General features: G+C 46.0%; 3 protein-coding genes across 3 annotated transcripts in view; 1 reads left to right on the top strand and 2 right to left on the bottom strand.

Moving 5' to 3' along the window:
• The window catches only part of plek2 (pleckstrin 2), an 18,289-nt gene extending 8,022 nt beyond the window's left edge, over positions 1-10,267 (top strand). Inside the window, exons 7-9 of the mRNA XM_055862455.1 lie at positions 1,550-1,633; positions 9,559-9,637; positions 9,900-10,267. Coding sequence (XP_055718430.1) covers positions 1,550-1,633; positions 9,559-9,637; positions 9,900-10,027 — 291 coding nt within the window. The 3' untranslated portion in view covers positions 10,028-10,267. The remainder of the gene's footprint in view (positions 1-1,549; positions 1,634-9,558; positions 9,638-9,899) is intronic.
• A 1,231-nt stretch (positions 10,268-11,498) lies between these two features.
• Positions 11,499-28,028, bottom strand: si:ch211-10a23.2 (Galectin-related protein A-like). The gene is made up of 4 exons (XM_055862454.1): positions 27,801-28,028; positions 27,244-27,329; positions 25,759-25,939; positions 11,499-12,550 (listed from the first exon to the last, which is right to left on the bottom strand). The coding sequence occupies exons 1-4, from the start codon at positions 27,828-27,830 to the stop codon at positions 12,407-12,409; spliced, it is 441 nt and encodes a 146-aa protein (XP_055718429.1). The 5' UTR covers positions 27,831-28,028; the 3' UTR covers positions 11,499-12,406.
• A 13,355-nt stretch (positions 28,029-41,383) lies between these two features.
• On the bottom strand, positions 41,384-68,464 carry LOC129811277 (retinol dehydrogenase 12-like). The gene is made up of 7 exons (XM_055862453.1): positions 68,264-68,464; positions 67,314-67,432; positions 66,687-66,842; positions 59,159-59,263; positions 50,083-50,292; positions 45,872-46,061; positions 41,384-42,525 (listed from the first exon to the last, which is right to left on the bottom strand). Exons 1-7 carry the CDS (start codon positions 68,338-68,340, stop codon positions 42,420-42,422), a joined length of 963 nt encoding a protein of 320 aa, XP_055718428.1. The 5' UTR covers positions 68,341-68,464; the 3' UTR covers positions 41,384-42,419.
• Between the last annotated feature and the right edge of the window lie 2,036 nt (positions 68,465-70,500).

Below are 70,500 nucleotides of genomic sequence, written 5' to 3'. Positions count from 1 at the left end.
TGGCCTAGTCTTTGCCAATCAGCACAAACTATCTGTGGTTAGCTGTGGCCTAGTCTTTGCCAATCAGCCCAAACTATCTGTGGTTAGATGTGGCCTAGTCTTTGCCAATCAGCCCAAACTATCTGTGGTTGGCTGTGGCCTAGTTTTGCCAGTCAGCCCAAACCATCTGTGGTTAGATGTGGCCTAGTCTTTGCCAATCAGCACAAACTATCTGTGGTTAGCTGTGGCCTAGTCTTTGCCAATCAGCCCAAACTATCTGTGGTTAGCTGTGGCCTAGTCTTTGCCAATCAGCCCAAACTATCTGTGGTTAGCTGTGGCCTAGTCTTTGCCAATCAGCCCAAACTATCTGTGGTTAGCTGTGGCCTAGTCTTTGCCAATCAGCCCAAACTATCTGTGGTTAGCTGTGGCCTAGTCTTTGCCAATCAGCCCAAACTATCTGTGGTTAGCTGTGGCCTAGTCTTTGCCAATCAGCCCAAACTATCTGTGGTTAGCTGTGGCCTAGTCTTTGCCAATCAGCCCAAACTATCTGTGGTTAGCTGTGGCCTAGTCTTTGCCAATCAGCCCAAACTATCTGTGGTTAGCTGTGGCCTAGTCTTTGCCAATCAGCCCAAACTATCTGTGGTTGGCTGTGGCCTAGTCTTTTCCAATCAGCCCAAAATATCTGTGGTTGGCTGTGGCCTAGTCTTTGCCAATCAGCCCAAAATATCTGTGGTTGGCTGTGGCCTAGTCTTTGCCAATCAGCCCAAAATATCTGTGGTTGGCTGTGGCCTAGTCTTTGCCAATCAGCACAAACTATCTGTGGTTGGCTGTGGCCTAGTCTTTGCCAATCAGCACAAACTATCTGTGGTTGGCTGTGGCCTACTCTTTGCCAATCAGCACAAACTATCTGTGGTTGGCTGTGGCCTAGTCTTTGCCAATCAGCCCAAACTATCTGTGGTTGGCTGTGGCCTAGTCTTTGCCAATCAGCCCAAACTATCTGTGGTTGGCTGTGGCCTAGTCTTTGCCAATCAGCCCAAACTATCTGTGGTTGGCTGTGGCCTAGTCTTCGCCAATCAGCCCAAACCATCTGTGGTTGGCTGTGGCCTAGTCTTTGCCAATCAGCCCAAACTATCTGTGGTTGGCTGTGGCCTAGTCTTTGCCAATCAGCCCAAACTATCTGTGGTTGGCTGTGGCCTAGTCTTCGCCAATCAGCCCAAACCATCTGTGGTTGGCTGTGGCCTAGTCTTTGCCAATCAGCCCAAACCATCTGTTGTTAGATGTGGCCTAGTCTTTGCCAATCAGCCCAAACCATCTGTTGTTAGATGTGGCCTAGTCTTTGCCAATCAGCCCAAACTATCTGTGGTTGGATGTGGCCTAGTCTTTGCCAGTCAGCCCAAACTATCTGTGGTTAGCTGTGGCCTAGTCTTTGCCAATCAGCCCAAACCATCTGTGGTTGGCTGTGGCCTAGTCTTTTGTGTTTGTTCTCTGCTTCAACTCTTCTCTCATAACCACACTTCTCTACATGATAATGTGTTTGGTTATTTATGTCTCCTGTCTTCCTCTAATACAGGGACACAAAAGAAAGAACTGGAAGGTTCGACTGTTTGTGCTGCGATCAGAGCCAGGTTACCTTCACTACTATGACCCCAGTAAGGTGAGTGACTATTGGTTACCTTCACTACTATGACCCCAGTAAGGTGAATGACTATTGGTTACCTTCACTACTATGACCCCAGTAAGGTGAGTGACTATTGGTTACCTTCACTACTATGACCCCAGTAAGGTGAGTGACTATTGGTTACCTTCACTACTATGACCCCAGTAAGGTGAATGACTATTGGTTACCTTCACTACTATGACCCCAGTAAGGTGAGTGACTATTGGTTACCTTCACTACTATGACCCCAGTAAGGTGAATGACTATTGGTTACCTTCACTACTATGACCCCAGTAAGGTGAGTGACTATTGGTTACCTTCACTACTATGACCCCAGTAAGGTGAATGACTATTGGTTACCTTCACTACTATGACCCCAGTAAGGTGAGTGACTATTGGTTACATTCACTACTATGACCCCAGTAAGGTGAGTGACTATTGGTTACCTTCACTACTATGACCCCAGTAAGGTGAATGACTATTGGTTACCTTCACTACTATGACCCCAGTAAGGTGAGTGACTATTGGTTACCTTCACTACTATGACCCCAGTAAGGTGAATGACTATTGGTTACTTTCACTACTATGACCCCAGTAAGGTGAGTGACTATTGGTTACCTTCACTACTATGACCCCAGTAAGGTGAATGACTATTGGTTACCTTCACTACTATGACCCCAGTAAGGTGAGTGACTATTGGTTACCTTCACTACTATGACCCCAGTAAGGTGAATGACTATTGGTTACCTTCACTACTATGACCCCAGTAAGGTGAGTGACTATTGGTTACATTCACTACTATGACCCCAGTAAGGTGAGTGACTATTGGTTACCTTCACTACTATGACCCCAGTAAGGTGAATGACTATTGGTTACCTTCACTACTATGACCCCAGTAAGGTGAGTGACTATTGGTTACCTTCACTACTATGACCCCAGTAAGGTGAATGACTATTGGTTACTTTCACTACTATGACCCCAGTAAGGTGAGTGACTATTGGTTACCTTCACTACTATGACCCCAGTAAGGTGAGGGACTATTGGTTACATTCACTACTATGACCCCAGTAAGGTGAGTGACTATTGGTTACCTTCACTACTATGACCCCAGTAAGGTGAATGACTATTGGTTACCTTCACTACTATGACCCCAGTAAGGTGAGTGACTATTGGTTACCTTCACTACTATGACCCCAGTAAGGTGAATGACTATTGGTTACCTTCACTACTATGACCCCAGTAAGGTGAGTGACTATTGGTTACCTTCACTACTATGACCCCAGTAAGGTGAGTGACTATTGGTTACCTTCACTACTATGACCCCAGTAAGGTGAGTGACTATTGATTACCTTTACTACTATGACCCCAGTAAGGTGAGTGACTATTGGTTACCTTCACTACTATGACCCCAGTAAGGTGAATGACTATTGGTTACCTTCACTACTATGACCCCAGTAAGGTGTGTGACTATTGGTTACATTCACTACTATGACCCCAGTAAGGTGAGTGACTATTGGTTACCTTCACTACTATGACCCCAGTAAGGTGAGTGACTATTGGTTACATTCACTACTATGACCCCAGTAAGGTGAGTGACTATTGGTTACCTTCACTACTATGACCCCAGTAAGGTGAGTGACTATTGGTTACCTTCACTACTATGACCCCAGTAAGGTGAGTGACTATTGGTTACTTTCACTACTATGACCCCAGTAAGGTGAGTGACTATTGGTTACCTTCACTACTATGACCCCAGTAAGGTGAATGACTATTGGTTACCTTCACTACTATGACCCCAGTAAGGTGAGTGACTATTGGTTACCTTCACTACTATGACCCCAGTAAGGTGAGTGACTATTGGTTACCTTCACTACTATGACCCCAGTAAGGTGAATGACCATTGGTTACCTTCACTACTATGACCCCAGTAAGGTGAGTGACTATTGGTTACCTTCACTACTATGACCCCAGTAAGGTGAATGACTATTGGTTACCTTCACTACTATGACCCCAGTAAGGTGAATGACTATTGGTTACCTTCACTACTATGACCCCAGTAAGGTGAGTGACTATTGGTTACCTTCACTACTATGACCCCAGTAAGGTGAGTGACTATTGGTTACCTTCACTACTATGACCCCAGTAAGGTGAATGACTATTGGTTACCTTCACTACTATGACCCCAGTAAGGTGAGTGACTATTGGTTACCTTCACTACTATGACCCCAGTAAGGTGAGTGACTATTGGTTACCTTCACTACTATGACCCCAGTAAGGTGAATGACTATTGGTTACCTTCACTACTATGACCCCAGTAAGGTGAGTGACTATTGGTTACCTTCACTACTATGACCCCAGTAAGGTGAATGACTATTGGTTACCTTCACTACTATGACCCCAGTAAGGTGAATGACTATTGGTTACCTTCACTACTATGACCCCAGTAAGGTGAATGACTATTGGTTACCTTCACTACTATGACCCCAGTAAGGTGAGTGACTATTGGTTACCTTTACTACTATGACCCCAGTAAGGTGAATGACTATTGGTTACCTTCACTACTATGACCCCAGTAAGGTGAATGACTATTGGTTACCTTCACTACTATGACCCCAGTAAGGTGAGTGACTATTGGTTACCTTCACTACTATGACCCCAGTAAGGTGAATGACTATTGGTTACCTTCACTACTATGACCCCAGTAAGGTGAGTGACTATTGGTTACCTTCACTACTATGACCCCAGTAAGGTGAGTGACTATTGGTTACCTTCACTACTATGACCCCAGTAAGGTGAGTGACTATTGGTTACTTTCACTACTATGACCCCAGTAAGGTGAGTGACTATTGGTTACCTTCACTACTATGACCCCAGTAAGGTGAATGACTATTGGTTACCTTCACTACTATGACCCCAGTAAGGTGAGTGACTATTGGTTACCTTCACTACTATGACCCCAGTAAGGTGAATGACTATTGGTTACCTTCACTACTATGACCCCAGTAAGGTGAGTGACTATTGGTTACATTCACTACTATGACCCCAGTAAGGTGAGTGACTATTGGTTACCTTCACTACTATGACCCCAGTAAGGTGAATGACTATTGGTTACCTTCACTACTATGACCCCAGTAAGGTGAGTGACTATTGGTTACCTTCACTACTATGACCCCAGTAAGGTGAATGACTATTGGTTACTTTCACTACTATGACCCCAGTAAGGTGAGTGACTATTGGTTACCTTCACTACTATGACCCCAGTAAGGTGAGTGACTATTGGTTACATTCACTACTATGACCCCAGTAAGGTGAGTGACTATTGGTTACCTTCACTACTATGACCCCAGTAAGGTGAATGACTATTGGTTACCTTCACTACTATGACCCCAGTAAGGTGAGTGACTATTGGTTACCTTCACTACTATGACCCCAGTAAGGTGAATGACTATTGGATACCTTCACTACTATGACCCCAGTAAGGTGAGTGACTATTGGTTACCTTCACTACTATGACCCCAGTAAGGTGAGTGACTATTGGTTACCTTCACTACTATGACCCCAGTAAGGTGAGTGACTATTGATTACCTTTACTACTATGACCCCAGTAAGGTGAGTGACTATTGGTTACCTTCACTACTATGACCCCAGTAAGGTGAATGACTATTGGTTACCTTCACTACTATGACCCCAGTAAGGTGAGTGACTATTGGTTACATTCACTACTATGACCCCAGTAAGGTGAGTGACTATTGGTTACCTTCACTACTATGACCCCAGTAAGGTGAGTGACTATTGGTTACATTCACTACTATGACCCCAGTAAGGTGAGTGACTATTGGTTACCTTCACTACTATGACCCCAGTAAGGTGAGTGACTATTGGTTACCTTCACTACTATGACCCCAGTAAGGTGAGTGACTATTGGTTACTTTCACTACTATGACCCCAGTAAGGTGAGTGACTATTGGTTATCTTCACTACTATGACCCCAGTAAGGTGAATGACTATTGGTTACCTTCACTACTATGACCCCAGTAAGGTGAGTGACTATTGGTTACCTTCACTACTATGACCCCAGTAAGGTGAGTGACTATTGGTTACCTTCACTACTATGACCCCAGTAAGGTGAATGACTATTGGTTACCTTCACTACTATGACCCCAGTAAGGTGAGTGACTATTGGTTACCTTCACTACTATGACCCCAGTAAGGTGAGTGACTATTGGTTACCTTCACTACTATGACCCCAGTAAGGTGAATGACTATTGGTTACCTTCACTACTATGACCCCAGTAAGGTGAATGACTATTGGTTACCTTCACTACTATGACCCCAGTAAGGTGAGTGACTATTGGTTACCTTCACTACTATGACCCCAGTAAGGTGAATGACTATTGGTTACCTTCACTACTATGACCCCAGTAAGGTGAATGACTATTGGTTACCTTCACTACTATGACGCCAGTAAGGTGAGTGACTATTGGTTACCTTCACTACTATGACCCCAGTAAGGTGAATGACTATTGGTTACCTTCACTACTATGACCCCAGTAAGGTGAATGACTATTGGTTACCTTCACTACTATGACCCCAGTAAGGTGAGTGACTATTGGTTACCTTCACTACTATGACCCCAGTAAGGTGAGTGACTATTGGTTACCTTCACTACTATGACCCCAGTAAGGTGAATGACTATTGGTTACCTTCACTACTATGACCCCAGTAAGGTGAGTGACTATTGGTTACCTTCACTACTATGACCCCAGTAAGGTGAATGACTATTGGTTACCTTCACTACTATGACCCCAGTAAGGTGAGTGACTATTGGTTACCTTCACTACTATGACCCCAGTAAGGTGAATGACTATTGGTTACCTTCACTACTATGACCCCAGTAAGGTGAATGACTATTGGTTACCTTCACTACTATGACCCCAGTAAGGTGAATGACTATTGGTTACCTTCACTACTATGACCCCAGTAAGGTGAGTGACTATTGGTTACCTTTACTACTATGACCCCAGTAAGGTGAATGACTATTGGTTACCTTCACTACTATGACCCCAGTAAGGTGAATGACTATTGGTTACCTTCACTACTATGACCCCAGTAAGGTGAGTGACTATTGGTTACCTTCACTACTATGACCCCAGTAAGGTGAATGACTATTGGTTACCTTCACTACTATGACCCCAGTAAGGTGAGTGACTATTGGTTACCTTCACTACTATGACCCCAGTAAGGTGAATGACTATTGGTTACCTTCACTACTATGACCCCAGTAAGGTGAATGACTATTGGTTACCTTCACTACTATGACCCCAGTAAGGTGAATGACTATTAGTTACCTTCACTACTATGACCCCAGTAAGGTGAGTGACTATTGGTTACCTTCACTACTATGACCCCAGTAAGGTGAGTGACTATTGGTTACCTTCACTACTATGACCCCAGTAAGGTGAGTGACTATTGGTTACCTTCACTACTATGACCCCAGTAAGGTGAATGACTATTGGTTACCTTCACTACTATGACCCCAGTAAGGTGAATGACTATTGGTTACCTTCACTACTATGACCCCAGTAAGGTGAGTGACTATTGGTTACCTTCACTACTATGACCCCAGTAAGGTGAATGACTATTGGTTACCTTCACTACTATGACCCCAGTAAGGTGAATGACTATTGGTTACCTTCACTACTATGACCCCAGTAAGGTGAATAACTATTGGTTACCTTCACTACTATGACCCCAGTAAGGTGAATGACTATTGGTTACCTTCACTACTCTGACCCCAGTAAGGTGAATGACTATTGGTTACCTTCACTACTATGACCCCAGTAAGGTGAATGACTATTGGTTACCTTCACTACTATGACCCCAGTAAGGTGAATGACTATTGGTTACCTTCACTACTATGACCCCAGTAAGGTGAATGACTATTGGTTACCTTCACTACTATGACCCCAGTAAGGTGAATGACTATTGGTTACCTTCACTACTATGACCCCAGTAAGGTGAATGACTATTGGTTACCTTCACTACTATGACCCCAGTAAGGTGAATGACTATTGGTTACCTTCACTACTATGACCCCAGTAAGGTGAATGACTATTGGTTACCTTCACTACTATGACCCCAGTAAGGTGAATGACTATTGGTTACCTTCACTACTATGACCCCAGTAAGGTGAATGACTATTGGTTACCTTCACTACTATGACCCCAGTAAGGTGAATGACTATTGGTTACCTTCACTACTATGACCCCAGTAAGGTGAATGACTATTGGTTACCTTCACTACTATGACCCCAGTAAGGTGAATGACTATTGGTTACCTTCACTACTATGACCCCAGTAAGGTGAGTGACTATTGGTTACCTTCACTACTATGACCCCAGTAAGGTGAGTGACTATTGGTTACCTTCACTACTATGACCCCAGTAAGGTGAATGACTATTGGTTACTTTCACTACTATGACCCCAGTAAGGTGAATGACTATTGGTTACTTTCACTACTATGACCCCAGTAAGGTGAATGACTATTGGTTACCTTCACTACTATGACCCCAGTAAGGTGAATGACTATTGGTTACCTTCACTACTATGACCCCAGTAGGGTGAATGACTATTGGTTACCTTCACTACTATGACCCCAGTAAGGTGAATGACTATTGGTTACCTTCACTACTATGACCCCAGTAAGGTGAGTGACTATTGGTTACCTTCACTACTATGACCCCAGTAAGGTGAGTGACTATTGGTTACCTTCACTACTATGACCCCAGTAAGGTGAATGACTATTGGTTACCTTCACTACTATGACCCCAGTAAGGTGAATGACTATTGGTTACCTTCACTACTATGACCCCAGTAAGGTGAATGACTATTGGTTACCTTCACTACTATGACCCCAGTAAGGTGAGTGACTATTGGTTACCTTTACTACTATGACCCCAGTAAGGTGAATGACTATTGGTTACCTTCACTACTATGACCCCAGTAAGTTGAATGACTATTGGTTACTTTCACTACTATGACCCCAGTAAGGTGAGTGACTATTGGTTACCTTCACTACTATGACCCCAGTAAGGTGAATGACTATTGGTTACCTTCACTACTATGACCCCAGTAAGGTGAATGACTATTGGTTACCTTCACTACTATGACCCCAGTAAGGTGAGTGACTATTGGTTACCTTCACTACTATGACCCCAGTAAGGTGAGTGACTATTGGTTACCTTCACTACTATGACCCCAGTAAGGTGAATGACTATTGGTTACCTTCACTACTATGACCCCAGTAAGGTGAATGACTATTGGTTACCTTCACTACTATGACCCCAGTAAGGTGAATGACTATTGGTTACCTTCACTACTATGACCCCAGTAAGGTGACATGGCTGTAGACTATAGCTATACACTCATAGCCTGGGTACCAGTCTATTTGTGCTATCTTGCCACAGCCTGGGTACCAGTCTATTTGTGCTATCTTGCCATAGCCTGGGTACCAGTCTATTTGTGCTATCTTGCCATAGCCTGGGTACCAGTCTATTTGTGCTATCTTGCCATAGCCTGGGTACCAGTCTATTTGTGCTATCTTGCCATAGCCTGGGTACCAGTCTATTTGTGCTATCTTGCCATAGTGCAAATAGACTGGTACCCAGGCTATGGCAAGATAGCACAAATAGACTGGTACCCAGGCTATCTTGCCATAGCCTGGGTACCATTTTATTTGTGCCTTCTTGCCATAGCCTGGGTACCAGTTTATTTTTTGCCTTCTTGTCATAGCCTGGGTACCAGTCTATTTGTGCTATCATACAGGTTCTCATTCTCTTCAGTCTTCTTCTGTGGGTATTGACATCGTTGTTTGTGTTCTGTCTCATCCACTTCCTGTGTTATGTCACTTGTTGATGACATCAGGATGACATCAGTCCCGTGGGCGGGTTCTCTCTCCGAGGCTGTCTGGTCTCTGCTCTGGACGACAACGGTGTTCCTTCAGGTGAGTCACACAAACACAAAAGAGCACGCACGCACGTACACACTGAGTCACTCTCTCTCAGTCAGCACTAAGATACAGCTGTCTTGCTCCAGTAAAGGTGTGGCTGATAACACAATGGGACTGGCCTCTCTCTCTCGCTCTCTCTCTCTCTCGCTCTCTCTCTTGCTCTCTCTCTCTCTCTCTCGCGCTCTCTCGCTCTCTCTCTCTCGCTCTCTCGCTCTCTCTCTCGCTCTCTCTCTCGCTCTCTCTCGCTCTCTCTCAGGTGTGAAGGGTAAAGTCCAAGGTAACCTGTTGAAGATCATCACTCAGTCTGATACTCACTACTACATCCAGGCTCCCAGCAGACAGGAGAAGATGGACTGGATTGAAGCTATCAGAGGACAGAGTTAAATAAAGTAAAGCGTATAACTTTAACGTAGTGTTTTAGGCGAGGCTGTTGTAGATACATCCAATTTAAACAAACTACTATACAAATCTTCTAACGTATAAGATTCCAGGAAACGATACATTCCATGAATGTGACCATACAAAGTTAACAGTTTGGAATAATGGTTTTTAAAACATGTAAATAGATCATTTAACACGGTGTTGTTTTGAATATTAAATAAAGCTTTTCCCCCTGTGAGAAGGCCTATGTGTTTTCGTGTGTAATGTTCTTAGCATGTGTAACATTGAAGTCCCTCTATGGGTTTCAGTAGACATGTACCAGAAATGTGATTCAGGTAGAGACAGGCAGCGCCCCGGGAGAAGACTGTCACAACCCACAGCGAGACCAGAAGTGCTTTTCCAAACAATAAAATAGAGCCATAAAGTGTAATCTAGCCTACATCACAAATGGCACCCTATTTCCCCTATATAGTGCACTACTTTAGACCAGAACTCTTATGGGTCTCTGATCAAAAGTAGTGCACTATATAGGGAATAGGGTGCCCAATTGGAATGCAGGCCATAGTGCATCTCTAAGATTCCTTCCCTGTTGGTATCATCATCCCGGTTACCCTGGTAACTGACGTGTTCTGAGGTGAACCACAGCTGTAGTTCGTTGAGAGTCCGTGAGGGCGTGACTAGATAACCCTTGGCAGGTTTACATTGACGCAGCTATATTCCACAACAACAAAAAAAGAGGCAGCTATCGAGAAATGTTCTTAAAGATTCGACCAAATTTTTACTGCCAGATGCAGGCTTCACCCGTCCGATTATTTCAGATATGCAGGAGTGCAAGTTTCACCATGGCACGGACCGTGTGTCACGTGACCACAGGACCGCTCATAAATAATGTGTCTGGCAACATAGAGACTACAGGACTGCTCATAAATAATGTGTCTGGCAACATAGAGACCACAGGACTGCTCATAAATAATGTGTCTGGCAACATAGAGACCACAGGACTGCTCATAAATAATGTGTCTGGCAACATAGAGACTACAGGACTGCTCATAAATAATGTGTCTGGCAACACAATAATAAGGTGATTGATGACAAGACTGGATGGAGTGTTATGTTACTTCATAGACCTGGCTAGTACAAGAGACAAGACTGGATGGAGTGTTATGTTACTTCATAGACCTGGCTAGTACAAGAGACAAGACTGGATGGAGTGTTATGTTACTTCATAGACCTGGCTAGTACAAGAGACAAGATTGGATGGAGTGTTATGTTACTTCATAGACCTGGCTAGTACAAGAGACAAGACTGGATGGAGTGTTATGTTACTTCATAGACCTGGCTAGTACAAGAGACAAGATTGGATGGAGTGTTATGTTACTTCATAGACCTGGCTAGTTTTAATGCATTGTAGAAGTATGTGGGTGTGGACAATATTTAACAAAACACACACAGACCTACTTCTTTACAGGACACGATCATTTGGAAAATTGTTTATTTAAGTAATTTCTACAACAATCTATTTCAAACAACTAAATATGGTTTAAAGATGATTTATTAACCGATTGTTTGAAAGGATTACAGTACTGTGATGTCGAGGGCTACAGTAGACTACAATATGTTGACCTAACAGCTAACACAGACAAAAGCAATGACATGCAGTAATGTAGTATAATTACACAGGTGTTACAGAGGCAATGAGCTGGCCACCCTGCTGTATATGGGTGCATATTGAAAACATTGCTTTTGTTTTTGTAATTGCTTCTCTGGAAACCTGCAACGTCATGAACTGTAGGAATGTTTTTTTTCTCCAGAAACATTACATTTTTTGATGCGCGTTCATCTCACCTTGTATCTCGGGCCATCTGACAGACGGAGTCAAAAAAAAAAATGCAGCGTGTGATATTTCATATCTAATCTAAAATATTGTGTTCCCAAGGGCAAGTTAGTATAGTGTATATATATAGTCCATCAAATGGTTTGCCAAAGGAAATCAATCAATCATTACATGGATATTACATTCAGTAACTGTAGTCAAAATCACCCAGTCACAACAATATTAAACAGCCAGTTTAGTGTGAAGGCACTTCACGCAATTCAGAAACAGGTGTTATTTGTTGCAATCAAAAAGTGCCAAACATTCACATTTCACAAGGATCAAGATATCACCAAAATGCTCCACCCTCTACTACGCTAATACCCTGGCCTGCCTATCTTTACAATACCTTGTCTGACTAAACTGTGGGGGAAATGGCCGTCTCAAATGGCACACTTTTCCCAATATAGTGCACTACTTTTGACCAGATTAGTGGTCAAAAGTAGTGGACTATATAGAGTCTAGGGTGTAATTTGGGACGCCACCCCCACCTGGGTCTGTTCCTGGTGTTATGCTACCTTGGTGAGCCGTAGGTCTCCAAAGACTCGCAGGGCGGTGAGAGAGGCCAGCGGAGTCAGACGATGAGTGAAGCCACACAGAGGCTGGCCATCCACCAGGATACGGAACTGCTGGTGTTCACAAACTATCTCCATCTGGGGGGGGGGGGGGGCATGGAGAGAGAGAGAGAGGAGAGAGAGAGAGAGAGAGAGAGAGAGGAGAGAAGAGAGAGAGAGAGAGAGATGAGAGAGAAGAGAGATGAGAGAGAAGAGAGAGAGAGAGAGGAGAGAGAGAGAGAGAAGAGAGAGAGGAGAGAGAGAGAGAGAGAGAGAGAAGAGAGAGAGAGAGAGGAGAGAAGAGAGAGAGAGAGAGAGAGAGAGGAGAGAGAGAGAAGAGAGAGAGAGAGATGAGAGAGAAGAGAGAGAGAGAGGAGAGAGAGGAGAGAGAGAGAAGAGAGAGAGAGAGAGAGAGAGAGAGAGATGAGAGAGAAGAGAGAGAAGAGAGAGAGAGGAGAGAGGAGAGAAGAGAGAAGAGAGAAGAGAGAGGAGAGAGGAGAGAGAAGAGAGAAGAGAGAAGAGAGAGAGAGGAGAAAGAGAGAAGAGAGAGAGAGAGAGGAGAGAGAAGAGAGAAAGAGAGAGGAGAGAAGAGACAGATTATAATGAAGAGCTTGGGCAAGGTCATAAACATAATCAGTTACATGTACCTGTAGGAGTGTTGGAATAATAAACACACTATTGAATGTGCAGGTATACATATATTAACGTAGGCCTATGTACTGTATGACTATAGGATGACTGAAAACCTACCTAATACTGTAGGATGACTGTAGACCCGCTCTATGACTGTAGGATGACTGTAGAACTATCTATAACTGTAGGATGACTGTAGACCTGTCTATGACTGTAGGATAACTGTAGAACTATCTATGACTGTAGGATGACTGTAGACCTGTCTATGACTGTAGGATAACTGTAGAACTATCTATGACTGTAGGATGACTGTAGACCTGTCTATGACTGTAGGATAACTGTAGAACTATCTATAACTGTAGGATGACTGTAGACCTGTCTATGACTGTAGGATGACTGTAGAACTATCTATGACTGTAGGATGACTGTAGACCTGTCTATGACTGTAGGAGGACTGTAGAACTATCTATGACTGTAGGATGACTGTAGACCCGCTCTATGACTGTAGGATAACTGTAGAACTATCTATAACTGTAGGATGACTGTAGACCTGTCTATGACTGTAGGATGACTGTAGAACTATCTATGACTGTAGGAGGACTGTAGACCTGTCTATGACTGTAGGATGACTGTAGAACTATCTATGACTGTAGGAGGACTGTAGACCTGTCTATGACTGTAGGATGACTGTAGACCCGCTCTATGACTGTAGGATAACTGTAGAACTATCTATAACTGTAGGATGACTGTAGACCTGTCTATGACTGTAGGATGACTGTAGAACTATCTATGACTGTAGGAGGACTGTAGACCTGTCTATGTCTGTAGGATGACTGTAGACCCGCTCTATGACTGTAGGATAACTGTAGAACTATCTATAACTGTAGGATGACTGTAGACCTGTCTATGACTGTAGGATGACTGTAGAACTATCTATGACTGTAGGAGGACTGTAGACCTGTCTATGTCTGTAGGATGACTGTAGACCCGCTCTATGACTGTAGGATAACTGTAGAACTATCTATAACTGTAGGATGACTGTAGACCTGTCTATGACTGTAGGATGACTGTAGAACTATCTATGACTGTAGGAGGACTGTAGACCTGTCTATGACTGTAGGATGACTGTAGAACTATCTATGACTGTAGGAGGACTGTAGACCTGTCTATGACTGTAGGATGACTGTAGACCCGCTCTATGACTGTAGGATAACTGTAGAACTATCTATAACTGTAGGATGACTGTAGACCTGTCTATGACTGTAGGATGACTGTAGAACTATCTATGACTGTAGGAGGACTGTAGACCTGTCTATGTCTGTAGGATGACTGTAGACCCGCTCTATGACTGTAGGATAACTGTAGAACTATCTATAACTGTAGGATGACTGTAGACCTGTCTATGACTGTAGGATGACTGTAGAACTATCTATGACTGTAGGAGGACTGTAGACCTGTCTATGACTGTAGGATGACTGTAGACCCTCTCTATGACCGTAGGATAACTGTAGAACTACCTAATACTGTAGGATGACTGTAGACCCGCTCTATGACTGTAGGATAACTGTAGAACTATCTATGACTGTAGGATGACTGTAGACCCTCTCTATTACTGTAGGATGACTGTAGATCCGCTCTATGACTGTAGGATAACTGTAGAACTATCTATGACTGTAGGATGACTGTAGACCCTCTCTATGACTGTAGGATGACTGTAGACCCGCTCTATGACTGTAGGATAACTGTAGAACTATCTATGACTGTAGGATGACTGTAGACCCTCTCTATTACTGTAGGATGACTGTAGATCCGCTCTATGACTGTAGGATGACTGTAGACCCTCTCTATTACTGTAGGATGACTGTAGACCTGTCTATGTCTGTAGGATAACTGTAGAACTATCTATGACTGTAGGATGTACCTTGACCTGACTGTGACTGTAGGCCTGACTATGACTGTAGTATGACTGTACTGTAGGCCTGTGTATAACCGTAGGCCTGTGTGTGACTGTAGGCCTGTGTGTGACTGCTGGCCTGTGTATGAATGTAGGCCAACATGTATGACTGCTGGCCTGTGTATGACTGCTGGCCTTTGTTTGACTGCTGGCCTGTGTGTGACTGCTGGCCTGTGTATGACTGCTGGCCTGTGTATGACTGCTGGCCTGTTTATTAATGTAGGCCGACATGTATGACTGCTGGCCTGTGTATGAATGTAGGCCAACATGTATGACTGCTGGCCTGTGTGTGACTGCTGGCCTGTGTATGACTGCTGGCCTGTGTATGACTGCTGGCCTGTTTATTAATGTAGGCCGACATGTATGACTGCTGGCCTGTGTATGACTACTGGCCTGTGTATGAATGTAGGCCAACATGTATGACTGCTGGCCTGTGTGTGACTGCTGGCCTGTGTATGACTGCTGGCCTGTGTATGACTGCTGGCCTGTGTGTGACTGCTGGCCTGTGTGTGACTGCTGGCCTGTGTGTGACTGCTGGCCTGTGTGTGACTGCTGGCCTGTGTGTGACTGCTGGCCTGTGTGTGACTGCTGGCCTGTGTGTGACTGCTGGCCTGTGTGTGACTGCTGGCCTGTGTGTGACTACTGGCCTGTGTGTGACTACTGGCCTGTGTGTGACTGCTGGCCTGTGTTTGACTGCTGGCCTGTGTGTGACTGCTGGCCTGTGTGTGACTGCTGGCCTGTGTGTTAACGTAGGCCGACATGTATGACTGCTGGCCTGTGTGTGACTGCTGGCCTGTGTGTGACTGCTGGCCTGTTTATGACTGCTGGCCTGTGTGTTAACGTAGGCCGACATGTATGACTGCTGGCCTGTGTGTTAACGTGGGCCTGTGTGTGACTGCTGGCCTGTGTGTTAACGTGGGCCTGTGTGTGACTGCTGGCCTGTGTGTGACTGCTGGCCTGTGTGTGACTGCTGGCCTGTGTGTTAACGTAGGCCGACATGTATGACTGCTGGCCTGTGTGTTAACGTAGGCCGACATGTATGACTGCTAGCCTGTGTGTTAACGTGGGCCTGTGTGTGACTGCTGGCCTGTGTGTGACTGCTGGCCTGTGTGTGACTGCTGGCCTGTGTGTTAACGTAGGCCGACATGTATGACTGCTAGCCTGTGTGTTAACGTGGGCCTGTGTGTGACTGCTGGCCTGTGTGTGACTGCTGGCCTGTGTATGACTGCTGGCCTGTGTGTTAACGTAGGCCGACATGTATGACTGCTGGCCTGTGTGTTAACGTAGGCCGACATGTATGACTGCTGGCCTGTGTGTTAACGAGGCCGACATGTATGACTGCTGGCCTGTGTGTTAACGTAGGCCGACATGTATGACTGCTGGCCTGTGTGTTAACGTAGGCCGACATGTATGACTGCTGGCCTGTGTGTGACTGCTGGCCTGTGTGTTAACGTGGGCCTGTGTATGACTGCTGGCCTGTGTATGACTGCTGGCATGTGTGTTAACGTAGGCCGACATGTATGACTGCTGGCCTGTGTGTGACTGCTGGCCTGTGTGTGACTGCTGGCCTGTGTAAGACTGCTGACCTGTGTAAGACTGCTGGCCTGTGTATGACTGCTGGCCTGTGTGTTAACGTGGGCCGACATGTATGACTGCTGGCCTGTGTGTTAACGTAGACCGACATGTATGACTGCTGGCCTGTGTGTGACTGCTGGCCTGTGTGTGACTGCTGGCCTGTGTGTGACTGCTGGCCTGTGTGTTAACGTAGGCCGACATGTATGACTGCTGGCCTGTGTGTTAACGTAGGCCGACATGTATGACTGCTGGCCTGTGTGTGACTGCTGGCCTGTGTGTGACTGCTGGCCTGTGTGTGACTGCTGGCCTGTGTAAGACTGCTGACCTGTGTAAGACTGCTGGCCTGTGTGTGACTGCTGGCCTGTGTGTTAACGTAGGCCGACATGTACGACTGCTGGCCTGTGTGTTAACGTAGGCCGACATGTATGACTGCTGGCCTGTGTGTTAACGTAGGCCGACATGTATGACTGCTGGCCTGTGTGTTAACGTAGGCCGATATGTATGACTGCTGGCCTGTGTAAGTCTGCTGGCCTGTGTATGACTGCTGGCCTGTGTGTTAACGTAGGCCGACATGTATGACTGCTGGCCTGTGTATGACTGCTGGCCTGTGTGTGACTGCTGGCCTGTGTGTTAACGTAGGCCGACATGTATGACTGCTGGCCTGTGTGTTAACGTAGGCCGACATGTATGACTGCTGGCCTGTGTGTTAACGTGGGCCTGTGTGTGACTGCTGGCCTGTGTGTTAACGTGGGTCTGTGTGTGACTGCTAGCCTGTGTGTTAACGTGGGCCTGTGTGTGACTGCTGGCCTGTGTGTGACTGCTGGCCTGTGTATGACTGCTGGCCTGTGTATGACTACTGGCCTTTGTTTGACTGCTGGCCTGTGTGTGACTGCTGGCCTGTGTGTGACTGCTGGCCTGTGTGTGACTGCTGGCCTGTGTGTGACTGCTGGCCTGTGTGTGACTGCTGGCCTGTGTATGACTACTGGCCTGTGTGTGACTACTGGCCTGTGTGTGACTGCTGGCCTGTGTTTGACTGCTGGCCTGTGTGTGACTGCTGGCCTGTGTGTGAATGCTGGCCTGTGTGTTAACGTAGGCCGACATGTATGACTGCTGGCCTGTGTGTGACTGCTGGCCTGTGTGTGACTGCTGGCCTGTGTATGACTGCTGGCCTGTGTGTTAACGTAGGCCGACATGTATGACTGCTGGCCTGTGTGTTAACGTAGGCCGACATGTATGACTGCTGGCCTGTGTGTTAACGTAGGCCGACATGTATGACTGCTGGCCTGTGTGTTAACGTGGGCCTGTGTATGACTGCTGGCCTGTGTATGACTGCTGGCATGTGTGTTAACGTAGGCCGACATGTATGACTGCTGGCCTGTGTGTTAATGTAGGCCGACATGTATGACTGCTGGCCTGTGTGTTAACGTGGGCCTGTGTATGACTGCTGGCCTGTGTATGACTGCTGGCATGTGTGTTAACGTAGGCCGACATGTATGACTGCTGGCCTGTGTGTTAATGTAGGCCGACATGTATGACTGCTGGCCTGTGTGTGACTGCTGGCCTGTGTGTGACTGCTGGCCTGTGTGTGACTGCTGGCCTGTGTGTGACTGCTGGCCTGTGTGTTAACGTAGGCCGATATGTATGACTGCTGGCCTGTGTGTGACTGCTGGCCTGTGTGTTAACGTAGGCCGACATGTATGACTGCTGGCCTGTGTGTTAACGTGGGCCTGTGTATGACTGCTGGCCTGTGTAAGACTGCTGGCCTGTGTATGACTGCTGGCCTGTGTGTTAACGTGGGCCGACATGTATGACTGCTGGCCTGTGTGTTAACGTAGGCCGACATGTATGACTGCTGGCCTGTGTGTGACTGCTGGCCTGTGTGTGACTGCTGGCCTGTGTGTGACTGCTGGCCTGTGTGTGACTGCTGACCTGTGTGTTAACGTAGGCCGATATGTATGACTGCTGGCCTGTGTGTGACTGCTGGCCTGTGTGTTAACGTAGGCCGACATGTATGACTGCTGGCCTGTGTGTTAACGTGGGCCTGTGTATGACTGCTGGCCTGTGTAAGACTGCTGGCCTGTGTATGACTGCTGGCCTGTGTGTTAACGTGGGCCGACATGTATGACTGCTGGCCTGTGTGTTAACGTAGGCCGACATGTATGACTGCTGGCCTGTGTGTGACTGCTGGCCTGTGTGTGACTGCTGGCCTGTGTGTGACTGCTGGCCTGTGTGTTAACGTAGGCCGACATGTATGACTGCTGGCCTGTGTGTTAACGTAGGCCGACATGTATGACTGCTGGCCTGTGTGTGACTTCTGGCCTGTGTGTGACTGCTGGCCTGTGTGTGACTGCTGGCCTGTGTAAGACTGCTGACCTGTGTAAGACTGCTGGCCTGTGTGTGACTGCTGGCCTGTGTGTTAACGTAGGCCGACATGTATGACTGCTGGCCTGTGTGTTAACGTAGGCCGACATGTATGACTGCTGGCCTGTGTGTTAACGTAGGCCGACATGTATGACTGCTGGCCTGTGTGTGACTGCTGGCCTGTGTGTGACTGCTGGCCTGTGTAAGACTGCTGAACTGTGTAAGACTGCTGGCCTGTGTAAGACTGCTGGCCTGTGTGTGACTGCTGGCCTGTGTGTGACTGCTGGCCTGTGTGTTAACGTAGGCCGATATGTATGACTGCTGGCCTGTGTAAGACTGCTGGCCTGTGTGTTAACGTAGGCCGACATGTATGACTGCTGGCCTGTGTGTTAACGTGGGCCTGTGTATGACTGCTGGCCTGTGTAAGACTGCTGGCCTGTGTATGACTGCTGGCCTGTGTGTTAACGTGGGCCGACATGTATGACTGCTGGCCTGTGTGTTAACGTAGACCGACATGTATGACTGCTGGCCTGTGTGTGACTGCTGGCCTGTGTGTGACTGCTGGCCTGTGTGTTAACGTAGGCCGACATGTATGACTGCTGGCCTGTGTGTTAACGTAGGCCGACATGTATGACTGCTGGCCTGTGTGTGACTGCTGGCCTGTGTGTGACTGCTGGCCTGTGTGTGACTGCTGGCCTGTGTAAGACTGCTGACCTGTGTAAGACTGCTGGCCTGTGTGTGACTGCTGGCCTGTGTGTTAACGTAGGCCGACATGTATGACTGCTGGCCTGTGTGTTAACGTAGGCCGACATGTATGACTGCTGGCCTGTGTGTTAACGTAGGCCGACATGTATGACTGCTGGCCTGTGTGTTAACGTAGGCCGATATGTATGACTGCTGGCCTGTGTAAGACTGCTGGCCTGTGTATGACTGATGGCCTGTGTGTTAACGTAGGCCGACATGTATGACTGCTGGCCTGTGTATGACTGCTGGCCTGTGTGTGACTGCTGGCCTGTGTGTTAACGTAGGCCGACATGTATGACTGCTGGCCTGTGTGTTAACGTGGGCCTGTGTGTGACTGCTGGCCTGTGTGTTAACGTGGGTCTGTGTGTGACTGCTAGCCTGTGTGTTAACGTGGGCCTGTGTGTGACTGCTGGCCTGTGTGTGACTGCTGGCCTGTGTATGACTGCTGGCCTGTGTATGACTACTGGCCTTTGTTTGACTGCTGGCCTGTGTGTGACTGCTGGCCTGTGTGTGACTGCTGGCCTGTGTGTGACTGCTGGCCTGTGTGTGACTGCTGGCCTGTGTGTGACTGCTGGCCTGTGTATGACTACTGGCCTGTGTGTGACTACTGGCCTGTGTGTGACTGCTGGCCTGTGTTTGACTGCTGGCCTGTGTGTGACTGCTGGCCTGTGTGTGACTGCTGGCCTGTGTGTTAACGTAGGCCGACATGTATGACTGCTGGCCTGTGTGTGACTGCTGGCCTGTGTGTGACTGCTGGCCTGTGTATGACTGCTGGCCTGTGTGTTAACGTAGGCCGACATGTATGACTGCTGGCCTGTGTGTTAACGTAGGCCGACATGTATGACTGCTGGCCTGTGTGTTAACGTAGGCCGACATGTATGACTGCTGGCCTGTGTGTTAACGTGGGCCTGTGTATGACTGCTGGCCTGTGTATGACTGCTGGCATGTGTGTTAACGTAGGCCGACATGTATGACTGCTGGCCTGTGTGTTAATGTAGGCCGACATGTATGACTGCTGGCCTGTGTGTTAACGTGGGCCTGTGTATGACTGCTGGCCTGTGTATGACTGCTGGCATGTGTGTTAACGTAGGCCGACATGTATGACTGCTGGCCTGTGTATGACTGCTGGCCTGTGTGTGACTGCTGGCCTGTGTGTGACTGCTGGCCTGTGTGTGACTGCTGGCCTGTGTAAGACTGCTGGCCTGTGTAAGACTACTGGCCCGTGTAAGACTGCTGGCCTGTGTAAGACTGCTGGCCTGTGTGTGACTGCTGGCCTGTGTGTGACTGCTGGCCTGTGTGTTAACGTAGGCCGACATGTATGACTGCTGGCCTGTGTGTTAACGTGGGCCGACATGTGTGACTGCTGGCCTGTGTAAGACTGCTGGCCTGTGTAAGACTGCTGGCCTGTGTATGACTGCTGGCCTGTGTGTGACTGCTGGCCTGTGTGTTAACGTAGGCCGACATGTATGACTGCTGGCCTGTGTAAGACTGCTGGCCTGTGTAAGACTGCTGGCCTGTGTGTGACTGCTGGCCTGTGTGTTAACGTAGGCCGACATGTATGACTGCTGGCCTGTGTGTTAACGTAGGCCGATATGTATGACTGCTGGCCTGTGTAAGACTGCTGGCCTGTGTGTTAACGTAGGCCGACATGTATGACTGCTGGCCTGTGTAAGACTGCTGGCCTGTGTAAGACTGCTGGCCTGTGTGTGACTGCTGGCCTGTGTGTTAACGTAGGCCGACATGTATGACTGCTGGCCTGTGTGTTAACGTAGGCCGATATGTATGACTGCTGGCCTGTGTAAGACTGCTGGCCTGTGTGTTAACGTAGACCGACATGTATGACTGCTGGCCTGTGTGTTAACGTGGGCCTGTGTATGACTGCTGGCCTGTGTAAGACTGCTGGCCTGTGTATGACTGCTGGCCTGTGTGTTAACGTAGGCCGACATGTATGACTGCTGGCCTGTGTGTTAACGTAGGCCGACATGTATGACTGCTGGCCTGTGTGTTAACGTGGGCCTGTGTATGACTGCTGGCCTGTGTAAGACTGCTGGCCTGTGTATGACTGCTGGCCTGTGTGTTAACGTGGGCCGACATGTATGACTGCTGGCCTGTGTATGACTGCTGGCCTGTGTGTGACTGCTGGCCTGTGTGTTAACGTAGGCCGACATGTATGACTGCTGGCCTGTGTAAGACTGCTGGCCTGTGTAAGACTGCTGGCCTGTGTGTGACTGCTGGCCTGTGTGTTAACGTAGGCCGACATGTATGACTGCTGGCCTGTGTGTTAACGTAGGCCGATATGTATGACTGCTGGCCTGTGTAAGACTGCTGGCCTGTGTGTTAACGTAGGCCGACATGTATGACTGCTGGCCTGTGTAAGACTGCTGGCCTGTGTAAGACTGCTGGCCTGTGTGTGACTGCTGGCCTGTGTGTTAACGTAGGCCGACATGTATGACTGCTGGCCTGTGTGTTAACGTAGGCCGATATGTATGACTGCTGGCCTGTGTAAGACTGCTGGCCTGTGTGTTAACGTAGACCGACATGTATGACTGCTGGCCTGTGTGTTAACGTGGGCCTGTGTATGACTGCTGGCCTGTGTAAGACTGCTGGCCTGTGTATGACTGCTGGCCTGTGTGTTAACGTAGGCCGACATGTATGACTGCTGGCCTGTGTGTTAACGTAGGCCGACATGTATGACTGCTGGCCTGTGTGTTAACGTGGGCCTGTGTATGACTGCTGGCCTGTGTAAGACTGCTGGCCTGTGTATGACTGCTGGCCTGTGTGTTAACGTAGGCCGACATGTATGACTGCTGGCCTGTGTGTTAACGTGGGCCTGTGTATGACTGCTGGCCTGTGTGTTAACGTAGGCCGACATGTATGACTGCTGGCCTGTGTGTTAACGTGGGCCGACATGTATGACTGCTGGCCTGTGTGTGACTGCTGGCCTGTGTGTGACTGCTGGCCTGTGTGTGACTGCTGGCCTGTGTGTGACTGCTGACCTGTGTAAGACTGCTGGCCTGTGTAAGACTGCTGGCCTGTGTGTGACTGCTGGCCTGTGTGTTAACGTAGGCCGACATGTATGACTGCTGGCCTGTGTGTTAACGTAGGCCGATATGTATGACTGCTGGCCTGTGTAAGACTGCTGGCCTGTGTATGACTGCTGGCCTGTGTGTGACTGCTGGCCTGTGTGTTAACGTAGGCCGACGTGTATGATTGCTGGCCTGTGTGTTAACGTAGGCTGACATGTATGACTGCTGGCCTGTGTGTTAACGTAGGCCGACATGTATGACTGCTGGCCTGTGTGTTAACGTGGGCCGACATGTATGACGCTGTATGTTAACGTGGGCCTGTGTGTGACTGCTGGCCTGTGTGTTAACGTGGGCCTGTGTATGACTGCTGGCCTGTGTGTTAACGTGGGCCTGTGTATTAACGTGGGCCTGTGTGTGACTGCTGGCCTGTGTGTTAACGTGGGCCTGTGTATGACTGCTGGCCTGTGTGTTAACGTGGGCCTGTGTATGACTGCTGGCCTGTGTGTTAACGTGGGCCTGTGTATTAACGTGGGCCTGTGTATGACTGATTAAGCTCCATAAGTGTTCCATTGGGTAGAGATCTGGTCTCTGAGACAGCAACAACAGACGGTTAACATCCTTGTCATGCTCATCAAACCATTCAGTGACCACTCGTGCCCTGTGGACGGGGGCATTGTCATCCTACGGGGGCGTAACCATGGTAGCTAAAATAATGGCCTGCCGAGCATTTTTATACATGACCCTAAGCATGATGGGATGTTAATTGCTTAATTAACTCAGGAACCACACCTGTGTGGAAACATATGCGTTCAATATACTTTGTATCGCTGATTTTGGCATTTACCTGTATGTATTAGTGTAGATCTGTGTATTAGTGTATAGATCTGTGTGTTAGTGTAGATCTGTGTATTAGCGTAGATCTGTGTATTAGCGTAGATCTATGTATTAGTGTAGTTGTGTGTGTTAGTGTAGATGTGTGTATTAGTGTAGATCTGTGTATTAGCGTAGATCTGTGTATTAGTGTAGATCTGTGTATTAGTGTAGATCTATGTATTAGTGTAGATCTGTGAATTAGTGTGGATCTATGTATTAGTGTAGATCTGTGAATTAGTGTAGATCTATGTATTAGTGTAGATCTGTGAATGAGTGTAGATCTATGTATTAGTGTAGATCTGTGAATTAGTGTAGATCTATGTATTAGTGTAGATCTGTGAATTAGTGTAGATCTATGTATTAGTGTAGATCTGTGAATTAGTGTAGATCTGTGTATTAGTGTAGATCTGTGTATTAGTGTAGATCTGTGTATTAGTGTAGATCTGTGTATTAGTGTAGATAAGTGTATTAGTGTATAGATCTGTGTATTAGTGTATAGATCTGTGTATTAGTGTAGATATGTGTATTAGCGTAGATCTGTGTATTAGTGTAGATCTGTGTATTAGTGTAGATCCGTGTATTAGTGTAGATCTGTGTATTAGTGTAGATATGTGTATTAGCGTAGATCTGTGTATTAGTGTAGATCTGTGAATTAGTGTAGATCTGTGTATTAGCGTAGATCTGTGTATTAGTGTATAGATCTGTGTATTAGTGTAGATATGTGTATTAGTGTAGATCTGTGTGTTAGTGTAGATCTGTGTATTAGTGTAGATCTATGTATTAGTGTAGATCTGTGTATTAGTGTAGATCTGTGTATTAGTGTAGATCTGTGTATTAGTGTAGATCTGTGTATTAGTGTAGATATGTGTATTAGTGTATAGATCTGTGTATAGATCTGTGTATTAGTGTAGATCTGTGTATTAGTGTAGATCTGTGTATTAGCGTAGATCTGTGTATTAGTGTATAGATCTGTGTATTAGTGTAGATATGTGTATTAGTGTAGATCTGTGTATTAGTGTAGATCTGTGTATTAGTGTAGATATGTGTATTAGTGTATAGATCTGTGTATAGATCTGTGTATTAGTGTAGATCTGTGTATTAGTGTATAGATCTGTGTGTTAGTGTATAGATCTGTGAATTAGTGTAGATATGTGTATTAGTGTAGATCTGTGTATTAGTGTAGATCTGTGTATTAGTGTGTAGATCTGTGTATTAGTGTAGATCTGTGTATTAGTGTAGATCTGTGTATTAGTGTGTAGATCTGTGTATTAGTGTATAGATCTGTGTATAGATCTGTGTATTAGTGTAGATCTGTGTATTAGTGTATAGATCTGTGTGTTAGTGTATAGATCTGTGAATTAGTGTAGATATGTGTATTAGTGTAGATCTGTGTATTAGTGTAGATCTGTGTATTAGTGTGTAGATCTGTGTATTAGTGTAGATCTGTGTATTAGTGTAGATCTGTGTATTAGTGTGTAGATCTGTGTATTAGTGTAGATCTGTGTATTAGTGTAGATCTGTGTATTAGTGTAGATCTGTGTGTTAGTGTAGATCTGTGTATTAGTGTAGATCTGTGTATTAGTGTAGATCTGTGTGTTAGTGTAGATCTGTGTATTAGTGTAGATCTGTGTATTAGTGTAGATCTGTGTATTAGTGTAGATATGTGTATTAGTGTATAGATCTGTGTATTAGTGTAGATGTACACTACCAGTCAAAAGTTTTAGAATACCTGCTCATTCAAGGGTTTTTCTTTATTTTTACTATTTTCTACATTGTAGAATAATAGTGAAGACATCAAAACTATGAAATAACACATATGGAATCATGTAGTAACCAAAAAACAAATCAAAATATATTTTATATTTGAGATTCTTCAAAGTAGCCACCCTTTGCCCTTGATGACAGCTTGGCACACTCTTGGCATTCTCCGGCTGGGAGCTGTTTAATACACATACATATCTAGGCCTGTGTATTAAACAGCTCCCAGACACATCTAGGCCTGTGTATTAAACAGCTCCCAGACATATCTAGGCCTGTGTATTAAACAGCTCCCAGCCATAGCTAGGCCTGTGTGTTAACGTATGACTGTAGAACTATATTTATAAATGTACCGTCCCTATGAGTGTAGTAGGCCTCTATACCTTGAAGGGCTCCCCAGCAGCAAAGGGGAAGTATGACAGGGTGTTCTCTGACGTCCCCCAGTTCCCAGCCAGACGGGCGTTCCTCTGCACAGCCTTAGCCAGGAAGTTGACCTTTACCTGCAAACCCACGTCCCCCTCAAAGTCGTCTTCCACTGGATCCCTGGACAGGGACACCACCATACTGGGCAGAATAAACAGGGGAGCAGATGCAAAATTCAAGCAAACAATCGAAACATTGTTGATTTAAAGACCCAGTCAAAAACCATTCAGTCATAAAATTTGATATTCCTGTGTTATATATATTTATTTCCCACACTATGAGGTTGGAATAACACTGTGAAATTGTGACAATTATATATAAACAATAATGCTGTTTAATTAAGTGTAAGAGCTGTTTGTAAAGACTGCATGAAGTTTCAGCCTGTTTCGGTGGGATGGAGTTTTGGCCTGCCTGGTGACATCACCACAATGAATTAGTTAATAGACCAATAAGAAAGAGAGAGTTCCAAACCTCTCTGCCAATAACAGCTAGTTTTCAGTTTTCCCCCTCCCCACTCAGACCACTCCCAGACAGTCCTAGCTAAATTCTTGCTTGTGAAAAGGCTCTTTACAAAGAAAACAATCACAGCAAGGTACTTAATTGTTAGCCAGAAATGATTTGATATTGACAATAAAAAAACAGCAAAAATAAATACAGCTACAGAGAGATACAATAGTGACATCGTCTGTCTATTTGACATTACCACAAGCTGTGAGTACAGTACCAGGCTACCGTAATCAGACAGGGCTGAATCATGTACAGAGTAAAGTATTTCCCGGGCAGGCACAAAGGATCAATACACTCTAGTGACTTTAAAATACAACCATTAGAACTGAGATTGTTTTATATTGTTCGGAATCCACTCCATCCATAGATAAATAGGAGATAAATGGTCAAGGCCCTAATAAAGGGGATATTGATCTTATCTCTCCGCACAGAGCTCCTAGCAGAAAGGTCAGCTCACCAATCACGTCATGCGTTCTAACATTTTCCCCACGTATTGAAATTAAACAATGCATTAGTCAATTAGAGAAAATATTTCAGACTACAAAAGAGAGTGAAGAAAGATGTGAAGAAAGAGAGTGAAAATTATGTTGCATGGTTGCTAAATCAAAAAGCTCAAAAGCTTACATGGAATTATACTATAAAAGTTGCACTCTTAGATATTTATTTTCTCTTGCAGTATTCTGAAACTGCCCAGAGGTACAGGATCTCGATATAGCAGTATCCTCAATCCCTCCTGATCTCAACTCAACTACACGGTGTGATGCGCTGCACAATCCTCCCATTGTCTCTGTGCCTGCCTTGGCGGTGGACTTGCAAATGTCAAACGCAAACGGTCCATTCATTCACTCATGACACACTCAGATTTAAAACGGTAAATTAAACAATTAATTTCCTTAGGCTACAGAAGAGACATTGAAAGCAGGTGTCTGTTTACCAACCTCTGTGGCTTCTTGTTAACAATACCCACGACAACCAGTCTCATCGTGGGCCGTAGTCCACCTTTTATTGTCCCGACATATTCCTCCTGAAACATAGTGGCTGGAAATAAGGCTACATGCAACATATACATCATGTTATTCTTAGATATCAGCACATTGGTTAGCTGAATGACAGCCGCCGTTGACAATACATTGTTTCTTTGTCCATTAGAAGGGTTTTTCTTTGAAATGAGTGAAATAGCTGATCGGTCTTAATTGATTGATTTTCTGAATTCTAAGAACGCTACAGGCGAACTTCAGCACGAAACAAGCTACAATTCAGTATGCACTATTACTGCTACCAATTATCCCATTCGGCGTAGATGGATTTCATTCTTCTTCAATATAAATGTAATTATATGAATACGAAATAAAAACAACAACAGTTGCATGCAGTTGTTTTGTGATAATCTAATAATCTAATTTGAAAAATCACGAAATGACAACATATACAGTCAATCGAAAATAAAAGTCTAATCCAACCAAAGCAATAGGGCAAACCAGACTAGGTTACTTACATTTTCTTTCTTGTTGTCCTTTTCTGCCATTCCACCCACTCCTTTCTTTCAATGTGAGATATCTGCACCGGGTGGTGTTGGGAGCGTGATGCCAAGAGGAGATAGAGATACTATAGTAGAGCTAGAGATACTATACTAGAGATAGAGATACTATAGTGGAGCTAGAGATACTATAGTAGAGGTAGAGATACTATACTAGAGATTGAGATACTATACTAGAGATAGAGATACTATAGTAGAGCTAGAGATACTATAGTAGAGCTAGAGATACTATACTAGAGATAGAGATACTATAGTAGAGCTAGAGATACTATAGTAGAGCTAGAGATACTATAGTAGAGCTAGAGATACTATAGTAGAGCTGGCAAACCCCGCCTTCTGCTCATTGTCATAGCGACAGGCTCCTGCCAAATAAGCGGCACTGAATGATGGTTATCAAATATTAATGTGACGAGGGTGTGCGATCCCACTTATCAAATGTGAGACCCTTTCATTCCAATAGGGTATTTAAAACAAATACAATAATAATGATGTTCACTCATAACATAAAATAACTCCCAAATAGGAGATTTACCCACCCTGGCAACCATTATATAATTTTTAAAAAAACTCTCAAATAGGAAATTTGTCCCAACCTGGCAACCATTATAATAAAAAAATTACATTATTTTCTCAGATTTGAGTAGGCTTAGGTTTATGGTGGACATATATATTGCACAACATTAATAGCCTATAATATGATAAAGAAACTAATGTCTGATGCTGAGCTTTCTAATGGTTGCTAGTTTGTTTGGAAGAAAACTCACCCTTCCCATAACCCAATTCTTTAAGTTTAAGAAAAAGCCTACTACTAGCTGAAATTGGACAATAAATAACACATTTGTATGGCCACCCGGGCCATAGAGATAGATAGAGGACTCTAGTGCCCAAAAGCCTGTTTTAGCATGGGCAGAGCCATTGAGGACTTTCACCATTTTGAAGTAGTCAACTGGGTGGGACACTAGAGATAGGTAGAGGACCCATCTTTATATCTGTGCCATTATAGCGTCTGTGACAGCATGGGCAGCTCCATTGAGGCTACAGCCCACGGGAATCCCCACCCAGTTGACTATTTTGACTACTTTAAAATGGTGGAAACCCTCAATTGCACTGCCCATGCTAAAACGGCCAGCAGCGTTGCAGTTCTTAACACAAACCGGTGCGCCTGCTGCCTGGTACCTACTACCATACCCCGTTAAATTCACTTAAAATCTTTGTCTTGCCCATTCACCCTCTGAATGACACACATACACAATCCATGTCTCTATTCTCTCAAGGCTTAAAAAATATTATTTAACCTGTCTCCTCCCTTTCATTTACGCTGACTGAAGTGGATTTAACAAGTGACATCAATAAGGAATCATAGTTTTCAGCTGGTCATTCTGTTATGTAAAGAGCATGTGTTCTTAATGTTTTGTACGCTCAGTGTAAGTAGTAGTAGAAGATGCCCTCTATGGCGCTTGGTCGTCACTAATTACCACAGCTACAAAGTCATAATTATGGCTTTAACAATGTATATTTCTACAATTGTTTTCTTAACATGTGATGTTAAACCTAACCACACTGCTAACCTTATGCCTAACCTTAAATTAAGACCAAAAAAGCTGTGTCGTTTTTGTTTACAAACATTTTTTTACGATATATAGCCACAATGATGCCATGTCAATATACTGATGGCCTAAACTCACCGAAAGGCGAGCTTGTGTGTAATTTGTTTTACAATGCACTGTTTTGAAATATAATGACATAACCGAAGGCGAATGGGCGGGTTTATACGCTTTGACGCCACGCTCAATTAGAATGTCTCTATTTTAGCGTTTTATCACTGGCGCTGTAGTCCCCCAAAACAAAAACGCTTTATTTGAATTGTACAATGTAGTTCATTAAGGGATGAGGCTTTATTGTACATGCTAAAGTAGACCAATTCACCCACTTATGGTAACACCAACATCGCTATCAACAAAGATGATTGTAGATATGGACTATCCTGCAAGCGTTCAGTCACTGCTCTAAACCTGTACCAAATACGAAACTCTGTGCCTGTACTGTCTTTGTTAGAAAGGCGGCACCCCAGATGATCCATTATAAGAACCAGATAGTCTTGTGGCGGCTCTAACAATGATGGAAGACAGGCAGAAGGGGGCAAGATCAGGTGGGACCATTCTAGCCAATGAGAGGGCAGGTAGGCGTGTAAACAAAACACACGTAGGTTCCCACTATTTACCACAGCCACAAAGGCAAAATTGGCTACATCGTAAAAAATTTACCCCCCCAAAAAATTGCTTTTTGGTTTTAATTTAAGGTTAGGGTTAGGCATAAGGTTAGCAGTGTGAATAAAGTTAGGTTTAATATCACATTTTAGAAATAGGTGGGGTTATGACTTTGTGGCTGTGTTAACTAGTAACGGCCTAGCCCAATATTGGACTAAAGAAGCCTAAAACGTCACCGTACACCAGTGGCGGTTGGTGCCGTTTAAGATTAGGGAGGACGATTATTATTACATTTGAATCATTGATTTATCTCTATAGCAGCATATTCAATGGCTGTCATTCATATTCCGTTCACCTGGCTCAATGTAACATCGCTAGGTTTCTGGCTACTACATTACATTTTCACTATACCCATCATGAGGTTGCTACAACCTAGCCTGCGAATGGAAGTTTATGAGGTCGAGAGACACATTGACATCATCAAGATGACAGATAGTGACACATTCAATACCGCCTTGCACACTCTTGCCTGCATCTAGCTCATCTAGGTTGTAATCAAAACTCCAAACAGTTGCAAACAAGAGTTTCTATTGGACAAATTCAGGTACGTTCATCCCCATTTCGTTCTGCTTCCTTACGTTCATGAAACGTTTTTTTTAACAGAATTCTCTGAATGAATACATCCCTAATCATCCGCACACACAGTTCACTTTAATAGCAGCTCTCGTCTCACCTTTTCCCTTGGCTTTGTGGACAGAAAAAAAAACTTTCAAAGCCAAACCTTCATACCATGACCGCTACACACAGCCTACATCATTGTCACCATATTAGCTAACGTCGTAGTCAACATAGCTATTAGAACTAATGCGTTAGTAAGCCCGCTACAATCACTCAGTACAGTGTATAGCAAGCAGTTTAGCAGTTACACCAGTGGGCCACGGAGGCAATAAATGAATACAACCGAAAGCTTACCTTGACTTGGAAGAGTTCCAGTGTTGGATAGCCTTAGCCAGCTAGCTAACATAAATAGCATTCCTCTAAGTTTGAGCTGGTGTTTAAGTAGGCTAAATTAGCTAGCTGCGTAAGTGAGAGTAAAAAAAATGCAACAAAAATCTCTCTTTCTTTCTGCCGCTTCTCCTTAATTTTTGAAGAAATTAATTTGTTCAAAACTATTTTCCCGACTCTCTCTGAGTCAACTACTCACCACATTTTATGCACTGCAGTGCTAGCTGTAGCTTAAACTTTCGGTACTAGATTCTGTCTCGGATCCTTCGATTGGGTGACCGACAGGTCATGCTGCAAGAGCTCTGATAGGTTGGAGGACGTCTTCTGGAATTCGTCATAATTACTGTGTAAGTCTATGGAAGGGAGTGAGAACAATGAGCCTCCTACGTTTTCTATTGAAGTCAATATACCCACGGGAGGACAGACACCAACTGTCCTCCGGCTACACCATGGCACTACCCCAGAGAGTGCTGTTGAGGCTACTATAGACCTTTATTGCAAAACAGTGTGTTTTAGTCAATTATTTGGTTATGTGAATATACAGTACCAGTCAAAAGTTTGGACACACCTACTCATTCAAGGGTTTTTCTTTATTTTTTACATTGTAGAATAATAGTGAAGACATCACAACTGTGAAATAACACATATGGAATCATGTAGTAACCAAAAAAAAGTGTTAAAACAAATAAAAATATATTTTAGATTCTTCAAAGTAGCCACCCTTTTGCCTTGATGAGAGCTTTGCACACTCTTGTCATTTATTCCTGTTATCAATCAATGTGAGACTGAACATGGACAAGGCGCAGGAGAAACAGAAGGAGAGCTACCGGAGCAGAATCAAGAAGAGGACCAAGTGCTACGACATCTATCTCCATCTCTTCATTCAAAGACTCAATTATGGACACTCTTACTGACAGTTGTGGCTGCTTTGCTTGATGTATTGTTGTCTCTACCTTTTTGCCCTTTCTGCTGTTGTCTGTGCCCAATAATGTTTGTACCATGTTGTGTTGCTACCGTGCTGTGTTGTCATGTGTTGCTGCCTTGCTATGTTGTCGTCTTAGCTCTCTCTCTTCATGTAGTGTTGTGTTGTCTCTCTTGTCGTGATGTGTGTTTTGTCCTATATTTATATTTTGTTTATTTTTAATCCCATCCGCCGTCCCTGCAGGAGGCCTTTTGCCTTGTGGTGGGCCGTCATTGTAAATAAGAATTTGTTCTTAACTGACTTACCTAGTTAAGTAAAGGTTAAATAAAATAAAACAACATCTGGGAGAATTACTTGGTTTGGAAGAAAGATGAAAGGAAGCCGAGACCTGGGAAACCTCGCTGCTCTTTCGCTCCTAGCTGAGGTCACCATCTGTTAAAGTGAATATAAAAAAAATATCAGATAATAACTATTTGCATTTACAAAATAACCTGAAGCTAGTTTTAGTTTCCCTAACACTGATATTGTTTCTCTTTTGTCTTCCTAGTGTAACGGTTTCTCTCCTCCTCCTCGGATGAGGAGGAGTAAGGGTCGGACCAAAACGCAGCGTGTTGTGAAGACATGATGAATATTTATTAAAGCAAAGACGAACACGAAAAAACACTTGGAAAATTACAAAACAACAAAACGACGTAGACAGACCTGAACATGTGAACTTACAATAAAACACGAAGAACGCACGAACAGGAACAGACTAACCAAACGAACGAACGAAAACGAAACAGTCCCGTGTGGTGCCACAGACACAGGAACACAGGAACAATCACCCACAAACAAACAGTGAGAACAGCCTACCTTAATATGGTTCTCAATCAGAGGAAACGTCAAACACCTGCCTCTAATTGAGAACCATATCAGGCAACACATTTAACCCCACATGGAAACACATAACATAGACTACCCACCCAGCTCACGTCCTGACCAACTAAACAAAGTTAAACAAAGGAAAATAAGGTCAGGAACGTGACACCTAGGGTTACCTCGGCGGAAGCCAACAATCTTCTCCTGTTGGAGCCGTTGGAGGGTCGACCACTGAAAGCACTGACGCCCTACACTTCAGTGAAGCCCAATAGACAAAGTATGTTAATTAAGGATCTGACCCTTTTTTCCCCCAACTTTCATCTAAAATGACATACCCAAATCTAACTGCCTGTAGCTCAGGACCTGAAGCAAGAATATGCATATTATTGATACCATTTGAAAGGAAACACTTTGACGTTTGTTGAAATGTGAAATTAATGTTAGAGAATATAACACATTAGGTCTGGTAAAAGATAATACAAACCAAAAAACATGTGTTTTATATAAAAAAAATTGTTCCTTCATCTTTGAAATGGAAGAGAAAGGCCATACAGTAATCCCTCGTTTATCGCGGGGGTTACGTTCCGAAAATGACCCGCGATAAGTGAAATCCGCGAAATAGAAAAGTTTTTTTTTTTTTACAATTAACAACTATTACATGTATACAAATACAGTGACTCACGTGTAGGCCGTTTCACTGCTCTTCAGACTGGGCCGCTGCATCCTGACTGCGCTCTGCAGTGTTCTCTTCTTCTGAAGCCCGCGGTGCAGGTGTGTTTGTTCGGGAGAAGAACATAGTGATAGGCAGCTGTTGTCGCTCTTTTTTCTTCTTTGCAAAAAGATCCTTGTACACCGACATGCCACCATCGATTACGTTGGAGAACTGTAATGAACGGCTCATCAAAGGGTCCCATTCCTCAGCTACTCGCTTAAGTTCAGTGGCCATTCGCACCATGGTTGCTAAGCGACCAAGCGTTAGTCCTTCCTCCTCATCTCTCGTGTCCTCTTCTCCCTCTTCTCTTTCATCGTCGCTTTGTGGCTTTGTCATTTGATACAAGAAGCGGGAGTGAGTTTTTAGCGAATCAGAATGCAGAGCACAATGCACCAAAAAAAAAAAAAAATGCATTATGAAAATCCGCGAAATAGCGAATCCGCGATAAGTGAACCGCAAAGTGGCGAGGGATCACTGTACATTGAGATAGTATTCTAGATGTAATTTAGATGTTATCCACAAGATGGCAGCAGTGTGTGTGATGTTATTCTTTACGGATCCAGTAACATTTTGTATCAAGTTTCAAGTACATAACTATAGAGAACATACACAAATGCTATGGTAATTAAAGTTTAAAGTAAAAAATGATAGTTTACACACTCCCAGGAATGTCATGGTGGATCATTAGCTTCCCTACAGAAAAGACACTCGGGAGCAAGAGACAGCAGTGGAGTCAAACTGTAGAACTCAGTTCCTACATTTGAATATAAAAATAGATTTTTTTTCAAACAAAACTACACTACATTTTATCTCTGGGACCCTCAGGATGACAAATCAGAGCCAGATTACTGAATGTAAGTACATTATTTACCTTCAGAGGTGAATGTATCAAACCAGTTGTCGTGATAAAAGTATTTTGTTGTCGTGCACTATGTTGTAATAGCTACTGTAAACTGGACACTTTCTGAGTTTTGAAAGTCACAAGAGTGGATTTCAGATGTCTGCCTGTCTTTGACGCCTTACAGTTTACTGATTATCAGCTTGACCTGCCACTAGTTATCCCTAAGAAGCTATTTCCTACCCTGAAATCCAGACTCGTTTTGGGCTAACATTTCACACCTTGTACTTTGTGTCATTTGTCTGGCATTACAAGGAGTGAAATGTTTAAATGAAAAGTAATCTCCGCACACTGAGGATAAATGCACCATTTTCAATTTATTTAGGCCGATGACCAAAAACTCAGATTAAGTAAATAGAAAACTGTGCATTGATCCTCGGTGTGCAGAGATTACTTTTCATTTCAGTGTTACTCTTTATCTCCTGCACCTAATGTAACGGATGTGAAATGGCTAGCTAGTTAGCGGGTACGCGCTAGTAGCATTTCAATTAGTTACGTCACTTGCTCTGAGACTTAAGTAGTGTTGCCCCTTGCTCTGCAGGAGCCGCGACCTTTGTGGAGCGATGGGTAACGATGCTTCGTGGGCGACCGTTGTTGATGTGTGCAGAGGTTCCCTGGTTCGCGCCCGTGTCGGGGCGAGGGGACGACGTAAAGTTATACTGTTACACTAAGCAACACTTGGGTGTGTGACACGTTGGCACAAATAGACTGGTACCCAAGCTAGCTATTTCCAGAATCTCTCTTACTTTCTCCCTCAAAGGGAAACTATAGGAAACCAAGGGCACTTGGGATACTTTAAAGGGCATTTAAGATAACTAGCATTCCTTAGAAGAAAACCAACATTTGGTTGGTTTTATATACAGTAGAGAGGTTATATACAGTAGAGAGGCTATATACAGTAGAGAGGCTATATACAGTAGAGAGGCTATATACAGTAGAGAGGTTATATACAGTAGAGAGGTTATATACAGTAGAGGGGCTCTATACAGTAGAGAGGCTATATACAGTAGAGAGGTTTTATACAGTAGAGAGGCTATATACAGTAGAGAGCCTATATACAGTAGAGAGCCTATATACAGTAGAGAGCCTATATACAGTAGAGAGGCTATATACAGTAGAGAGCCTATATACAGTAGAGAGGCTATATACAGTAGAGCCTATATACAGTAGTGAGGTTATATACAGTAGCGAGGCTATATACAGTAGAGAGGCTATATACAGTAGAGAGGCTATATAAAGTAGAGAGGCTATATACAGTAGAGCCTATATACAGTAGTGAGGTTATATACAGTAGTGAGGCTATATACAGTAGAGAGGCTATATACAGTAGTGAGGCTATATACAGTAGAGAGCCTATATACAGTAGTGAGGCTATATACAGTAGAGAGGTTATATACAGTAGTGAGGCTATATACAGTAGAGAGCCTATATACAGTAGTGAGGCTATATACAGTAGAGAGGTTATATACAGTAGTGAGGCTATATACAGTAGAGAGGTTATATACAGTAGTGAGGCTATATACAGTAGAGAGGCTATATACAGTAGTGAGGCTATATACAGTAGAGAGGTTATATACAGTAGTGAGGCTATATACAGTAGAGAGGCTATATAAACCAACATTTTGAGTTGGATTTAGTAAGGTTCTGTATGGTTATGTTTTAGGACTTTAAAACACAATGTTTTTTTCAGACTAAAATAAATTCTAAATCGTTATAAAGAAGCTTTAACCTGTACTGGTTTGTACTATTGCCTCCTAAAAGCCTAACGTGTGTCCGACCAGGCAGGAACCACGTGCTCTGACCATGTTTTGGACAGCTGTATTTATTTATTCCCGTTGTTCATGTATGTGACCTCTGTTCAAGTTCCAAATGGCAACCTATTCCCTACATAGTGCACTACTTTTGACCAGAGCCCTATAGACTACAAACTGACCGCAAGGTAGACTACAAATTGACCGCAAGGTAGACTACAAACTGACCGCAAGGTAGACTACAAACTGATTGCAAGGTAGACTACAAATTGACCGTAAGGTAGACTACAAACTGACCGCAAGGTAGACTACAAACTGACCACAAGGTAGACTACAAACTGACCGCAAGGTAGACTACAAACTGACCGCAAGGTAGACTACAAACTGACCGCAAGGTAGACTGCAAACTGACCACAAGGTAGACTACAAACTGACCGCAAGGTAGACTACAAACTGACCGTAAGGTAGACTACAAACTGACCGTAAGGTAGACTACAAACTGACCGTAAGGTAGACTACAAACTGACCGCATGGTAGACTACAAACTGATCACAAGGTAGACTACAAATTGACCGCAACAAATAGTGGTCATGTTGGAAGCCCAGACGGCTACTGTCTGTCCTATAGTGGCCATGTTGGAAGCCCAGAGGGCTACTGTCTGTATTATAGTGGCCATGTTGGAAGCCCAGAGGGCTACTGTCTGTCTTATAGTAGCCATGTTGGAAGCCCAGAGGGCTACTGTCTGTCTTATAGTAGCCATGTTGGAAGCCCAGAAGGCTACTGTCTGTCTTATAGTAGCCATGTTGGAAGCCCAGAGGGCTACTGTCTGTCCTATAGTGGCCATGTTGGAAGCCCAGAGGGCTACTGTCTGTCTTATAGTAGCCATGTTAGGAAGCCCAGAGGGCTACTGTCTGTCCTATAGTGGCCATTTTGGAAGCCCAGAGGGCTACTGTCTGTCTTATAGTAGCCATGTTAGGAAGCCCAGAGGGCTACTGTCTGTCCTATAGTGGACATGTTGGAAGCCCAGAGGGCTACTGTCTGTCTTATAGTGGCCATATTAGGAAGCCCAGAGGGCTACTGTCTGTCTCATAGTGGCCATGTTGGAAGCCCAGAGGGCTACTGTCTGTCTTATAGTAGCCATGTTGGAAGCCCAGAGGGCTACTATCTGTCCTATAGTAGCCATGTTGGAAGCCCAGAGGGCTACTGTCTGTCTTATAGTAGCCATGTTAGGAAGCCCAGAGGGCTACTGTCTGTCCTATAGTGGCCATGTTAGGAAGCCCAGAGGGCTACTGTCTGTCCTATAGTGGCCATGTTGGAAGCCCAGAGGGCTACTGTCTGTCCTATAGTGGCCATGTTGGAAGCCCAGAGGGCTACTGTCTGTCCTATAGTGGCCATGTTAGGAAGCCCAGAGGGCTACTGTCTGTCCTATAGTGGCCATGTTAGGAAGCCCAGAGGGCTACTGTCTGTCCTATAGTGGCCATGTTAGGAAGCCAGAGGGCTACTGTCTGTCCTATAGTGGCCATGTTAGGAAGCCCAGAGGGCTACTGTCTGTCCTATAGTGGCCATGTTAGGAAGCCAGAGGGCTACTGTCTGTCTTATAGTGGCCATGTTAGGAAGCCCAGAGGGCTACTGTCTGTCCTATAGTGGACATGTTAGGAAGCCAGAGGGCTACTGTCTGTCCTATAGTGGACATGTTAGGAAGCCCAGAGGGCTACTGTCTGTCCTATAGTGGACATGTTGGAAGCCCAGAGGGCTACTGTCTGTCCTATAGTAGCCATGTTAGGAAGCCCAGAGGGCTACTGTCTGTCCCATAGTGGACATGTTGGAAGCCCACAGGGCTACTGTCTGTCCTATAGTGGCCATGTTGGAAGCCCAGAGGGCTACTGTCTGTCCTATAGTAGCCATGTTGGAAGCCCAGAGGGCTACTGTCTGTATTATAGTGGCCATGTTGGAAGCCCAGGGGGCTACTGTCTGTCCTATAGTGGCCATGTTAGGAAGCCCAGAGGGATACTGCCTGTCTTATAGTGGACATGTTGGAAGCCCAGAGGGATACTGTCTGTCTAACAGTGGACATGTTGGAAGCCCAGAGGGCTACTGTGTCTAACAGCGGCCATGTTAGGAAGCCCAGAGGGCTACTGTCTGTCTAACAGTGGCCATGTTAGGAAGCCCAGAGGGCTACTGTCTGTCTAACAGTGGCCATGTTAGGAAGCCAGAGGGCTACTGTGTCTAACAGTGGCCATGTTAGGAAGCCCAGAGGGCTACTGTCTGTCTAACAGTGGACATGTTAGGAAGCCCAGAGGGCTACTGTCTGTCCTATAGTGGCCATGTTGGAAGCCCAGGGGGCTACTGTCTGTCCTATAGTGGCCATGTTGGAAGCCCAGGGGGCTACTGTCTGTCCTATAGTGGCCATGTTGGAAGCCCAGAGGGCTACTGTCTGTCCTATAGTGGCCATGTTGGAAGCCCAGGGGGCTACTGTCTGTCCTATAGTGGACATGTTAGGAAGCCCAGAGGGCAACTGTCTGTCTTATAGTAGCCATGTTGGAAGCCCAGAGGGCTACTGTCTGTCCTATAGTGGACATGTTGGAAGCCCAGAGGGCTACTGTCTGTCTTATAGTGGCCATGTTAGGAAGCCCAGATGGCTACTGTCTGTCTTATAGTGGCCATGTTAGGAAGCCCAGAGGGCTACTGTCTGTCCTATAGTGGCCATGTTGGAAGCCCAGAGGGCTACTGTCTGTCCTATAGTGGTCATGTTGGATGCCCAGAGGGCTACTGTCTGTCTTATAGTGGCCATGTTGGAAGCCCAGAGGGCTACTGTCTGTCCTATAGTGGCCATGTTGGAAGCCCAGAGGGCTACTGTCTGTCCTATAGTGGCCATGTTGGAAGCCCAGGGGGCTACTGTCTGTCCTATAGTGGCCATGTTGGAAGCCCAGGGGGCTACTGTCTGTCCTATAGTGGCCATGTTGGAAGCCCAGGGGGCTACTGTCTGTCCTATAGTGGCCATGTTGGAAGCCCAGAGGGCTACTGTCTGTCCTATAGTGGCCATGTTGGAAGCCCAGGGGGCTACTGTCTGTCCTATAGTGGACATGTTAGGAAGCCCAGAGGGCAACTGTCTGTCTTATAGTAGCCATGTTGGAAGCCCAGAGGGCTACTGTCTGTCCTATAGTGGACATGTTGGAAGCCCAGAGGGCTACTGTCTGTCTTATAGTGGCCATGTTAGGAAGCCCAGATGGCTACTGTCTGTCTTATAGTGGCCATGTTGGAAGCCCAGAGGGCTACTGTCTGTCTTATAGTGGCCATGTTGGAAGCCCAGAGGGCTACTGTCTGTCTTATGGTGGCCATGTTAGGAAGCCCAGAGGGCTACTGTCTGTCCTATAGTGGCCATGTTGGAAGCCCAGTGGGCGACTGTCTGTCTTATAGTAGCCATGTTAGGAAGCCCAGATGGCTACTGTCTGTCTTATAGTGGCCATGTTAGGAAGCCCAGAGGACTACTGTCTGTCTTATAGTGGCCATGTTGGAAGCCCAGATGGCTACTGTCTGTCTTATGGTGGCCATGTTAGGAAGCCCAGAGGGCTACTGTCTGTCCTATAGTGGCCATGTTGGAAGCCCAGTGGGCTACTGTCTGTCTTATAGTAGCCATGTTAGGAAGCCCAGAGGGCTACCGTCTGTCCTATAGTGGCCATGTTGGAAGCCCAGAGGGCTACTGTCTGTCTTATAGCGGCCATGTTGGAAGCCCAGAGGGCTACTGTCTGTCTTATAGTGGCCATGTTAGGAAGCCCAGAGGGCTACTGTCTGTCTAACAGTGGACATGTTGGAAGCCCAGAGGGCTACTGTCTGTCCTATAGTGGTCATGTTGGAAGCCCAGAGGGCTACTGTCTGTCCTATAGTGGCCATGTTGGAAGCCCAGAGGGCTACTGTCTGTCCTATAGTGGCCATATTAGGAAGCCCAGAGGGCTACTGTCTGTCCTATAGTGGCCATGTTGGAAGCCCAGAGGGCTACTGTCTGTCTTATAATGGCCATGTTGGTAGCCCAGAGGGCTACTGTCTGTCCTATAGTGGCCATGTTGGAAGCCCAGAGGGCTACTGTCTGTCCTATAGTGGCCATGTTGGAAGCCCAGAGGGCTACTGTCTGTCCTATAGTGGCCATGTTGGAAGCCCAGAGGGCTACTGTCTGTCTTATAGTGGCCATGTTGGAAGCCCAGAGGGCTACTGTCTGTCCTATAGTGGCCATGTAAGGAAGCCCAGAGGGCTACTGTCTGTCCTATAGTGGTCATGTTAGGAAGCCCAGAGGGCTACTGTCTGTCCTATAGTGGACATGTTGGAAGCCAGAGGGCTACTGTCTGTCTAACAGTGGACATGTTGGAAGCCCAGAGGGCTGCGGTCTGGTCGTGTCTACACTTGATACTTACATGCGACTTCTGCTATCAGAATACGAAGTTCGGATTGAAAAGACGGGTTTGTGGTCTGATTGTGTTCATATCTGGTTGACCACTTCAGGATTGTGTTCAGATTTCTCCTCAGTCTGGACGTAACCGAGACACATTGGGCGACGTTATCAGCACTCCTCCCACAAGTCTCCAGAAAACGTGTGTTTTGGGACCGAGAGGTTTTCCTTTTCATTATAACGTCGGAGGAAATACGTTTTATAGCGTGTGAGGAACATGTTTGCTGGACTCAAATGCTAGCCAGCAAGATATTTAGAAAAACGAAAACTATTTGTTATTTGGCTAGAGTTATGCTAACTCGTTTGCAATCCCTTTTAGCGTTGCTAGCTAAAAGGGAGTAGTCAGCTACGACCATTCGGTTTTGTTATCATATTTTGCCTATTGCACCGTGTGTTGCATGGCAATATAGCGTGGCAATGGACACATTTAAAATGTAGGTGTGACGTGACGTGACGCATGACGTGTTCTTAACTCCATTATCAGAATACAAAAGCTGCATGAACTGTCAAGTCTAGACGTGGTTTTATGTGTAACGGATGTGAAATGGCTAGCTAGTTAGCGGGTACGCGCTAGTAGCGTTTCAATCAGTTCTAACTAGCTAGCCATTTCACATCCGTTACATAGGTCTTATAGCGACTATGTTGGAAGCCAGAGGGGTAATAAAGAGTGTGAGGTATTTGAATCGTTCCTTATTACGTGTGTGTGTGTGTGTTACTAAACAAACCGATATTAGGAATAGTAGCTAGTAACATTTGATCTTTATTTACAGTAGATGTAAACATTCAACTCCTGACATGACTACTAATGTAGTTGGGTTAAACATTTCTGGAAAATTTCCCCAAATTCCAGAATTCCTGGTTGGAGGATTCCCAGATTTCCTTTCTGTTCCTTCATAATTTCAGGAATCTTCCAACCCTAAATGTAGAAAAAGGCATGTTTCACATTTGTATAAAAGACAATCTTGGCAGTTTCACATGTGCTGAATGCTGAGGGGAAAAGAAATTGAGGAAAGATTAAAGAAACAGGAGAGAAAATAACAGCTTACAATGGTTTAGAAGAGGCAAGCTTAAAAGCAACCAAACAAAGCTGAATCTACACGGAGGTTTGGAATATAATAAGATACAAAACAAACTAAAACAAATGGTTTGTAATATACCCTGGCTAGACCCGGTTACGCCCTGGCTAGACCCGGTTACGCCCTGGCTAGACCCGGTTACGCCCTGGCTAGACCCGGTTACGCCCTGGCTAGACCCGGTTACGCCCTGACTAGACCCGGTTACGCCCTGACTAGACCCGGTTACGCCCTGACTAGACCCTTCACAGTACAGTAATGCATTTGATCTTACAGTTACTACCATAGAGATAGATAGAGGACTCATTTTACAGTTACTACCATAGAGATAGAAGACTCATCTCTGTGCCATTATGGCATCTTTCAACCTCTATGGTTCCTACCAAATTCCTCAAGTCCCGTTGGGAAAACTGTAGTTTAAGGTTAATTAATGTCATGAAATGATAATGATTTGAGAACAGAGAGCATAGTTGCTTCACCAATGGCACACTATATATATATAGCGTGAGCCCTAATCTATAGTTCACTACTTTTGACCAGAGCCCGTGGGCTGTAATTTCATCTAGCCGGCTCTTTCCTAAGCGGAAACAATTGAGACAAGGGAACAAGGTTGTGGGTCCTGGTCAAAAGTAGTGCACTATAAAAAAGGAAATAGGGTGCACTTGATGATGCAAGCTGTGTGGATAGTGATAACAGGATGGTTCAGATCAGTCGTCCCAGACGATGCCCAGGAGCTCACTGCTGGCGTCCCACAGCTTCTTGGCTGTCTCCTCCTTCCTCCCCTGGGGAGCCACGAAGGCCGGCGCGCAGTCACTGAGAGAGAGAGCGGGAGGAAGAGGACTTTAGTTATCTGCATGATAACTAAAGTCATAGTTATCTGCATAGTTATCTGCATTTAGTTATCTGCAGTGCTTCCCTTTTGGTTTATTCTGTCATCAAATGAAAGTAGAAAGTTTCTAATAAATCATTTGGTCATCGAGCAGTTGTTTACTCCATAGTGACTCACAGAACTGTCAAAATTGACAGAGACGCATATATTAAGTGGCCGATGTGGGACCTTGTTCTAACCCACACCCCGCAGCACCGCCTTCTAACCCGCGGCACCGCCTTCTAACCCGCGGCACCGCCTTCTAACCCGCGGCACCGCCTTCTAACCCGCGGCACCGCCTTCTAACCCGCGGCACCGCCTTCTAACCCGCGGCACCGCCTTCTAACCCGCGGCACCGCCTTCTAACCCGCGGCACCGCGTTCCAACCCGCGGCACCGCGTTCTAACCCGCGGCACCGCGTTCTAACCCGCAGCACCGCGTTCTAACCCGCAGCACCGCGTTCTAACCCGCAGCACCGCGTTCTAACCCACAACCTGCAGCACCGCGTTCTAACCCACAACCTGCAGCACCGTGGTCTAACCCACAGCCTGCAGCACCGTGGTCTAACCCACAGCCTGCAGCACCGTGGTCTAACCCGCAGCACCGTGTTCTAACCCGCAGCACCGTGGTCTAACCCACAACATGCAGCACCGTGGTCTAACCCACAGCACCGTGTTCTAACCCGCAGCACCGTGTTCTAACCCGCAGCACCGTGTTCTAACCCGCAGCACCGTGTTCTAACCCACAACCCACAGCACCGTGTTCTAACCCACAACCCACAGCACCGTGTTCTAATCCGCAGCACCGTGTTCTAACCCGCAGCACCGCGTTCTAACCCGCAGCACCGCGTTCTAACCCGCAGCACCGCGTTCTAACCCACAACCCACAGCACCGTATTCTAACCCGCAGCACCGCGTTCTAACCCGCAGCACCGCGTTCTAACCCGCAGCACCGCGTTCTAACCCACAACCCGCAGCACCGCGTTCTAACCCGCAGCACCGCGTTCTAACCCGCAGCACCGCGTTCTAACCCGCGGCACCGCGTTCTAACCCGCAGCACCGCGTTCTAACCCGCAGCACCGCGTTCTAACCCGCAGCACCGCGTTCTAACCCGCAGCACCGCGTTCTAACCCACAGCCTGCAGCACCGTATTCTAACCCGCAGCACCGCGTTCTAACCCACAGCACCGTATTCTAACCCGCAGCACCGTGTTCTAACCCGCAGCACCGCGTTCTAACCCACAACCCACAGCACCGTGTTCTAACCCGCAGCACCGTGTTCTAACCCACAACCCACAGCACCGTATTCTAACCCGCAGCACCGTGTTCTAACCCGCAGCACCGTATTCTAACCCGCAGCACCGTATTCTAACCCGCAGCACCGTATTCTAACCCGCAGCACCGTATTCTAACCCGCAGCACCGTATTCTAACCCGCAGCACCGTATTCTAACCCGCAGCACCGCGTTCTAACCCGCAGCACCGCGTTCTAACCCGCAGCACCGCGTTCTAACCCGCAGCACCGCGTTCTAACCCGCAGCACCGCGTTCTAACCCGCAGCACCGCGTTCTAACCCGCAGCACCGCGTTCTAACCCGCAGCACCGCGTTCTAACCCGCAGCACCGCGTTCTAACCCGCAGCACCGCGTTCTAACCCGCAGCACCGCGTTCTAACCCACAACCCACAGCACCGTATTCTAACCCGCAGCACCGCGTTCTAACCCACAACCCGCAGCACCGCGTTCTAACCCGCAGCACCGCGTTCTAACCCGCAGCACCGCGTTCTAACCCGCAGCACCGCGTTCTAACCCGCAGCACCGCGTTCTAACCCGCAGCACCGCGTTCTAACCCGCAGCACCGCGTTCTAACCCGCAGCACCGCGTTCTAACCCGCAGCACCGCGTTCTAACCCGCAGCACCGCGTTCTAACCCGCAGCACCGCGTTCTAACCCGCAGCACCGCGTTCTAACCCGCAGCACCGCGTTCTAACCCGCAGCACCGCGTTCTAACCCGCAGCACCGCGTTCTAACCCGCAGCACCGCGTTCTAACCCGCAGCACCGCGTTCTAACCCGCAGCACCGCGTTCTAACCCGCAGCACCGCGTTCTAACCCGCAGCACCGCGTTCTAACCCGCAGCACCGCGTTCTAACCCGCAGCACCGCGTTCTAACCCGCAGCACCGTGTTCTAACCCGCAGCACCGTGTTCTAACCCGCAGCACCGTGTTCTAACCCGCAGCACCGTGTTCTAACCCGCAGCACCGTGTTCTAACCCGCAGCACCGTGTTCTAACCCGCAGCACCGTGTTCTAACCCGCAGCACCGTGTTCTAACCCGCAGCACCGTGTTCTAACCCGCAGCACCGTGTTCTAACCCGCAGCACCGTGTTCTAACCCGCAGCACCGTGTTCTAACCCACAAACTGCAGCACCTAGTGCTGAGCAATTACCCGAAATGTGTTTTTTTAAACAACTATTTGACCAACGCCATCGATTCAAGTATTTGGATTCCATTTCGTTAGGTTTTTCTCTGTGAGCTCAATACACAGTTTCTCTAGAGATGAATCAGATCTTGCCTGAAATGCGCAATGTAGTTTCCAACAGGCCAATATTCTACATAATTACCACATTTTCTGCGTGTAACTAACTACAATGACCATAACCCATTGCTCGTCTACTTGTCTGGTCTATGCGGGGAGCACAGAAACGAGGGATAGAGAGCCAGTTGCTTCGAGAGGTAGCTCTACCTGAAAATACATGATCTAAGTGATCGGTAGTTGGTATTCAGCAGTCATAAATGATGACCTATTTACTTTGAAGAACTACTAAAATAGTGATTTTGTCAGACAGCAACTCTACAGGGATGAGATGACTTGGAATTAAATAATTAAGTCATCCAATAAGACGTCTGAAATAATATTATTAGTTAATAAGTGATAAGCAGTAATGGGCTGTCACTACCATCATGGAACTTGTATTCGTTGTTTTATTCTGTGTCACAGTATTCAACCCACAGTGCAAAGGGCATTTGTTTTTAGTTTTTAATTATCCAAAGCGAAAACAAGTGATTCTTTTTTTAAATAAATCAAACCGAAACGATCTCAAAAAGCACTAAAATCACTCAGCACTATAACCCACAACACCTTGGGTGCTAAAATCTCATTATCTAAATCTACTAACTCCGGAGAAGGCGACAGGAAAAAACTTAAAAACACAAAACAGAATTCAACATATTCAAGCTTTATTGGAATAACAGCTCCATCTAAAAACAAAAAGGTCAGAACTTCACACTGTAATCTCACCTGAAGTGTTTCCCGGTGAGAGAGTGCAGCTCCTCTGCCACGGCGCAGTAGATGGATGTCTGGGCCCCGTCCCGAGGGCTCTTCAGGAACATGGAGAACAGAGAGAACAGCAGAGACATGACGGTGGAGTGGCGAACCAGGTCTGAGCGTACCGACCCCGGGTGGACAGAGTTCACCGTCACACTGGAACCTGGGAGGGAAGAAGAGAGGATTCAGTTACCTTGCTATTGTCAAGCTTTTTGCTTTATCCCCAACCCCGAGACCACATTGGTAAGTATACTGAACAAAAATAGAAAATTGTGAAATGTAAAAGTGTTGGTTCCATGTTTCATGAGCTGAAATAAAAGATCCCAGAAATGTTCCATACTCACAAAAAGCTTTTTTCTCTCAAATGTTGTGCACAAATTTGTTTACATCCCTGTTAGTGAGCATTTATGCTTTGGCAAGAAAATCCATCCACCTGACAGGTGTGGCATATCAAGGATATGACTCAACAGCATGATCATTACACAGGTGCACCTTGTGCTGGGGGGGACAATAAAAGGCCACTTTAAAATGTGAAGTTTTGTGCAACAATGCCACAGATGTCTCAAGTTGAGGGAGTGTGCAATTGGCATGCTGACTGCAGGAATGTCCACCAGCTGTTGCCAGAGAATTTAACGTTGTTTTAGAGAATTTGGCAGTACGTCCAAACGGCCTCAAAACCGCAGACCACGCCGGTCCAGGACCTCCACATCCGGCTTCTTCACCTGCAGGATCGTCTGAGACCAGACACCCGGACAGCTGATGAAACTGAGGAGTATTTCTGTCTGTAATAAAGCCTTTTTCTGGGGAAAAACGCATTCTGATTGGCTAGGTCTGGCTCCCCCAGTGGGTGGGCCTATGCCCACCCAGGCCCACCTATGGCTGCACTCCTGCCCAGTCATGTGAAATCCATAGATTAGGACCTAATGAATTGAATTCAATTGACTGATTTTCTTATATGAACTAACTCAATAAAATATTGGAGATCGTTGCATGTTACGTTACAGCCTTATTCTATAATTAATTCAATTGTTGTTCTCAATACCCCATAATAACATAGCACAAACAGGTTTAGCCATGTTTGCTAATTTATATATAAAAAAAAAACTGAAATAACATTTACATAAGTATTCAGACCCTTTACTCAGTACTTTGTTGAAGCAGCTTAGGCAGCGATTACAGCCTTGAGTCTTCTTGGGTATGACGCTACGAGCTTGGCACACCTGTATTTGGGGAGTTTCTTCCGTTCTTCTCTGCAGATCCTCTCAAGCTCTGTCAGGTTGGATGAGGAGCAATGCTGCACAGCTATTTTCCGATCTCTCCAGAGATGTTCGATCGGTTTCAAGTCAGGGCTCTGGCTGGGCCACTTAAGGACATTCAGAGACTTGTCCCGAAGCCACTCCTGCTTTGACCCTAAACTCACAGCCAAGACGTTGTCCTGTTGGAAGGTGAAGTCTTGAGCACTCTGATACAAGTTTTCATCAAGGATCTCTCTGTACTTTGCTCCGTTCATCTTTCCCTCGATCCTGACTAGTCTCCCAGTCCCTGCCGCTGAAAAACACCCCCACAGCATGATGCTACCATCACCATGCTTCACCATAGGGATGGTGACAGGTTTTCTCCAGATGTGATGCTTGGCATTCTGGCCAGAATTTTCAATCTTTGTTTCATCAGACCAGACAATCTTGTTTTAGGTGCCGTTGGGCAAACTCCAAGCGGGCTGTCATGTGCCTTTAACTGAGGATTGGCTTCCGTCTGGCCACTCTACCATCTGCAGAAATGTTTTGGTACCCTTCACTGTCAACTGTGGGACCTTATATAGACAGGTGTGTGCCTTTCCAAATTATGTCCAATCAATTGAATTTGCCACAGGTGGACTCCAATCAAGTTGTAGAAACATCTCAAGTATGATCAATGGAAACAGGATGCACCTGAGCTCAATTTCAAGTCTCATAGCAAAGTGTCTGAATACTTATGTAAATAAGGTATTTCTGTTTTTATAAAAAACTGTTTTCATTGTGGGGTAGTGTGTCATATTGTGTCATATTGTGTCATTGTGTCATATTGTGTCATTGTGGGGTAGTGTGTCATATTGTGTCATTGTGGGGTAGTGTGTCATATTGTGTCATTGTGTCATTGTGTCATATTGTGTCATTGTGGGGTAGTGTGTCATATTGTGTCATTGTGGGGTAGTGTGTCATATTGTGTCATTGTGGGGAATTGTGTCATTGTGGGGTAGTGTGTCATATTGTGTCATTGTGGGGAATTGTGTCATTGTGGGGTAGTGTGTCATATTGTGTCATTGTGGGGAATTGTGTCATTGTGGGGTAGTGTGTCATATTGTGTCATTGTGGGGAATTGTGTCATTGTGGGGTAGTGTGTCATATTGTGTCATTGTGGGGAATTGTGTCATTGTGGGGTAGTGTGTCATATTGTGTCATTGTGGGGAATTGTGTCATTGTGGGGTAGTGTGTCATATTGTGTCATTGTGGGGAATTGTGTCATTGTGGGGTAGTGTGTCATTGTGGGGTATTGTGTCATTGTGGGGTAGTGTGTCATTGTGGGGTATTGTGTCATATTGTGTCATTGTGGGGAATTGTGTCATTGTGGGGTAGTGTGTCATATTGTGTCATTGTGGGGTAGTGTGTCATTGTGGGGAAGTGTGTCATATTGTGTCATTGTGGGGAATTGTGTCATTGTGGGGTAGTGTCATATTGTGTCATTGTGGGGAATTGTGTCATTGTGGGGTAGTGTGTCATTGTGTGTCATTGTGGGGTATTGTGTCATTGTGGGGTAGTGTGTCATTGTGGGGTATTGTGTCATTGTGGGGTAGTGTGTCATTGTGGGGTATTGTGTCATTGTGGGGAATTGTGTCATTGTGGGGTATTGTGTCATTGTGGGGTATTGTGTCATTGTGGGGTAGTGTGTCATATTGTGTCATATTGTGTCATTGTGGGGTAGTGTGTCATTGTGGGGTAGTGTGTCATATTGTGTCATTGTGGGGTAGTGTGTCATTGTGGGGTAGTGTGTCATATTGTGTCATTGTGGGGTAGTGTGTCATTGTGGGGTAGTGTGTCATATTGTGTCATTGTGGGGTAGTGTGTCATTGTGGGGTAGTGTGTCATATTGTGTCATTGTGGGGTAGTGTGTCATTGTGGGGTAGTGTGTCATATTGTGTCATTGTGGGGTAGTGTGTCATTGTGGGGTAGTGTGTCATATTGTGTCATTGTGGGGTAGTGTGTCATTGTGGGGTAGTGTGTCATATTGTGTCATTGTGGGGTAGTGTGTCATTGTGGGGTAGTGTGTCATATTGTGTCATTGTGGGGTAGTGTGTCATTGTGGGGTAGTGTGTCATATTGTGTCATTGTGGGGTAGTGTGTCATTGTGGGGTAGTGTGTCATATTGTGTCATTGTGGGGTAGTGTGTCATATTGTGTCATTGTGGGGTAGTGTGTCATTGTGGGGTAGTGTGTCATATTGTGTCATTGTGGGGAATTGTGTCATTGTGGGGTAGTGTGTCATATTGTGTCATTGTGGGGAATTGTGTCATTGTGGGGTAGTGTGTCATATTGTGTCATTGTGGGGTAGTGTGTCATTGTGGGGTAGTGTGTCATATTGTGTCATTGTGGGGTAGTGTGTCATTGTGGGGTAGTGTGTCATATTGTGTCATTGTGGGGTAGTGTGTCATTGTGGGGTAGTGTGTCATTGTGGGGTAGTGTGTCATATTGTGTCATTGTGGGGAATTGTGTGTAGATTGATGAGGAATTTGTTTTATTTAATCCATTTTAGAATAAGGCTGTAACGTTGCAAAATGTGGAAAAACTTTCCAAATGCACTGTAGCATGTACCTTCATAAATATGGTTTTGCCTTTCTGATCATGTATTTCGGGTGCGTTCTCATTGAAAATCTATGTGCATGGCCACTATTCATCAGTTTATTTTGTATGTTAATAAATGCACGTGGCAGGTTGCAATTCTCTCCCCTTCCCTCCCTCCCGCTCTTCCCCTCCCTCCCTCCCTCCCTCCCGCTCTTCCCCTCCCTCCCTCTCTTCCCCTCCCTCCCCCCTCTTCCCCCCCGCTCTTCCCCTCCCTCCCCCGCTCTTCCCCTCCCTCCCGCTCTTCCCCTCCCTCCCCCTCCCTCCCGCTCTTCCCCTCCCTCCCGCTCTTCCCCTCCCTCCCCCACCCTACCGTTGAGTCTGCGGGCCAGCTCCCTAGCAAACAGGACGTTGGCCAGCTTGCTCTGGCAGTACGCAAGGCCGCTGTTGTAGCTGCCCTGGCTGAGGAGGTCATGGAAGCGGATCCAGCCAAAGTTATGAGCCAGGGAAGAAACCACGACGATGCGGGCCGGAGCACTCCGCTTTAGCAGGCCAATCAGCAGGTACGTCAACAGGAAGTGACCTACCAGGAAGAAACAGTAAACACATGATGGAATCCGTGTTGTACTGCAAAACAAAGGAACAGAGTATAACATCTTAGTATCAGAAAATAAACTATTGGAGTCGTTGAATAGAACACTGTTTTTATGTCGTAGGGCAACAGGAAGTGACCTACCAGGAAGAAACAATATGAATCTGTTGCTTTGTCAGAAAGGAAATAACACTAGGATCATGTTGAATGAAACACTGTTGTTGTTATGTCATTGAAGTACTACTTGTACACGGTTAGTACTGGTAAGGCTAGCTTGCCCACATGCTCTTCATACGGAAAATGTAAGGTTAAGGCAAGGTGTTTGAGATGTTGGTTACTCGTTTTACAGGTCAGTAGTGCCCTTATAGCCTCTCCCACTTCATACAGTAGATACTGTAAGGGCCACAGCTCTTCACAGATGAGGCCTACACCATTTTGTTACGTTACAGCCTTATTCTAAAATTGATTAAATCGTTTTTTCCCCCCTTCATACATCTACACACAATAGCCCATAATGACATCACAATAGCCCATAATGACATCACAATAGCCCATAATGACATCACAATAGCCCATAATGACAAAGCGAAATCAAGTTATTTAAAAAAAAAAGCTAATTTATGAAAAATAAAGAACATAAATATCTTATTTACATAAGTATTCAGACCCTTTGCTATGAGACTTGAAATTTGAGCTCAGGTGCATCCTGTTTCCATCGATCATCCTTGAGATGTTTCTACAACTTGACTGGAGTCCACCTGTCGTACATTCAATTTGATTGGACATGATTTGGAAAGGCACACACCTGTCTATAAAAAGGACCCACAGTTGACAGTGCATGTCAGACTAAAAAGCAAGCCATGAGGTCGAAGGAATTGTCTGTAGAGCTCCGAGACAGGATTGTGTCGAGACAAAAAATGTCTGCAGCATTGAAGGTCCCCAAGAACACAGTGGCCTTGATCATTCTTAAATGGAAGAAGTTTGGAACCACTAAGACTCTTCCTAGAGCTGGCCATTCAGCCAAACTGAGCAATCGGGGAGAAGGACCTTGGTCAGGGATGTGACCAAGAACCCAATGGTCACACTGACAGAGCTCCTGAGTTCCCTCTGTGGAGAACCTTCCAGAAGAACAAACATCTCTGCAGCACTCCACCAAATCAGGCCTTTATGGTAGAGTGGCCAGACAGAAGCCACTTCTCGGTAAAAGCCACATGACAGCCCGCTTGGAGTTTGCCAAAAGGCACCTAAAAGGATTCTGATCGTGACAAAAACAAGATTCTCTGGTCTGATTAAACCAAGATTGAACTCTTTGTTCTTAATTTCAAGCTTCACATCTGGAGGAAACCTGGCACCGCTCATCACCTGGCCAATACCATCCCTACAGTGAAGCATGGTGGTGACAGCATCATGCTTTGGGGATGTTTCCAGCGGCAGAGAGACTAGTCAGGATTGAGGGAAAGATGAACGGCGCAAAGTGCAGAGAGAGATTCTTGATGAAAACCTGCTCCAGAGCGCTCAGGACCTCAGACTGAGGTGAAGGTTCACCTTCCAACAGGACAAAGACCCTAAGCACACAGCCAAGACAATGCAGGAGTGGTTTCGGGACCACAAGAGGTCTCTTCACAGTCCCCAAGTCCAGAACAGACTATGGGAGGCACACACTACAACATAGAGCCATGACTAAGTGGAACTCTATTCCACATCAAGTAACTGATGCAGCAGGAGAATCAGATTTTAAAATACACCTGATGGAACAGTGGGGACTTTGAAGCAACACAAACATTGGCACAGACACATGCATACACACACGATAACATGTACACTATGCACACATGGATTTAGTACTGTAGATATATGGTAGTGGTGGAGTAGGGGCCTAAGGGCACACAGTGTATTGTGAAATCTGTGAATGTTTTTAAAATTGTATGAACTGCCTTACATTTTGCTGGACTCTAGGAAGAGTAGCTGCTGCCTTGGCAGGAACTAATGGGGATACATAATAAATACAAATATGGATCTATTACAATACTGAATGGTAGAAATTCCTATTTATTTTCTAGCTGTTTAAGGTTTATATGCAAAAAAGAAAATGCCAGCTTTGTCTCCTGACTCCAAGTATCTCCTACGTAATAGGAACAAAGCAAATGTAGTCTCCTCATCTCTGATCTTACAATAAGTAAAGCATTTTGTAAGTCTGGGATTCTTTGGATCCATGTTGTGAATCTAAAGACTTGAGTTCCACCATTAAACTGGTTTTCTTCAAGAACATCGTTTTCCTTTTGGTTGTGGAATAACTTCTGATCCAACCTCTACATGTCGATTTAAAAGCTTCCCACACTATTTGGACAGAGGGGACAAAGTTCAAATTAGAGGTGATTTTCTCCCTAATAAAGGAATGGATTGAATCTCTATTGTTTAGTTCTGTGGATATTGCCAGATGGATAAAAGATGGCTGACAAGAGGAAACATGGTCTGAGATTATAATGCTATGGATCTGAGAATCAATCCCAGATCATGATAAGAGGTAGTCTATTCAAGAATATGAATTATGGACATTGGAGTGTAATGTTCAGTATATTCACCAGAGTGGGGATTGACTAAGCGCCATTTATCAGTCAATACCAATGAGCTTTGCAGTTCTTTGAAAGTAGCTGATAGAGCTCTATCTGCTGGAAGGGGACGACTAGAGCGATCTACTGTAGAATCATTGACCAGATTAACTTCTACTTCCCATCAGAATGGGGTCACAATCAAATTTACATAACAGTAGTTTAAGGAGAGATAAGACCACAGCTTGTGCAGAATTAGAAGGATAAATATTAGCAAGAATACATTATTCATTTAGTAAAAAAACCTTACACTACAATACATCTGCCATCTTGGTCGACTATTATCTAAAAATTCTTGACCAACCTCCCTGTTAAGTTGTGTTGTAACATGGCCACATCACAAGCTAGGGATTTCAAATGTGAGTGCATTTTGTACCGTTTAACTTTATTTGAAATGCCATGAACATTCCAAGATATATACTTTATATATCCCATTTGTAGTTATGTGTATACGATCAGCATGGACCTTAACCTAGCTACACATGTAATACTGTTAAAGGGTAACCTAGCGGCATGACACTCCTGACAGTGGATCAAAGGACCCATCAGCTAGGCAAATGCTTGAAGATAGCCAGACCCCCTCTCTCCCACAGAAGAGGGGAAGGGGTGGGGGTGGTGGGAGGGGTGGTGTGCTGTGCCAGTCTTGACACCGCAACACTGGGTCAGAAATTTAGCGAGAACTTTCTCTTTCTTGCTCTGCAGTATTGAAAGACTGAAATCTCTGTTACAGAGAGACTTTTGCCGCCAAAACCTTTTTCTACAAGAAAACGACCTTTGGAACAATATTCATAAGACAGGAATGTTAAGAATGGTTCGAGGGGATGTAAAGAATAATCCTGTCACATTGTTTATTATTTTGTGATGTCATTAAGGATGGTATGACAAAGTAACTAACTTAGGAAGGAAACGCATTCTGTCAAGTTTACATCTAAGTGTTGTATAAAGTAAATTATTACGTATGAGAGTATTTAAAAAAAAAGATAGAACTGTGATTTTAGTTTTCTAAATAGATAATTGTTTTTCATATAAACTAGTCAGTAGTCACGCCCAAGTGAGCTCAGAGTTCACGTCAGCATGACGGAACACCCCCTTTGGCCAGAGTGCTTATGGACTCACTAAGAATTAACATACAGGACAGCCAAAGTACAGCGTGAACTGAACGTTACAAATGGTTAAAACTACAAGACCAGACAGCGTGGAGCGGTGGCTACACGGCTGAAAATGGTGAGACCCGTACATTTCCGGGTTACTACTGGCGTATAAAGTGGTCGAGAGCTGAACCCTGAATAATCAACCATTGATACCAAAAGACGTGAGACGTTGAAATGGTGAGAATCTCTGAAGCTCAACCTCAACACTAGAAGAGAAGAGAAGATAACCTCACCTTAGAGACCAGAAACATTCACAATCTGCAGCTGTGCATGTAAAAGAGGTCATAGAACTTTGACTAAAGACACGAGGTGGAAAGAAGAATCCCCACAGACAACAGTTGGTACATCTGAAGTAACTATTCTAACAACCGCTCCACTACCAGAGAAGCTCTACAAAGGACATTGTGAAGTCTGGGTGGACAAACCAGTCTTACATCCCTCGACAACTTCACAATAGGACCCATCGAGTTCAACCAAGAAAGACAGCTACGCGTAAATATATGTTGCATTTCTAAACAGAATGAGAGGTGGTTAGGGGGTTAAGCATTATTATTTCCATGAGCGTAGCTTCCAAAAATTTATCCAAGTGTTGTCTCTGTCTCTCCCTCTCTTTACCTACCCCTCCATATGTGTAACAAGCAGTCATGTCTTGTCAGTCCACTAGGGACTTTTATCTCATGTAAGTGTGGTATGTATATTCTGTGTTATTATTTAGTTAATAAATAAATGATTAAATACATTTCTGTAGTACTGAATATTCAGAAGGGCTCGGGTTCTTGCAGATCCAAGGATTATGCGACATTCATAACGAGACTGATGGAGTAATAAATAATTATTGACAGTTATTGATGTAAAAGATCTGTATTTTCTTTAGAGTTTAAGTCGGCAGATAGTAACTCGTTAAATAACTTTTCCCGTGGTGCCTCGAATTCCTAATGAGTTAATTGTTACACGATTCATTTAAATCGAATATCAATTAAACAGTTTGATTCGATAAAAAACAGTCATCAGATTAATGATAGTCACATCATGACACTAGCTACACATGTAATATTGTTAATGGGAGGAATACACAAACAAACACACAAAATACCACAAGGATAGTTCAATGACTATACCTGGTCTAGTACAACAGTACCCCTTTTCCAGCTGGAAAAGGTCAAAGGCCAATGGATGGGTGTTATGCACTCTAACACAAGGCTACAATTTTGTCAGCGACACCAACACTTCAGGGGTGTCTTGAAAACAACAGCTCACAACACTGCTCAAAAGCAAAAACACTCTTCTCAGAAATATCCTTGCTCCTGGAAAAGCATGCAATTGAAGAATTCTAACCAGCACAACAAAACTGCGGGTTCTACTCAATCTATTTTCTAGTGCCTATAAAAAGGCGGAAGCTTCCGTCCGATCCTGGACATAACACGCCTGAATCGTCATCTTCCAGCACTTCAAAATGCTGCTAATCAAAACTGTCCTTCAGTCAGTACAACCAGGTGATTGGTTCACCCCAGTGGACCTGAAAGACTTATACGTTCATATCCTCATTCTACCAGCACACAGTTTCACGTTTTGACCTTCGGCCTTTCGCTCCCCCCTCGCACTTTCACAAAGTGTATAAAGTGCAGGGCTAGCCCCCCCTTCACCAAGCAGGATTCATGGTCCTGATTTACTTAGACGAATGGCTAATATGTGCAGGGTCACAAAGCTTTGGCACACACATCCATGGTCTCACATCACCTCTCTGAGTTGAGACTAACAATGAACCTAGAAAATATTTTTCTGGTCCCAACTCAGTGTGTGCATCTTCCTGGGCTTGACACTCAAAATCATGCAAGCAACACTCTCTCCAGAAAGAGTGGTATCATTGACAAATTGTCTTTCAACATTTAAAACTGAGAAAACAGGTGTCCGTGCTAGAGAGTCAGAGCCTCCTAGCTGCCGAGGTACATGTTGTACAGAAGTTGTGGACGAGGCCCCTGAACGTGACCGCCTGGTAGCTGCAGGATTGCCCTCCTTGGTAATTGATACAACTCAGGCTGCCAGGGCATCATCTACGTGAACCCTGTATTCCTACAAGTGGAATGCGTTCAGGCAGTGGTGTGGCAACCATGCACAATCGCCATCTTCCTGCCCAATTTCTGTCCTTTTGACCCTCCCTCAGGAGCCCCTGGCCGCAGGAGAGTCCCCCAGGAGCCCCTGGCCACAGGAGAGTCCCCCAGGAGCCCCTGGCCGCAGGAGAGTTCCCCAGGAGCCCCTGGCCACAGGAGAGTCCCCCAGGAGCCCCTGGCCGCAGGAGAGTCCCCCAGGAGCCCCTGGCCGCAGGAGAGTTCCCCCAGGAGCCCCTGGCCGCAGGAGAGTTCCCTCAGGAGCCCCTGGCCGCAGGAGAGTCCCCCAGGAGCCCCTGGCCGCAGGAGAGTCCCCCAGGAGCCCCTGGCCGCAGGAGAGTCCCCCAGGAGCACCTGGCCGCAGGAGAGTCCCCCAGGAGCCCCTGGCCGCAGGAGAGTTCCCTCAGGAGCCCCTGGCCGCAGGAGAGTCCCCCAGGAGCCCCTGGCCGCAGGAGAGTTCCCCCAGGAGCCCCTGGCCGCAGGAGAGTCCCCCAGGAGCACCTGGCCGCAGGAGAGTCCCCCAGGAGCCCCTGGCCGCAGGAGAGTTCCCCCAGGAGCCCCTGGCCGCAGGAGAGTTCCCCCAGGAGCCCCTGGCCACAGGAGAGTTCCCCCAGGAGCCCCTGGCCACAGGAGAGTTCCCTCAGGAGCACCTGGCCGCAGGAGAGTCCCCCAGGAGCCCCTGGCCGCAGGAGAGTCCCCCAGGCCGCAGGAGAGTCCCCCAGGAGCCCCTGGCCACAGGAGAGTCCCCCAGGAGCCCCTGGCCACAGGAGAGTCCCCCAGGAGCCCCTGGCCACAGGAGAGTCCCTCAGGAGCCCCTGGCCACAGGAGAGTCCCCCAGGAGCCCCTGGCCACAGGAGAGTTCCCTCAGGAGCCCCTGGCCACAGGAGAGTACCCCAGGAGCCCCTGGCCGCAGGAGAGTCCCCCAGGAGCCCCTGGCCGCAGGAGAGTCCCCCAGGAGCACCTGGCCGCAGGAGAGTTCCCCCAGGAGCCCCTGGCCGCAGGAGAGTCCCCCAGGAGCCCCTGGCCGCAGGAGAGTCCCCCAGGAGCCCCTGGCCGCAGGAGAGTCCCCCAGGAGCCCCTGGCCGCAGGAGAGTCCCCCAGGAGCCCCTGGCCACAGGAGAGTCCCCCAGGAGCCCCTGGCCACAGGAGAGTCCCTCAGGAGCCCCTGGCCACAGGAGAGTCCCCCAGGAGCCCCTGGCCACAGGAGAGTCCCCCAGGAGCCCCTGGCCGCAGGAGAGTCCCCCAGGAGCCCCTGGCCGCAGGAGAGTCCCCCAGGAGCCCCTGGCCGCAGGAGAGTCCCCCAGGAGCCCCTGGCCACAGGAGAGTCCCCCAGGAGCCCCTGGCCGCAGGAGAGTTCCCCCAGGAGCACCTGGCCGCAGGAGAGTCCCCCAGGAGCACCTGGCCACAGGAGAGTCCCCCAGGAGCCCCTGGCCGCAGGAGAGTTCCCCCAGGAGCCCCTGGCCGCAGGAGAGTTCCCCCAGGAGCACCTGGCCGCAGGAGAGTCCCCCAGGAGCCCCTGGCCACAGGAGAGTCCCCCAGGAGCCCCTGGCCACAGGAGAGTTCCCCCAGGAGCACCTGGCCGCAGGAGAGTCCCCCAGGAGCCCCTGGCCGCAGGATAGTCCCCCAGGAGCTCCTGGAAGCAGGATAGTCCCCCAGGAGCTCCTGGAAGCAGGATAGTCCCCCAGGAGCCCCTGGCCGCAGGAGAGTCCCCCAGGAGCTCCTGGAAGCAGGATAGTCCCCCAGGAGCTCCTGGAAGCAGGATAGTCCCCCAGGAGAGTCCCCCAGGAGCCCCTGGATGCAGGATAGTCCCCATCTACATAGATTCTATACAGTATAAAGAAACAAAAAACAGACTTATGACAGATTTTGGAGTCCGTTTGTGGACCATCTCAGGGAGTGTGGTACTTGAGTGGCGGTGACGGCTATAGCGTTAGCGTGTCGGTCGGGGGCGGTGGCCACGGTGGTTTCCGACTTGCTGACAGATTGTGCACGTGTCACGTTCAGACCGGTTGGCAGGTCTGGGGTCTCAGTTTCAATCAATTGTTTCGGTTTGTGAATGTCCGTTTATTTTGGATCTTTTTTTCTTCTTTTCTTGTTCTTCCTTTTAATATTTTTTCAATAAAAAGAATAAATAAATAAAATGGCAGCCATCTCTGTGGGTCATGACCTGATTGGCGCACAACCAGGGTCACACACTCCAGTATCGGAATTCATGAATGTTGGCTCCTTCATCCCGTTCGACGTTGTCCTACGATCGCTTATGAGCCCGTCTTGACTTTAGCTATGGGACCTCTTAGTCAAGACTGCCTTTCTACTGGCTATGGTTTCAGCCAAATGTGTTGGAGAATTACATGCGCTTTCTACCCATCATGCCTCACTTTAGCAGAAGATTGGACCTAAAGCAGTGCTTCGGGACAAAATGCAGCATTCGTACCTAAGGTGCTTTCATCGTCACACGCTAACCAGCTTTTATTCATAGTGGAATTTCAACACTCCTCTCAGGAGAGTCCTGAGTTGCATGCACTTTGCCGGGTTAGGGCATTAAGTACCTATGTCGCTGCAACAATAACTAGTTTGTCAACCCAAGCAGCTTTTTTTGTGTGTTATGGGGAGAACACACAAAGGTCCAGCTGTCTCCTACTCGTTGAGTAGATCAAACCTCTGCTGCAATGAGTTCTTGATGCTGGGGACCTCCTCAGCCAGATGCTATGCCCAGCTCGGCGTCTCGTCCTCGGTCATGATATCTTTGGTAGCAGGCCGATCTGTCTCTAGTTTCTTCGCTGCTTGTCCGGTCTCCAATCGGACTCCTGTACCAGTCATTTACCCAACTGTGTCAACATACAGTTTACAAACTTGAAGTGGGCTTTTTAGCGTGTTAAAACAAGCATGCCATTTCACCGTGTCACGTGATCAAGCTTTAGATTGCTGGTGTTTGTGGAAAGACAAATGGACATAGAACCCTAGAAGTGAGTCTGGTAAATCTCTGTCTCACCCAGGTGGTTGACCCCCAGCTGCATCTCGAAACCGTCCTTGGTCTTCATGTAGGGACACATCATGACCCCAGCATTGTTGATCAGGATGTGGAGGTGGTTGACCTCTGTAGGGGTCAGATACAGAGTCAATATTATAATTTGCTTTACAGAGTAAACACATTATAATATTAGGGCTTGCCTTGAAATATACTGTAATAACGGCAGAATAAATACTGTAATAAACTAATAACGCCGGAATAAAATACCGCAACACCGCCGGAATAAAATACCGCAACACCGCCGGAATAAAATACCGCAACAACGCCGGAATAAAATACCGCAACAACGCCGGAATAAAATACCGCAACACCGCCGGAATTATATACCGCAACAACGCCGGAATTAAATACCGCAACAACGCCGGAATTAAATACCGCAACAACGCCGGAATAAAAGCCGGAATAAAATACCGCAACACCGCCGGAATAAAATACCGCAACACCGCCGGAATAAAATACCGCAACAACGCCGGAATAAAATACCGCAACAACGCCGGAATAAATACCGCAACACCGCCGGAATTATATACCGCAACAACGCCGGAATTAAATACCGCAACAACGCCGGAATAAAATACCGCAACAACGCCGGAATAAAATACCGCAACAACGCCGGAATAAAATACCGCAACAACGCCGGAATAAAATACCGCAACAACGCCGGAATAAAATACCGCAACAACGCCGGAATAAAATACCGCAACAACGCCGGAATAAAATACCGCAACAACGCCGGAATAAATACCGCAACAACGCCGGAATAAAATACCGCAACAACGCCGGAATAAAATACCGCAACAACGCCGGAATAAAATACCGCAACAACGCCGGAATAAATACCGCAACAACGCCGGAATAAAATACCGCAACAACGCCGGAATAAATACCGCAACAACGCCGGAATAAAATACCGCAACAACGCCGGAATAAATACCGCAACAACGCCGGAATAAAATACCGCAACAACGCCGGAATAAATACCGCAACAACGCCGGAATAAAATACCGCAACAACGCCGGAATAAATACCGCAACAACGCCGGAATAAAATACCGCAACAACGCCGGAATAAAATACCGCAACAACGCCGGAATAAATACCGCAACAACGCCGGAATTAAATACCGCAACAACGCCGGAATAAAATACCGCAACAACGCCGGAATAAAATACCGCAACAACGCCGGAATTAAATACCGCAACAACGCCGGAATTAAATACCGCAACAACGCCGGAATAAAATACCGCAACAACGCCGGAATAAAATACCGCAACAACGCCGGAATAAAATACCGCAACAACGCCGGAATAAAATACCGCAACAACGCCGGAATAAAATACCGCAACAACGCCGGAATAAAATACCGCAACACCGCCGGAATTAAATACCGCAACAACGCCGGAATAAAAGCCGGAATAAAATACTGCAACAACGCCGGAATAAAATACCGCAACAACGCCGGAATAAAAGCCGGAATAAAATACCGCAACAACGCCGGAATAAAATACCGCAACAACGCCGGAATAAAAGCCGGAATAAAATACTGCAACAAAGCCGGAATAAAATACCGCAACAACGCCGGAATAAAAGCCGGAATAAAATACCGCAACAACGCCGGAATAAAAGCCGGAATAAAATACCGCAACAACGCCGGAATAAAATACCGCAACAACGCCGGAATTAAATACCGCAACAACGCCGGAATAAAATACCGCAACAACGCCGGAATAAAATACTGCAACAACGCCGGAATAAAATACCGCAACACCGCCGGAATTAAATACCGCAACAACGCCGGAATAAAAGCCGGAATAAAATACTGCAACAACGCCGGAATAAAATACCGCAACAACGCCGGAATAAAAGCCGGAATAAAATACCGCAACAACGCCGGAATAAAATACCGCAACAACGCCGGAATAAAAGCCGGAATAAAATACTGCAACAAAGCCGGAATAAAATACCGCAACAACGCCGGAATAAAAGCCGGAATAAAATACCGCAACAACGCCGGAATAAAATACCGCAACAACGCCGGAATAAAATACCGCAACAACGCCGGAATTAAATACCGCAACACCGCCGGAATAAAATACCGCAACACCGCCGGAATAAAATACCGCAACACCGCCGGAATAAAATACCGCAACAACGCCGGAATTAAATACCGCAACAACGCCGGAATAAAATACCGCAACAACGCCGGAATTAAATACCGCAACAACGCCGGAATAAAAGCCGGAATAAAATACCGCAACAACGCCGGAATAAAATACCGCAACAACGCCGGAATAAAATACCGCAACAACGCCGGAATTAAATACCGCAACAACGCCGGAATAAAATACCGCAACACCGCCGGAATAAAATACCGCAACAACGCCGGAATAAAATACCGCAACACCGCCGGAATAAATACCGCAACAACGCCGGAATAAATACCGCAACACCGCCGGAATTAAATACCGCAACAACGCCGGAATAAAATACCGCAACAACGCCGGAATTAAATACCGCAACAACGCCGGAATAAAAGCCGGAATAAAATACCGCAACAACGCCGGAATAAAATACCGCAACAACGCCGGAATAAAATACCGCAACAACGCCGGAATTAAATACCGCAACAACGCCGGAATAAAATACCGCAACACCGCCGGAATAAAATACCGCAACAACGCCGGAATAAAATACCGCAACACCGCCGGAATAAATACCGCAACAACGCCGGAATAAAATACCGCAACAACGCCGGAATAAAATACCGCAACACCGCCGGAATAAATACCGCAACAACGCCGGAATAAAAGCCGGAATAAAATACCGCAACAACGCCGGAATAAAATACCGCAACACCGCCGGAATAAAATACCGCAACACCGCCGGAATAAATACCGCAACAACGCCGGAATAAAATACCGCAACAACGCCGGAATAAAAGCCGGAATAAAATACCGCAACAACGCCGGAATAAAATACCGCAACACCGCCGGAATAAAATACCGCAACACCGCCGGAATAAAATACCGCAACAACGCCGGAATAAAATACCGCAACAACGCCGGAATAAAATACCGCAACACCGCCGGAATAAAATACCGCAACACCGCCGGAATAAAATACCGCAACACCGCCGGAATAAATACCGCAACAACGCCGGAATAAAAGCCGGAATAAAATACCGCAACAACGCCGGAATAAAATACCGCAACAACGCCGGAATAAAATACCGCAACAACGCCGGAATAAAATACCGCAACAACGCCGGAATAAATACCGCAACACCGCCGGAATAAATACCGCAACAACGCCGGAATTAAATACCGCAACAACGCCGGAATAAAATACCGCAACAACGCCGGAATAAAAGCCGGAATAAAATACCGCAACACCGCCGGAATAATATACCGCAACACCGCCGGAATAAAATACCGCAACACCGCCGGAATAAAATACCGCAACAACGCCGGAATAAAATACCGCAACAACGCCGGAATAAAATACCGCAACAACGCCGGAATAAAATACCGCAACAACGCCGGAATAAATACCGCAACAACGCCGGAATAAATACCGCAACAACGCCGGAATTAAGTACCGCAACAACGCCGGAATAAAAGCCGGAATAAAATACCGCAACAACGCCGGAATAAAATACCGCAACAACGCCGGAATAAAATACCGCAACAACGCCGGAATAAAATACCGCAACAACGCCGGAATAAATACCGCAACAACGCCGGAATAAAATACCGCAACAACGCCGGAATAAAATACCGCAACACCGCCGGAATAAAATACCGCAACACCGCCGGAATAAAATACCGCAACAACGCCGGAATAAAATACCGCAACACCGCCGGAATTAAATACCGCAACACCGCCGGAATTAAATACCGCAACACCGCCGGAATTAAATACCGCAACAACGCCGGAATTAAATACCGCAACAACGCCGGAATAAAATACCGCAACAACGCCGGAATTAAATACCGCAACAACGCCGGAATTAAATACCGCAACAACGCCGGAATAAAAGCCGGAATAAAATACCGCAACACCGCCGGAATAAAATACCGCAACACCGCCGGAATAAAATACCGCAACACCGCCGGAATAAAATACCGCAACAACGCCGGAATAAATACCGCAACACCGCCGGAATTATATACCGCAACAACGCCGGAATTAAATACCGCAACAACGCCGGAATAAAATACCGCAACAACGCCGGAATAAAATACCGCAACAACGCCGGAATAAAATACCGCAACAACGCCGGAATAAAATACCGCAACAACGCCGGAATAAAATACCGCAACAACGCCGGAATAAAATACCGCAACAACGCCGGAATAAAATACCGCAACAACGCCGGAATAAAATACCGCAACAACGCCGGAATAAAATACCGCAACAACGCCGGAATAAATACCGCAACAACGCCGGAATAAAATACCGCAACAACGCCGGAATAAAATACCGCAACAACGCCGGAATAAATACCGCAACACCGCCGGAATAAAATACCGCAACAACGCCGGAATAAAATACCGCAACAACGCCGGAATAAATACCGCAACAACGCCGGAATAAAATACCGCAACAACGCCGGAATAAATACCGCAACAACGCCGGAATAAAATACCGCAACAACGCCGGAATAAATACCGCAACAACGCCGGAATAAAATACCGCAACAACGCCGGAATAAATACCGCAACAACGCCGGAATAAAATACCGCAACAACGCCGGAATAAATACCGCAACAACGCCGGAATAAAATACCGCAACAACGCCGGAATAAAATACCGCAACAACGCCGGAATAAATACCGCAACAACGCCGGAATTAAATACCGCAACAACGCCGGAATAAAATACCGCAACAACGCCGGAATTAAATACCGCAACAACGCCGGAATTAAATACCGCAACAACGCCGGAATTAAATACCGCAACAACGCCGGAATAAAATACCGCAACAACGCCGGAATAAAATACCGCAACAACGCCGGAATAAAATACCGCAACAACGCCGGAATAAAATACCGCAACAACGCCGGAATAAAATACCGCAACAACGCCGGAATAAAATACCGCAACAACGCCGGAATAAAATACCGCAACAACGCCGGAATAAAATACCGCAACAACGCCGGAATAAAATACCGCAACACCGCCGGAATTAAATACCGCAACAACGCCGGAATAAAAGCCGGAATAAAATACCGCAACAACGCCGGAATAAAATACCGCAACAACGCCGGAATAAAAGCCGGAATAAAATACCGCAACAACGCCGGAATAAAATACCGCAACAACGCCGGAATAAAAGCCGGAATAAAATACCGCAACAAAGCCGGAATAAAATACCGCAACAACGCCGGAATAAAAGCCGGAATAAAATACCGCAACACCGCCGGAATAAATACCGCAACAACGCCGGAATAAAAGCCGGAATAAAATACCGCAACAACGCCGGAATAAAATACCGCAACAACGCCGGAATAAAATACCGCAACAACGCCGGAATAAAATACCGCAACAACGCCGGAATAAATACCGCAACACCGCCGGAATAAATACCGCAACAACGCCGGAATTAAATACCGCAACAACGCCGGAATAAAATACCGCAACAACGCCGGAATAAAAGCCGGAATAAAATACCGCAACACCGCCGGAATAATATACCGCAACACCGCCGGAATAAAATACCGCAACACCGCCGGAATAAAATACCGCAACAACGCCGGAATAAAATACCGCAACAACGCCGGAATAAAATACCGCAACAACGCCGGAATAAAATACCGCAACAACGCCGGAATAAATACCGCAACAACGCCGGAATAAATACCGCAACAACGCCGGAATTAAGTACCGCAACAACGCCGGAATAAAAGCCGGAATAAAATACCGCAACAACGCCGGAATAAAATACCGCAACAACGCCGGAATAAAATACCGCAACAACGCCGGAATAAAATACCGCAACAACGCCGGAATAAATACCGCAACAACGCCGGAATAAAATACCGCAACAACGCCGGAATAAAATACCGCAACACCGCCGGAATAAAATACCGCAACACCGCCGGAATAAAATACCGCAACAACGCCGGAATAAAATACCGCAACACCGCCGGAATTAAATACCGCAACACCGCCGGAATTAAATACCGCAACACCGCCGGAATTAAATACCGCAACAACGCCGGAATTAAATACCGCAACAACGCCGGAATAAAAGCCGGAATAAAATACCGCAACAACGCCGGAATTAAATACCGCAACAACGCCGGAATAAAATACCGCAACACCGCCGGAATTAAATACCGCAACAACGCCGGAATAAAATACCGCAACAACGCCGGAATAAAATACCGCAACAACGCCGGAATCAAATACCGCAACAACGCTGGAATTAAATACCGCAACACCGCCGGAATAAAATACCGCAACACCGCCGGAATAAAATACCGCAACAACGCCGGAATAAAATACCGCAACAACGCCGGAATAAAATACCGCAACAACGCCGGAATTAAATACCGCAACACCGCCGGAATTAAATACCGCAACAACGCCGGAATAAAATACCGCAACAACGCCGGAATAAAAGCCGGAATAAAATACCGCAACAACGCCGGAATTAAATACCGCAACACCGCCGGAATTAAATACCGCAACACCGCCGGAATTAAATACCGCAACAACGCCGGAATAAAAGCCGGAATAAAATACCGCAACAACGCCGGAATAAAATACCGCAACAACGCCGGAATAAAATACCGCAACAACGCCGGAATAAAATACCGCAACAACGCCGGAATAAAAGCCGGAATAAAATACCGCAACAACGCCGGAATTAAATACCGCAACAACGCCGGAATTAAATACCGCAACAACGCCGGAATAAAATACCGCAACAACGCCGGAATTATATACCGCAACAACGCCGGAATTAAATACCGCAACAACGCCGGAATAAATACTGCATTAACTTGTAAAGGTTACGGGGAGGGCTGCGTCCCAAATGTCACCCTATACTCATAGGGCTCTGGTCTAAAGTAGTGTACTGTATAGGGAATAGGGCACTATATAGGGAATAGGGCTCCGGTCTAAAGTAATGCACTACGTAGGGAATAGGGCTCTGGTCTAAAGTAGTGCACTACGTAGGGAATAGGGCTCTGGTCTAAAGTAGTGTACTACGTAGGGAATAGGGCTCTGGTCTAAAGTAGTGCACTACGTAGGGAATAGGGCTCTGGTCTAAAGTAGTGCACTACGTAGGGAATAGGGCTCTGGTCTAAAGTAGTGCACTACGTAGAGAATAGGGCTCTGGTCTAAAGTAGTGCACTACGTGGGAATAGGGCTCTGGTCTAAAGTAGTGCACTATATAGGGAATAGGGCTCTGGTCTAAAGTAGTGCACTACGTAGGGAATAGGGTGCGATTTGGGATGCATGAATGGAGTTATTAGGCTTACCTCGGAGGAAGCGTTGTGCGAAGACCCGTATGGAGCTGGTATCAGCCAGGTCTAGCTCTCGGACTTCTACGTTCGCCTTGCAGTAGATGCGTCGTATAAATGCTGCGGCCTCCTCGCCCTTCTCCACATCCCTACACGCCATGATCACCCTCGCACCTGGCAATAGACAATTAAACAATAAGGCCCGAGAGGGTGTGGTATACGGTCTGATATACCTTGGCTTTCAACCAATCAGCATTCAGGGCTCGAATCCACCCGGTTTAAATGAACCAATAATTAGCATCATTGATACTTTTTTTGAATGGTCTCCTTTCTTCTTCTCTTATCAGTATCTTTGTGGTGATGAAGGAAAGGAGGTTTCACCATGAATGACTGTTGGGAAGACCATTTGGTAAGTCCTAAATGGCACCATACACCCTTAAGTGCACTACTTTAGACCAGGGCCTCAAAGTAGTGCACTATATAAGGAATAAGGTATCATTTGGCAGCGTTTATACAGGCAGCTCAATTCTGATCTTCTGCCCAATTACTGGCAAAAGATCTGACTGGTCAAAATACCAATTTGTGGCAAAAAAACCCCCAGAATGGGCTGCCTGTGTAAACGCAGTCCATGTGTCAGTTAGTCACCTCTGATAGCCAGGTCCAGGGCAGTCTCCTTCCCAATACCAGTGTTGGCTCCGGTAATCAGGACTGTCTTCCCGTCCAGCCGAGCCATAGACATACATGCTCCACCTGCTGAGTATTTCCTGGACAGACAAAACAAAAATGGATTTGTTTTTAATTTATCTACAATCAAACTTCTATATCGGTCCTGTCTGTGTTGACAAAGGCATATAGTGTAAGTCCACACCAGGGCTGCTGTTACAACCCTATTCTCCATATAGTTGCCCATTCCTACTACATTGGGAATAGGACCATCCTGAGGCTACAGAATAGAGATACATGGGTTCAACTTTTTCATTTTGACAGTAGAGTTGATTATATATATATATATATATATATATGACTATTATTGATCGTTAAACATGCAACATTATTGTTACTCAATATGCAAGATCACTTTCTGGCAACAATGATCAAACGTCAACTCGTACGACTCGTACGAGTCACGCCACAAAACCTGGCTCGGTCTCGCCGAACAATAATGGTTAAAAATATAACTCCGCCCACGCGCGCCACGCTGTCGTGCATAATCACGTCGTGAAATATTGTAGCGCGCTACTGTACACCACTGTCCTTACAGTTGCTTATATTGACATATAACCCATGTTCAATTGACAGTGCATTCAGAGCCTTTCTTCCACAAAACAACAACAAATGAATGTTATTTAAAAAAAAAAATGTGGATAAGAATAGTGCATAAGAATAATTTGGATGATCGTCATCAACAGTGATGTCGATTCACCCATTCATTCCAACCAATAGCCTTCTTAACCCCAATAGCAAAACACAATCGCTTCGTTTTTCGCTTGACAATGACCGTAATTAATTTCTATTGAGGTTAGACTAATTAGCCAAGCATAGAGTCAGATGATGCGTCGACTACAGCCTCGAACATACAACGTGTTTATTCTTACCTAATGTGGGGTGCGAATAAAACCATGAGCAGTGCGACCACCCCAAGACCTGCGACAATCAATACGAGCACCATCATGACACGGATCCTTTCGCTGTCTCTCTATTGTAAAGCCCTTTCTTCACAGCTGTTCATTCATAGCTCCGTTCTACGGACCAACAGCTGATCCAAGATGTCAAAGCTTTATGGGGAAGTGTAGGAGGAGGAGTTTATATACATCACGGGTTGTCACGGTGATGCTCGTTCAATGGAATCCTGGGATTGTAGTCTTCCAATAGATTCGACTCAAGTGCACTGCTACTTCCACTTGCCTATTGTATTTGAAGTTGTGTGGAAAGACACTTCCGCTATGCATATTTATTAATTTGTAAAAACAATAGGCCTATTTTGTAATTCACAGCCAAATCTAACATTTTTACAAACTGCTATTTGGTTTGAAATATACTAGTCTATATCCTAACCCTCAGATGAAAAACAATATTAATCCGAATGAAGGTAAAGATCGCCAGTTTGTAGTCCTAAAAACCGGAAATTAGTTGCATTTGGATCGTTCAGACATTCCTACGGGAAAAAATAGGGTTTTGGAATAAACTCCAAAAATAAGGTCCGAGGTTGACACAAGTTTAGGAGATCTTATACGTTTTGTTCTATGATATAATAACAGTCAGTTAACATGACCTTTATGAATTATGAAGCCTTTATTTTACTTCATGTGCTCTTTGGATTACATAAATGCCCCAAAATTCAAAGTGACATTAGCTGATGAAGATTATGTCATAGAACAAAATGTAGAACAAATCAAATCAAATCAAATTCGTCACATGCGCCGAATACAACAGGTGTAGACCTTACAGTGAAATGCTGAATACAACAGGTGTAGACCTTACAGTGAAATGCTGAATACAACAGGTGTAGTAGACCTTACAGTGAAATGCTGAATACAACAGGTGTAGTAGACCTTACAGTGAAATGCTGAATACAACAGGTGTAGTAGACCTCACAGTGAAATGCTGAATACAACAGGTGTAGTAGACCTTACAGTGAAATGCTGAATACAACAGCTGTAGTAGACCTTACAGTGAAATGCCGAATACAACAGGTGTAGTAGACCTCACAGTGAAATGCTGAATACAACAGGTGTAGTAGACCTCACAGTGAAATGCTGAATACAACAGGTGTAGTAGAACTCACAGTGAAATGCTGAATACAACAGGTGTAGTAGACCTCACAGTGAAATGCTGAATACAACAGGTGTAGTAGAACTCACAGTGAAATGCTGAATACAACAGGTGTAGTAGACCTTACAGTGAAATGCTGAATACAACAGGTGTAGTAGACCTCACAGTGACATTCTTACTTACGAGCCCTTATTAACCAACAATAACGTTTAAAAAAAATACGGATAAGAATAAGAGATAAAAGTAACAAGTAATTAAAGAGCAGCAGTAAAAAAATAACAAAATATACAGGGGGGGAGGTGTCGGTACAGAGTCAATGTGTGGGGACACCGGTTAGTTGAGGTAATATGTACATGTAGGTAGAGTTATTGAAGTGACTATGCATAGATGACAACAGAGAGTAGCAGTGGTGTGGAGAGGGGAGGGGGGGGGGGTGAATAGTTTGGGTAGCCATTTGACTAGATGTTCAAGAGTCTTATGGCTTGGGGGTAGAAGCTGTTTAGAAGCCTCTTGAACCTAGACTTGGCACTCCGGTACCGTTTGCCGTGCCGTAGCAGAGAGAACAGTCTATGACTTGGGTGGCTGGAGTCTTTGACAATTTTTAGAGCCTTCCTCTGACACCGCCTGGTATAGAGGTCCTGGATGGCAGGAAGCTTGGCCCCAGTGATGTACTGGGTCGTTCGCACTACCCTCTGTAGTGCCTTGCGGTCGAAGGCCGAGCAGTTGCCATACCAGGCAGTGATACAACCAGTCAGGACGCTCTCGAAGGTGCAACTGTAGAACCTTTTGAGGATCTGAGGACCCATACCAAATCTTTTCAGTCTCCTGAGGGGGAATAGGTTTTGTCGTGCCCTCTTTATGACTGTCTTGGTGTACTTAGGTTGTTGTTGATGTGGACACCAAGAAACTTGAAGCTCAACCTGCTCCACTGCAGCTCCGTCGATGAGAATGGGGGCGTGCTCGGTCCTCTTTTTCCTGTAGTTCACAATCATCTCCTTTGTCTTGATCACGTTTAGGGAGAGATTGTTGTCCTTGCACCACATGGCCAGGTCTCTGACGT

The sequence above is a fragment of the Salvelinus fontinalis genome, chromosome 15 (genome assembly GCF_029448725.1).
Source record: "Salvelinus fontinalis isolate EN_2023a chromosome 15, ASM2944872v1, whole genome shotgun sequence".
Lineage (NCBI taxonomy): Eukaryota > Metazoa > Chordata > Actinopteri > Salmoniformes > Salmonidae > Salvelinus > Salvelinus fontinalis.
Note: the sequence above shows the minus strand (reverse complement) of the source record. Positions and strands in the feature narration are given on the sequence as shown.

Excerpts from the sequence above, each read along its gene's own strand:
- LOC129811277 (XM_055862453.1), bottom strand. The coding sequence starts at position 68,340 with ATGATGGTGCTCGTATTGATTGTCGCAGGTCTTGGGGTGGTCGCACTG. Across the intron at positions 66,843-67,313 it reads CCTGGACCTGGCTATCAGAG|GTGCGAGGGTGATCATGGCG; the intron begins GTGACTAACTGA and ends GTCTATTGCCAG. Across the intron at positions 46,062-50,082 it reads GCTGGCCCGCAGACTCAACG|GTTCCAGTGTGACGGTGAAC; the intron begins GTAGGGTGGGGG and ends CTTCCCTCCCAG.
- si:ch211-10a23.2 (XM_055862454.1), bottom strand. The coding sequence starts at position 27,830 with ATGGCAGAAAAGGACAACAAGAAAGAAAAT. Across the intron at positions 25,940-27,243 it reads GTTAACAAGAAGCCACAGAG|TATGGTGGTGTCCCTGTCCA; the intron begins GTTGGTAAACAG and ends TATTCTGCCCAG. Across the intron at positions 12,551-25,758 it reads CTGCTGGGGAGCCCTTCAAG|ATGGAGATAGTTTGTGAACA; the intron begins GTATAGAGGCCT and ends CCCCCCCCCCAG.